This window comes from Culex pipiens, chromosome 2 (assembly GCF_016801865.2).
Source record: "Culex pipiens pallens isolate TS chromosome 2, TS_CPP_V2, whole genome shotgun sequence".
NCBI classification, from domain to species: domain Eukaryota; kingdom Metazoa; phylum Arthropoda; class Insecta; order Diptera; family Culicidae; genus Culex; species Culex pipiens.
In genome coordinates, this window is record NC_068938.1 from 20,900,576 (window position 1) to 20,970,266 (window position 69,691).

The 69,691-nt window shown below is 32.8% G+C and overlaps 6 protein-coding genes and 1 pseudogene across 12 annotated transcripts; 2 read left to right on the top strand and 5 right to left on the bottom strand.

Moving 5' to 3' along the window:
• Positions 1-4,760: 4,760 nt before the first annotated feature.
• On the top strand, positions 4,761-7,018 carry LOC120427863 (cytochrome P450 CYP12A2-like). Of its 4 annotated transcripts, none has more exons than XM_039592787.2 (6): positions 4,761-5,115; positions 5,368-5,731; positions 5,789-5,945; positions 5,999-6,271; positions 6,323-6,571; positions 6,627-7,018. In XM_039592787.2, exons 1-6 carry the CDS (start codon positions 4,911-4,913, stop codon positions 6,954-6,956), a joined length of 1,578 nt encoding a protein of 525 aa, XP_039448721.1. In that variant the 5' UTR covers positions 4,761-4,910; the 3' UTR covers positions 6,957-7,018. The 4 variants fall into 4 exon arrangements, with proteins under 4 accessions (XP_039448721.1, XP_039448724.1, XP_039448722.1 ...); XM_039592790.2 differs by having other exon boundaries at positions 5,101-5,115; positions 5,358-5,731; XM_039592788.1 differs by lacking the exon at positions 4,761-5,115 and adding an exon at positions 5,191-5,253 and having other exon boundaries at positions 5,358-5,731.
• An 814-nt stretch (positions 7,019-7,832) lies between these two features.
• Positions 7,833-8,548, bottom strand: LOC128093171 (probable cytochrome P450 12a5, mitochondrial). The gene has a single exon (XM_052709081.1). The coding sequence runs from the start codon at positions 8,508-8,510 to the stop codon at positions 8,244-8,246; it is 267 nt and encodes an 88-aa protein (XP_052565041.1). The 5' UTR covers positions 8,511-8,548; the 3' UTR covers positions 7,833-8,243.
• A 5,755-nt stretch (positions 8,549-14,303) lies between these two features.
• On the top strand, positions 14,304-16,561 carry LOC120427866 (probable cytochrome P450 12a4, mitochondrial). 3 transcript variants are annotated; one of them, XM_039592793.2, is made up of 6 exons: positions 14,304-14,658; positions 14,911-15,274; positions 15,332-15,488; positions 15,542-15,814; positions 15,866-16,114; positions 16,170-16,561. In XM_039592793.2, exons 1-6 carry the CDS (start codon positions 14,454-14,456, stop codon positions 16,497-16,499), a joined length of 1,578 nt encoding a protein of 525 aa, XP_039448727.1. In that variant the 5' UTR covers positions 14,304-14,453; the 3' UTR covers positions 16,500-16,561. The 3 variants fall into 3 exon arrangements, with proteins under 3 accessions (XP_039448727.1, XP_039448728.1, XP_039448729.1); XM_039592794.1 differs by lacking the exon at positions 14,304-14,658 and adding an exon at positions 14,734-14,796 and having other exon boundaries at positions 14,901-15,274; XM_039592795.2 differs by lacking the exon at positions 14,304-14,658 and adding an exon at positions 14,742-14,796.
• An 814-nt stretch (positions 16,562-17,375) lies between these two features.
• On the bottom strand, positions 17,376-20,680 carry LOC128093170 (probable cytochrome P450 12a5, mitochondrial). Of its 2 annotated transcripts, XR_008212299.1 has the most exons (5): positions 18,964-20,680; positions 18,750-18,906; positions 18,174-18,695; positions 17,724-18,116; positions 17,376-17,665 (listed from the first exon to the last, which is right to left on the bottom strand). XR_008212299.1 is itself a non-coding variant. In XM_052709080.1 (4 exons), the coding sequence occupies exons 1-4, from the start codon at positions 19,509-19,511 to the stop codon at positions 17,787-17,789; spliced, it is 1,557 nt and encodes a 518-aa protein (XP_052565040.1). In that variant the 5' UTR covers positions 19,512-20,680; the 3' UTR covers positions 17,376-17,786. The 2 variants fall into 2 exon arrangements, 1 of the variants encoding a protein (XP_052565040.1); XM_052709080.1 differs by having other exon boundaries at positions 17,376-18,116.
• A 145-nt stretch (positions 20,681-20,825) lies between these two features.
• On the bottom strand, positions 20,826-22,666 carry LOC120427861 (probable cytochrome P450 12a4, mitochondrial). Its single transcript, XM_039592779.2, has 4 exons — positions 22,383-22,666; positions 21,961-22,324; positions 21,229-21,907; positions 20,826-21,175 (listed from the first exon to the last, which is right to left on the bottom strand). Exons 1-4 carry the CDS (start codon positions 22,573-22,575, stop codon positions 20,843-20,845), a joined length of 1,569 nt encoding a protein of 522 aa, XP_039448713.2. The 5' UTR covers positions 22,576-22,666; the 3' UTR covers positions 20,826-20,842.
• A 131-nt stretch (positions 22,667-22,797) lies between these two features.
• LOC128093172 (probable cytochrome P450 12a5, mitochondrial) lies at positions 22,798-24,767 on the bottom strand (annotated as a pseudogene).
• Positions 24,768-24,773: 6 nt separating this feature from the next.
• On the bottom strand, positions 24,774-26,871 carry LOC120427865 (probable cytochrome P450 12a5, mitochondrial). Its single transcript, XM_039592791.2, has 5 exons — positions 26,543-26,871; positions 25,976-26,339; positions 25,651-25,923; positions 25,192-25,597; positions 24,774-25,132 (listed from the first exon to the last, which is right to left on the bottom strand). Exons 1-5 carry the CDS (start codon positions 26,730-26,732, stop codon positions 24,803-24,805), a joined length of 1,563 nt encoding a protein of 520 aa, XP_039448725.2. The 5' UTR covers positions 26,733-26,871; the 3' UTR covers positions 24,774-24,802.
• Positions 26,872-69,691: the final 42,820 nt, after the last annotated feature.

The following is a 69,691-nucleotide window of genomic DNA, read 5'->3' on the forward strand; positions in this document are numbered from 1 at the left end:
CCATGATGAAAAATAAGAGAGCACATCCATGATGCGTTCGAAAATGTCAGTTAGTACAAATGGTTGCAGGGCGATATCTTCGCGTAGGAAACGAATTTTTCAGATCTCTTAGAAGCGTTTTGTAGGGAATTTAATTAGCTAAAAGATGGCATCATTAACTCATTTTGGCCCAAAAGTCAGTTAGTACATCAGAGCACAGAGGCATCGATATCTTTATCTTTCCCCGATATGATTGAAGCTGCCAACAACTTTTTTTCTGGAAACGACTTTCCTCTCACATTTCACCGAAAACCTCGGACTTGAATCCGATCTTCTTTGCATGTCCTCTCTACTCTCCAATCAGAGCCGGAGGTTGATTTGCAACTCCCAACTCCTCTTTGAGATTCTGCCGATCGCCAGCGCTGGCACGTAACTTGTAATTAAGTTATTGCGATTTTCTCTCTCTCTCTACCTTAGTTGCTAACCCCTTTCATCTGGAGTTGCTTCTCTACCCCAAATAAAGAAGTGATTGAAGCGGAAACCCTGCTCTTCTGTAAGGGAGGATTCTCCTCCTCCGTAGTTCGATGATTACAAGCTTCGCTCCTTTTTCGCAAAAATCTTGGTATGCCAAAGTCGTGTTCCCGTCGTGCCCACGGCGCTTTTTTTCGCAACGTCCATGCGGCGTCGGCTCATAGCCGTAGGCGCAAGAATAGGTCTTGGCGAAAGAGACTGGACTTTGGAGGTGGAAGGTAAGCGAAGAAAGACACACACTTGGGTGGGAGAGAGACAGCGGTTGAAACTTGATCTAACAACTTTATTTTTCATTTCTGTAATGTCTAAATAATTTAGCGAATCGTTGCGTTGGATCTTTCTTCGGGAAATACTGAGGAGAAGTTTTGCCAACGGGATAAGAATTGGGCAGAAACTGAACCCAGATAGATAGAATAGATGCAATACACTCAACCCCCGATGGTTGGTCACTTTTCCATTTGACACTTTTTTAGTTTGTACCCCGTTGGTTGGTCAAAGTCAAACTAAAAAGTGACAAACTGTCACTTTTTGCACGGCGCTCACGCACACTATCAAAATAACCGTATAATAGTGTGTGTGTCAAACTAAAAAGTGACCCCGTTCTTTTGACAACAGTTGGTTTCAAACCATCGGGGTTTGAGTGTAGTGATGAAGGAGGAAACGTTACAATCTGAAGTCATCGCAACATCGAGCAGTACCTAACTAGTATGATCATTTTGAAATATCAATATGGATGAAATACAGTTCAGACACTGTCAGAGGAAGTTGGCGCCAAAATTTCATTTCTGATTACCAAATTTTGGGTCGTCGAGCTCAAATATAACAAAAATTGTACCAATTCGAACTGATTATGTGTATTCCATTATGGCCAAATTGTTATTGATAAATTGGCTATTATGTTCTGACTGCTGTTTCGAGAAATACACGATTTTGCGTTTTGGTTTATATTTACTTCAAATTCACTTAAATTTAAGAAGTAAACTCGTAACACATTTCGTGTCGTTTCAGCCAATAACAAAGATTGGTTAAGACTCTTTCCTTTCATATAAATATAACAATTGAAATAAACGGTAAGAACGGTTTTTGACGTTAAATTAGAATTTCTAAAATGCAATTTCAAAAAAACAATGGCAAGATAAATCACAAAACAAGGACAAACATTTTTTCAAAAAACATAAAAATTATAAAAATAGATTGCAATTAGTTGCTTAGTCCATAGACTTTTGTTTAGAACTTGAAAATTAAAGCGATGATCTATGGAGTGACTTACATCAGATGATGTATTTTCTTTGCATGAAACTGTATGAAATAGATAATTTCCGTGGCAAAACTGTGCAGTTCGCTTAGAAAATACTCAGTGAAATATTTTTTTTAATGAAAAAAAAACAATTGGAAAAAAAAACAATCAAAATTATTGATAAATGTATAGGAGTGCCAGATATTTTAAGTAGAAATGGTAGTGTTAGTCCATAAGAAACACTTTGAATAAAATGCAAACCTTGTTCAACCGTCTATAATAGGTTCCGTTTTCCTGCTCGCAAAATACCAACTTATGTAGACTCAAAAAAAGATTTTAAGATTTTGTTTAACGATTAGACATCTTTTTCAAACCTTTTGAAAAAAAACTTAACTTCTTAAATACAATGATAAATTAAAATAAGTTAGAAAATTTGTAACTCTTTCACTATAATTGTTTTGAAAAGGGTCATCGAATGTATTCCGCTTTATTCTTTTACTGTTAACTGTAATGAAATCAAGTATTAAAATTCTGAAAATGTTGTTTTTTTTTTGAGAATGTTTTATCAATTTTCGTAAAACTTTTGAAGCAGTGGCTGTGTACAATAAAAATTTCCACATCGCATAAAATAGCTAACGTAAACATTGTAAATATTTTTCGAAGTTTACTTCGCAATTTTTTGTATCTTAAACTTTGTAGTGGCCATCTCTATGACCAAAAAAACCATTTTGTGTCATTGGTTCACCATCGGTTGAGTTGATCCACTTAGACCAATTAATTTATTTTTTTCATTACATTCCATTTTTTTTTTTTGACAGTTGATGAATTAAGTTTTTTGTATTTCGGCCGTTGCAAATATTTCCCCCACCTTCAAAATCAGGGGGCAAACATAATATTGTTTACGAAAAACTTCAAAATTCTTCTGAAAATAGAAGTCTACTCGAATGAAAACAATTTGAAATGCAGTTTTCTGCAATTAAAATTACATAAAGCATGTTTGGGATCGATTAAAACTATTTAGCTTTTATTATATATTTAGATGTGAAGTATCGTAAAAAGTTTTTTCTCTGACAAAAAAAAATTAAAATAGGGGGCATGGGGTGAATAAATTAAATCAGGAAAAAAGGAAAGAAGACCCATGGGGTAAAACGGGTTATTGCAAATGATCCTATACTAGCATTATTTGATTCTTGTTCCGATTTTGCATGCATAGTAGAAATAAGTTTACGAAATTCCAACAATAAATGCTATTAAAAGGAGTAAAATTAGCTAAAATCGTAAAAATGGCCCGTAGGGCGAAATGGGTCACTCCAAACGATTCCAAAATATCGCCATTGCTAATTTTACTTTAAAATAAGTTTAAAGATATCCTTTAAATGTTAATATGATTAACTTGTAGAGTGAAAATCCAGAAAATTCTAATTATTGGGACAAATGGGGCAAAACAGGCCCTTTCCCGTCATTTCCGGTGAGTTTTTTATGCGCCAATCGATTCCTGAGATTTTTTTGCATAAGAAAAACTATTTTTCAGAAGAAAAAAACAGGGCACCAATGCATTGGTTCATCCAAACATCTATACAAATTTGACAGCTGTCCATACAAAACCTGTACCTAAATATTCAGAAGTCTGTATCTTAAGAACGGAATTTTCAGCAAAGGCTAACAGAATTTAGCAGTACTCACAATTTAAAAAAAAAAACATTTTTTGGGAAACGTTGAAAAAAAAATCGAAAACAAAATTTTAGATTATTATTAGATGCAAAATTTTAAATTTTCTAAAGTTAGTCTTCAATTTAAAATTGAGACTATATTTTTATCAAAAAGATCAGAACACTTCACAAATATTTAATTTTTTACATTCAAAATTGGATCAAAAGTTGCTAAAATATCGGCATTGAATGCAAAAAAAATGTTGAGTACATTTAGAGTGATAACAAAAAAACTCATATTTCCTATTTATTTTTCGTTTTGTGGCCTTTTTTTCTTTTTTAACTTATTAAGCAAATTTATAAGAAATTTTCCGAATTTTCCGAAAAAAAATATTTTCAGGCTTGCGTTACCATGGTTACTATTGAAAAAAAGAAAAGAGCACCATTTTTACAAAAATCAAACTCAACGAAGTATATCTTGAAATTAATATCAAAATTTCTGTAAAGTACTTTTTCATTTCAAATCTGATTTTGGATCTAAAAATGTTTTTATTAAATCGTTGTTTTTCGAAGATCCTCAATTTTGTTTTGTCTTTTTTTTTTCAAAAAATTGGCAACACTACCAAATTGTTTTTGCCCTTGTTGGGTCAAGTTGTATTGTTATTTCTCTAAAAAATATTTCAAAATGGTCATAAATAAGGCTTGTCTGCAATTACATTTTTGTGCTGTAAATGAATATTGTTCTATTTTTTTAAATTGTCCTTACTTGTTCAAATTGATCTGAAATTCCCTTCTCAAGATATAGATTTTATAAAGATTAGATACCATTTTTGTGTGGACTGCTTTTCAATTTATATGGAAATTTTTATAGGGGAGAGTTTGACGATTGTTCATGCTCCGTACAAAAAGGGTTTTTTTTTTGTAAGCACCAGAAACTAATTTTCTTTAAAATTTACAATTCAACTCATAAACACTTTCAACCAGCACTGTGAAACGGCTGAATCACTCTCAAAGCTCTGATAGCCAAATATAGAAAACACCTGATAAACTCAACCAATACCTAAGCAAAACATTTCATTCAATAAACCTTCAACGCACGCCACAACTACCATCTTCAAAATACATCCGTCAAAAAATCTTCATAAATACACCAATATTAAACAGCAACAAACAAATCTAGCATGATATCTAACAAACACGTACGCATGCACGCATGAATACCCCCAAAAACCAACAGCCAAAAATATTGAAAATCATCTAAACACCTCCCGCGATCACAACCACCAAACCGCGAACTCACGCGTCGCGGCGCACCCACCAAAACATCTCAAAACTACGCGCTAACTTCATTCAGCAGTGGTCGTGAGGTGCGCGCGAGCTATTTCCAAATAAGTCCAAATAGATACACAATCCAGCGTGATAACAGCCCTGGTGTGATAACAGGTCACCTTTTTTCGATTAGAGAAGAAATTTTGTCAAATTGAGTTTAGAGTTGAAGCTGAACACAACCAGAAATGCTCCAAAGTGTCGTCAAGTTGCAGGCATGTCGTTCAACGGCAGCTACGAGCCAGGTGTTGGCTCGTTTTCGGTCCGTTCAGGCTCAACCGGTGTCGTCGACCTCGGAAGGTCACGGTGAAGTCGAGTACACGAATGCCCTACCGTACAGCAAGATTCCACGACCGAGCTTCCTGCAGATGATGGTCGGTTTCGCACCTGGAGGTAAGTGGGGCATGTTGTACAAGTGAGGATGGTGGAACTAATAGTCAAGCGCTACGCGTGACCTTGAACAGAATTGACTAAATTGATTTGATGCGTGAGCTGCGCAGTTCACTACGAAGAAAACAAAGCAGATGTTTGGTTAGTATATCTGGTGAAGATCATAAAGATAGTCGTCTGGTTGATTTTAGTCTACCTGACTTTAAGGTGACCGACAAAACCATAAATTACAAGTTCTAATCAAGCCACCAACAGGTCGTTACAACAACCTCACCTTCCCGGATCTGCATCGCAGCTTTCGACGGGATTACGGTGACATCATGGTCATGCCGGGACAGTTTGGCCGTAAGGATATGGTGATGACATTCCAGCCGGACGACTTCAAGAAGCTGTTCCGCACCGAGGGACAGTGGCCCAACCGGATCGCGCTGGACACCTTCGTGCACTACCGGAAGAACGTGCGACCGGAGGTGTTCAAGGGAATGGGAGGGCTGGTGAACGAGCAAGGGGAGAACTGGCAAAGCTTTCGAACGATCGTTAATCCGGTAATGATGCAGCCAAAGACGATTCAGCTGTACGTTGATAAGCTGGACGAGATCGCGAGAGAGTTCATGGGAATGTATGAAGGTATAGTTTAGATCTTTGAGCTAACTTGTTAACACCAGGTTTTCAACAGAATTGGAGAAATACGCGATGAGAAGAATGAGACGCCAGCTGACTTCAGTCAGTGGTTGAATCGATGGGCTTTGGAGACGGTTGGAGTCTTAGCTTTGGACACCCGGTTGGGAGTGCTAGGAAAGGATATTTCTGCGGATACCAAGAGCATCATGACGGTATCGGGTTTACATGAATTGCTAGGATTTCTTGCTAAAATCACAAATTTCAGAATATCCGAGAGTTCTTCGAGCTGTCCTACCACTTGGACATCTTACCATCGATCTGGCGATACTACAAGACACCAACGTTCAAACGCCTCATGACTGTATTGGATGAACTCACGAGAATAATTATGGCCAAGGTAGACGAAGCTGTGATCCGGCTGGACAAGAATCCGAGCCAAGACAGTGACAGCCAAAGTGTGCTGGAGAAACTGCTAAAGGTCAATCGCGATGTAGCGGTTGTGATGGCGTTCGATATGCTGCTGGCTGGAGTTGATACGGTGGGATCGTTCAATATCTACAGAGTTCATACTAAATACATCTTCTTTCAGACCTCCTCCGCAACATCCGGTATTCTGTACTGCTTAGCAAAGAACCCGGAGAAGCAGGCAAAGTTGCGGGAAGAACTACGAGCGATCCTCCCGAATAAGGACTCCCCGTTGACGCCGGAAAACATGAAGAACCTACCGTATCTTCGAGCGTGCATCAAGGAAGGTCTTCGGATGTACCCTCCGGTAGCTGGAAATGTGCGCCAAGCTGGGAAGGACATCGTCCTACAGGGTTACCAAATTCCCAAGGGGGTAAGCAGTTCAAGTACGATCAAGATCTTCAAGTAACTCAATGCAACCTTAACAGACGGACGTTGCCATGGCTTCGATGATCCTGCACAGCGGAGAAGAGTACTTCGAGCGGGGTAACGAGTTCCTGCCGGAACGATGGCTCAAGGAAACTTCAGGATGTCCCAGCGGTAAGGACGTACATCCGTTCCTGTTCCTGCCGTTCGGGTTTGGTCCGCGGACTTGCGTGGGTCGTCGAATGGCCATGCTGGAGATGGAGATGCTGGTAGCACGAATTACGCGGCAATTTGAGTACCGGTGGAACTATGACGAGCTGAGGATTCTGAGCTCGCTGGTGCTGATTCCGGAGAACGAGATGAAGTTTGAGATGGTGGAAGTGGATAGTTAAGAAATTGTCTTTTGAATTCCAAAATTTATGTTATAAATAAAACAAAATCTTTAAAACTATTAGTTTTTACACAGTTTTAGCTTCAGTCCAGTATTTGATGTTTGTTACGTTTTATTTTCGATCCAACAGTAATTTTTCGTTATCTAATCTAATCTAATCTAATCGAACACAAGCGCAGCCAGTCCGAAGAAAGCATCCTGGAAGAACTTGGGGTTAGATTACGCCCCAAGTTCTTTCTTGTCAATATTAATTATTGCAGTACACTTGAGTAACCCCGAAGATGTATTGCATAAATTAAAGCGGCCAAGCCTACTGCGTTGCATTAACCGCAGAGACAGATTCTGTGAACGGAGCACATTTCACAGAATCTACAGGGGAGGAAGGATGCGTGGCCATACCGTACCAAACGCTCCTGTTTACAGTTTCATATGTGTTTTGTATAATGTGTTAAGTGTAAAATATAGTGTGGTTATATAATCAACTAAATATAATAATGCAATATAATGATCATTTAATAAAATCCCTTCACCTATATATAATAACCACGCACCCAAGCACACAAACAGCGACACAAAAGAAATGAAAATGAGCATGCTAAAACAAGACAGCGCGTCCCCGTGGTCAGCGCACTAATCACAGCGACACAAAAGAGACGGAAAATAACACGTTAAAGCAGGACTGCGCGTCCCCACAGGCACCGCACTACTCGATCCAACAGTAATTTTTCGTTATGTTTAAATTCTTGACCTGGAGCACAGTTTATACTAACAGGCTATCGTAACCAATATAACAAAAAAAAATAACAATTACAAAAATAACAATTCGATCAAATAACTTCTAATTTATCACCTTTTTAACAGAGGAGTGCTACTGGTGGACCTTTTATCACCTTTTTATTTTCAAAAATAAGACGACAAACCTTAGGTAGAGAATTTCTCAGCGTAATTTAATTAAATAAATTGTTATGCTAGTCAGCGCGCAACGTGTTTATTGCAGAAACCGGAGATCCCTCACGCCTGATAGAGATCCTCCCAGCAGTGAGCAACTCCCCGTAGGGCACGACGACCACGATGGCAAAGATAATTACACGGCCTCCGGTAGCTCCCTGCTGAACAGAGAGTGCTGCAGTTGCAGTACTCTTCACGTGCTGCTCGACGTTGCTTTGGCTGTAATTAAATAATTATGGAACTTAAATGCACCTCATTATTAGCTACATTTTATAACATCATTTGCGCTGGGGTGCGCCACCTCAGGTCTTATGAGGTGATAAACAGCTGTTGGTCGTGTCTAACTATCAACTTCGGTCATCTGGAAGCGCAGCTCGTTCTTCGGAATGTTGACCAACGCGCTCAAGATGTGCAGCTCGCCATAGTTCCAGCGGTACTCAAATTGGCGCGTAACTCTCGCCACAATCATCTCCATCTCCATCATGGCCATCCGGCGTCCGATGCACATCCGAGGTCCAAATCCAAATGGGAGGAAGAGGAACGGATTCGCAGTTTTGCCGCTGGGACAACCTTCGGTGTCCTTGAGCCACCGCTCAAGGTGTAACATTCGTTACACCGCAACCTTTGATACACCGTAACATTCGTTACACCGTAACATTCGTTACACCGTAACATTCGTTACACCGTAACATTCGTTACACCGTAGTATGATTACACTGCATCATTCGTTACATCGTAACATTCGTTACACCGTAGTATAATTACACCGCATCATTCGTTACACCGTAACATTCGTTACTCCGTAACATTCGTTACACCGTAACATTCGTTACACCGTAACATTCGTTACACCGCAGTATGGTTACACCGTAAAATTGTTATACCGCAACATTCGTTGCATCGTAGCATTCTTTACAGCGTGACATTCGTTACACCGTAATACACCGCAATTAAAACATTTTTCAAGTCTTTGTGCACACTTAGCAAAACTGCAGGGGTCGTCCAATAAAAAAACGTAACAACATCATCCATTCACCAATAACACACTTAGCCTAACTCAAATATCCAATTCAAAAACCCCCCAAGTAGTTGTGCACACTTAGCACAACTGCAAGGGTCATCCATTAAAGAAAACTACGTAACAATAACATCCACTAATTAATCTCACACTTAGCCTAACCCAAATATCCAATTTAAAACATTTTAAGCCGTTGTGCACACTTAGAACAACTGCAGGGGTCGTCAAATCCAAAAAACTACGTAACAACAACATCCACTCACCAATATCACACTTAGCCTAACTCAAATATCCAATTCAAAAACCCCGCAAATAGTTGTGCACACTTAGCACAACTGCAGGGGTCGTCCATTAAAAAAAACTACGTAACAATAACATCTACCTACCAATGTTACACTTAGGGGTCATCCAATTAAAAAAAACTCTGCCACTAAATAATTATTTGACACACTTCGTCTAACTTACAACTTCTTCACGTATCCAAATGTGCACACTTGTGCTAATTGCCTTCCAAAATAGTGCTCCATAATATTGCTCGAACTAGTAAGGACACCTGGCAATTTACCATAATATTATAGTGTAATCGTATTTTTATGGATTTGCGTATTTTCAAAAGGTCAAGCCATGATGAAAAATAAGAGAGCACATCCATGATGCGTTCGAAAATGTCAGTTAGTACAAATGGTTGCAGGGCGATATCTTCGCGTAGGAAACGAATTTTTCAGATCTCTTAGAAGCGTTTTGTAGGGAATTTAATTAGCTAAAAGATGGCATCATTAACTCATTTTGGCCCAAAAGTCAGTTAGTACATCAGAGCACAGAGGCATCGATATCTTTATCTTTCCCCGATATGATTGAAGCTGCCAACAACTTTTTTTCTGGAAACGACTTTCCTCTCACATTTCACCGAAAACCTCGGACTTGAATCCGATCTTCTTTGCATGTCCTCTCTACTCTCCAATCAGAGCCGGAGGTTGATTTGCAACTCCCAACTCCTCTTTGAGATTCTGCCGATCGCCAGCGCTGGCACGTAACTTGTAATTAAGTTATTGCGATTTTCTCTCTCTCTCTACCTTAGTTGCTAACCCCTTTCATCTGGAGTTGCTTCTCTACCCCAAATAAAGAAGTGATTGAAGCGGAAACCCTGCTCTTCTGTAAGGGAGGATTCTCCTCCTCCGTAGTTCGATGATTACAAGCTTCGCTCCTTTTTCGCAAAAATCTTGGTATGCCAAAGTCGTGTTCCCGTCGTGCCCACGGCGCTTTTTTTCGCAACGTCCATGCGGCGTCGGCTCATAGCCGTAGGCGCAAGAATAGGTCTTGGCGAAAGAGACTGGACTTTGGAGGTGGAAGGTAAGCGAAGAAAGACACACACTTGGGTGGGAGAGAGACAGCGGTTGAAACTTGATCTAACAACTTTATTTTTCATTTCTGTAATGTCTAAATAATTTAGCGAATCGTTGCGTTGGATCTTTCTTCGGGAAATACTGAGGAGAAGTTTTGCCAACGGGATAAGAATTGGGCAGAAACTGAACCCAGATAGATAGAATAGATGCAATACACTCAACCCCCGATGGTTGGTCACTTTTCCATTTGACACTTTTTTAGTTTGTACCCCGTTGGTTGGTCAAAGTCAAACTAAAAAGTGACAAACTGTCACTTTTTGCACGGCGCTCACGCACACTATCAAAATAACCGTATAATAGTGTGTGTGTCAAACTAAAAAGTGACCCCGTTCTTTTGACAACAGTTGGTTTCAAACCATCGGGGTTTGAGTGTAGTGATGAAGGAGGAAACGTTACAATCTGAAGTCATCGCAACATCGAGCAGTACCTAACTAGTATGATCATTTTGAAATATCAATATGGATGAAATACAGTTCAGACACTGTCAGAGGAAGTTGGCGCCAAAATTTCATTTCTGATTACCAAATTTTGGGTCGTCGAGCTCAAATATAACAAAAATTGTACCAATTCGAACTGATTATGTGTATTCCATTATGGCCAAATTGTTATTGATAAATTGGCTATTATGTTCTGACTGCTGTTTCGAGAAATACACGATTTTGCGTTTTGGTTTATATTTACTTCAAATTCACTTAAATTTAAGAAGTAAACTCGTAACACATTTCGTGTCGTTTCAGCCAATAACAAAGATTGGTTAAGACTCTTTCCTTTCATATAAATATAACAATTGAAATAAACGGTAAGAACGGTTTTTGACGTTAAATTAGAATTTCTAAAATGCAATTTCAAAAAAACAATGGCAAGATAAATCACAAAACAAGGACAAACATTTTTTCAAAAAACATAAAAATTATAAAAATAGATTGCAATTAGTTGCTTAGTCCATAGACTTTTGTTTAGAACTTGAAAATTAAAGCGATGATCTATGGAGTGACTTACATCAGATGATGTATTTTCTTTGCATGAAACTGTATGAAATAGATAATTTCCGTGGCAAAACTGTGCAGTTCGCTTAGAAAATACTCAGTGAAATATTTTTTTTAATGAAAAAAAAACAATTGGAAAAAAAAACAATCAAAATTATTGATAAATGTATAGGAGTGCCAGATATTTTAAGTAGAAATGGTAGTGTTAGTCCATAAGAAACACTTTGAATAAAATGCAAACCTTGTTCAACCGTCTATAATAGGTTCCGTTTTCCTGCTCGCAAAATACCAACTTATGTAGACTCAAAAAAAGATTTTAAGATTTTGTTTAACGATTAGACATCTTTTTCAAACCTTTTGAAAAAAAACTTAACTTCTTAAATACAATGATAAATTAAAATAAGTTAGAAAATTTGTAACTCTTTCACTATAATTGTTTTGAAAAGGGTCATCGAATGTATTCCGCTTTATTCTTTTACTGTTAACTGTAATGAAATCAAGTATTAAAATTCTGAAAATGTTGTTTTTTTTTTGAGAATGTTTTATCAATTTTCGTAAAACTTTTGAAGCAGTGGCTGTGTACAATAAAAATTTCCACATCGCATAAAATAGCTAACGTAAACATTGTAAATATTTTTCGAAGTTTACTTCGCAATTTTTTGTATCTTAAACTTTGTAGTGGCCATCTCTATGACCAAAAAAACCATTTTGTGTCATTGGTTCACCATCGGTTGAGTTGATCCACTTAGACCAATTAATTTATTTTTTTCATTACATTCCATTTTTTTTTTTTGACAGTTGATGAATTAAGTTTTTTGTATTTCGGCCGTTGCAAATATTTCCCCCACCTTCAAAATCAGGGGGCAAACATAATATTGTTTACGAAAAACTTCAAAATTCTTCTGAAAATAGAAGTCTACTCGAATGAAAACAATTTGAAATGCAGTTTTCTGCAATTAAAATTACATAAAGCATGTTTGGGATCGATTAAAACTATTTAGCTTTTATTATATATTTAGATGTGAAGTATCGTAAAAAGTTTTTTCTCTGACAAAAAAAAATTAAAATAGGGGGCATGGGGTGAATAAATTAAATCAGGAAAAAAGGAAAGAAGACCCATGGGGTAAAACGGGTTATTGCAAATGATCCTATACTAGCATTATTTGATTCTTGTTCCGATTTTGCATGCATAGTAGAAATAAGTTTACGAAATTCCAACAATAAATGCTATTAAAAGGAGTAAAATTAGCTAAAATCGTAAAAATGGCCCGTAGGGCGAAATGGGTCACTCCAAACGATTCCAAAATATCGCCATTGCTAATTTTACTTTAAAATAAGTTTAAAGATATCCTTTAAATGTTAATATGATTAACTTGTAGAGTGAAAATCCAGAAAATTCTAATTATTGGGACAAATGGGGCAAAACAGGCCCTTTCCCGTCATTTCCGGTGAGTTTTTTATGCGCCAATCGATTCCTGAGATTTTTTTGCATAAGAAAAACTATTTTTCAGAAGAAAAAAACAGGGCACCAATGCATTGGTTCATCCAAACATCTATACAAATTTGACAGCTGTCCATACAAAACCTGTACCTAAATATTCAGAAGTCTGTATCTTAAGAACGGAATTTTCAGCAAAGGCTAACAGAATTTAGCAGTACTCACAATTTAAAAAAAAAAACATTTTTTGGGAAACGTTGAAAAAAAAATCGAAAACAAAATTTTAGATTATTATTAGATGCAAAATTTTAAATTTTCTAAAGTTAGTCTTCAATTTAAAATTGAGACTATATTTTTATCAAAAAGATCAGAACACTTCACAAATATTTAATTTTTTACATTCAAAATTGGATCAAAAGTTGCTAAAATATCGGCATTGAATGCAAAAAAAATGTTGAGTACATTTAGAGTGATAACAAAAAAACTCATATTTCCTATTTATTTTTCGTTTTGTGGCCTTTTTTTCTTTTTTAACTTATTAAGCAAATTTATAAGAAATTTTCCGAATTTTCCGAAAAAAAATATTTTCAGGCTTGCGTTACCATGGTTACTATTGAAAAAAAGAAAAGAGCACCATTTTTACAAAAATCAAACTCAACGAAGTATATCTTGAAATTAATATCAAAATTTCTGTAAAGTACTTTTTCATTTCAAATCTGATTTTGGATCTAAAAATGTTTTTATTAAATCGTTGTTTTTCGAAGATCCTCAATTTTGTTTTGTCTTTTTTTTTTCAAAAAATTGGCAACACTACCAAATTGTTTTTGCCCTTGTTGGGTCAAGTTGTATTGTTATTTCTCTAAAAAATATTTCAAAATGGTCATAAATAAGGCTTGTCTGCAATTACATTTTTGTGCTGTAAATGAATATTGTTCTATTTTTTTAAATTGTCCTTACTTGTTCAAATTGATCTGAAATTCCCTTCTCAAGATATAGATTTTATAAAGATTAGATACCATTTTTGTGTGGACTGCTTTTCAATTTATATGGAAATTTTTATAGGGGAGAGTTTGACGATTGTTCATGCTCCGTACAAAAAGGGTTTTTTTTTTGTAAGCACCAGAAACTAATTTTCTTTAAAATTTACAATTCAACTCATAAACACTTTCAACCAGCACTGTGAAACGGCTGAATCACTCTCAAAGCTCTGATAGCCAAATATAGAAAACACCTGATAAACTCAACCAATACCTAAGCAAAACATTTCATTCAATAAACCTTCAACGCACGCCACAACTACCATCTTCAAAATACATCCGTCAAAAAATCTTCATAAATACACCAATATTAAACAGCAACAAACAAATCTAGCATGATATCTAACAAACACGTACGCATGCACGCATGAATACCCCCAAAAACCAACAGCCAAAAATATTGAAAATCATCTAAACACCTCCCGCGATCACAACCACCAAACCGCGAACTCACGCGTCGCGGCGCACCCACCAAAACATCTCAAAACTACGCGCTAACTTCATTCAGCAGTGGTCGTGAGGTGCGCGCGAGCTATTTCCAAATAAGTCCAAATAGATACACAATCCAGCGTGATAACAGCCCTGGTGTGATAACAGGTCACCTTTTTTCGATTAGAGAAGAAATTTTGTCAAATTGAGTTTAGAGTTGAAGCTGAACACAACCAGAAATGCTCCAAAGTGTCGTCAAGTTGCAGGCATGTCGTTCAACGGCAGCTACGAGCCAGGTGTTGGCTCGTTTTCGGTCCGTTCAGGCTCAACCGGTGTCGTCGACCTCGGAAGGTCACGGTGAAGTCGAGTACACGAATGCCCTACCGTACAGCAAGATTCCACGACCGAGCTTCCTGCAGATGATGGTCGGTTTCGCACCTGGAGGTAAGTGGGGCATGTTGTACAAGTGAGGATGGTGGAACTAATAGTCAAGCGCTACGCGTGACCTTGAACAGAATTGACTAAATTGATTTGATGCGTGAGCTGCGCAGTTCACTACGAAGAAAACAAAGCAGATGTTTGGTTAGTATATCTGGTGAAGATCATAAAGATAGTCGTCTGGTTGATTTTAGTCTACCTGACTTTAAGGTGACCGACAAAACCATAAATTACAAGTTCTAATCAAGCCACCAACAGGTCGTTACAACAACCTCACCTTCCCGGATCTGCATCGCAGCTTTCGACGGGATTACGGTGACATCATGGTCATGCCGGGACAGTTTGGCCGTAAGGATATGGTGATGACATTCCAGCCGGACGACTTCAAGAAGCTGTTCCGCACCGAGGGACAGTGGCCCAACCGGATCGCGCTGGACACCTTCGTGCACTACCGGAAGAACGTGCGACCGGAGGTGTTCAAGGGAATGGGAGGGCTGGTGAACGAGCAAGGGGAGAACTGGCAAAGCTTTCGAACGATCGTTAATCCGGTAATGATGCAGCCAAAGACGATTCAGCTGTACGTTGATAAGCTGGACGAGATCGCGAGAGAGTTCATGGGAATGTATGAAGGTATAGTTTAGATCTTTGAGCTAACTTGTTAACACCAGGTTTTCAACAGAATTGGAGAAATACGCGATGAGAAGAATGAGACGCCAGCTGACTTCAGTCAGTGGTTGAATCGATGGGCTTTGGAGACGGTTGGAGTCTTAGCTTTGGACACCCGGTTGGGAGTGCTAGGAAAGGATATTTCTGCGGATACCAAGAGCATCATGACGGTATCGGGTTTACATGAATTGCTAGGATTTCTTGCTAAAATCACAAATTTCAGAATATCCGAGAGTTCTTCGAGCTGTCCTACCACTTGGACATCTTACCATCGATCTGGCGATACTACAAGACACCAACGTTCAAACGCCTCATGACTGTATTGGATGAACTCACGAGAATAATTATGGCCAAGGTAGACGAAGCTGTGATCCGGCTGGACAAGAATCCGAGCCAAGACAGTGACAGCCAAAGTGTGCTGGAGAAACTGCTAAAGGTCAATCGCGATGTAGCGGTTGTGATGGCGTTCGATATGCTGCTGGCTGGAGTTGATACGGTGGGATCGTTCAATATCTACAGAGTTCATACTAAATACATCTTCTTTCAGACCTCCTCCGCAACATCCGGTATTCTGTACTGCTTAGCAAAGAACCCGGAGAAGCAGGCAAAGTTGCGGGAAGAACTACGAGCGATCCTCCCGAATAAGGACTCCCCGTTGACGCCGGAAAACATGAAGAACCTACCGTATCTTCGAGCGTGCATCAAGGAAGGTCTTCGGATGTACCCTCCGGTAGCTGGAAATGTGCGCCAAGCTGGGAAGGACATCGTCCTACAGGGTTACCAAATTCCCAAGGGGGTAAGCAGTTCAAGTACGATCAAGATCTTCAAGTAACTCAATGCAACCTTAACAGACGGACGTTGCCATGGCTTCGATGATCCTGCACAGCGGAGAAGAGTACTTCGAGCGGGGTAACGAGTTCCTGCCGGAACGATGGCTCAAGGAAACTTCAGGATGTCCCAGCGGTAAGGACGTACATCCGTTCCTGTTCCTGCCGTTCGGGTTTGGTCCGCGGACTTGCGTGGGTCGTCGAATGGCCATGCTGGAGATGGAGATGCTGGTAGCACGAATTACGCGGCAATTTGAGTACCGGTGGAACTATGACGAGCTGAGGATTCTGAGCTCGCTGGTGCTGATTCCGGAGAACGAGATGAAGTTTGAGATGGTGGAAGTGGATAGTTAAGAAATTGTCTTTTGAATTCCAAAATTTATGTTATAAATAAAACAAAATCTTTAAAACTATTAGTTTTTACACAGTTTTAGCTTCAGTCCAGTATTTGATGTTTGTTACGTTTTATTTTCGATCCAACAGTAATTTTTCGTTATCTAATCTAATCTAATCTAATCGAACACAAGCGCAGCCAGTCCGAAGAAAGCATCCTGGAAGAACTTGGGGTTAGATTACGCCCCAAGTTCTTTCTTGTCAATATTAATTATTGCAGTACACTTGAGTAACCCCGAAGATGTATTGCATAAATTAAAGCGGCCAAGCCTACTGCGTTGCATTAACCGCAGAGACAGATTCTGTGAACGGAGCACATTTCACAGAATCTACAGGGGAGGAAGGATGCGTGGCCATACCGTACCAAACGCTCCTGTTTACAGTTTCATATGTGTTTTGTATAATGTGTTAAGTGTAAAATATAGTGTGGTTATATAATCAACTAAATATAATAATGCAATATAATGATCATTTAATAAAATCCCTTCACCTATATATAATAACCACGCACCCAAGCACACAAACAGCGACACAAAAGAAATGAAAATGAGCATGCTAAAACAAGACAGCGCGTCCCCGTGGTCAGCGCACTAATCACAGCGACACAAAAGAGACGGAAAATAACACGTTAAAGCAGGACTGCGCGTCCCCACAGGCACCGCACTACTCGATCCAACAGTAATTTTTCGTTATGTTTAAATTCTTGACCTGGAGCACAGTTTATACTAACAGGCTATCGTAACCAATATAACAAAAAAAAATAACAATTACAAAAATAACAATTCGATCAAATAACTTCTAATTTATCACCTTTTTAACAGAGGAGTGCTACTGGTGGACCTTTTATCACCTTTTTATTTTCAAAAATAAGACGACAAACCTTAGGTAGAGAATTTCTCAGCGTAATTTAATTAAATAAATTGTTATGCTAGTCAGCGCGCAACGTGTTTATTGCAGAAACCGGAGATCCCTCACGCCTGATAGAGATCCTCCCAGCAGTGAGCAACTCCCCGTAGGGCACGACGACCACGATGGCAAAGATAATTACACGGCCTCCGGTAGCTCCCTGCTGAACAGAGAGTGCTGCAGTTGCAGTACTCTTCACGTGCTGCTCGACGTTGCTTTGGCTGTAATTAAATAATTATGGAACTTAAATGCACCTCATTATTAGCTACATTTTATAACATCATTTGCGCTGGGGTGCGCCACCTCAGGTCTTATGAGGTGATAAACAGCTGTTGGTCGTGTCTAACTATCAACTTCGGTCATCTGGAAGCGCAGCTCGTTCTTCGGAATGTTGACCAACGCGCTCAAGATGTGCAGCTCGCCATAGTTCCAGCGGTACTCAAATTGGCGCGTAACTCTCGCCACAATCATCTCCATCTCCATCATGGCCATCCGGCGTCCGATGCACATCCGAGGTCCAAATCCAAATGGGAGGAAGAGGAACGGATTCGCAGTTTTGCCGCTGGGACAACCTTCGGTGTCCTTGAGCCACCGCTCCGGGAGGAACTCCTTGCCGCGGGCAAAGTGCTGATCTTCTTGGTAGAGGACTACCGATGCCATACCGACGTCGGTCTGGAAAAGTAAACTTCTTAGTATAGATTTTAAGGAAGATATAAGTCGTGAACGCACCCCCTTAGGAACCCGATAACCCTGAAGAACGAGATCTTTCCCAGCTGCCCGCAGATTACCAACAGCCGGAGGATACAGCCGAAGACCTTCCTTGATGCAAGCTTTCAAATACGGTAGATTCTTCATGTTATCCGGCGTCAAAGGGGAGTCTTTCTTCGGAAGAATGGACCTCAGCTCTTCTCGCAACCTTGCTTGTTTCTCTGGGTTTTTCGCCAAGCAGTACAAAACGCCAGTTGATCCTGAGGAGGTTGTATCGACGCCAGCCAGCAACATATCGAATACCATTACGAGTGCGACGTTACGATCAACTTTCAGCAGTTTCTCGAGGACGCTTTGCTGATCACTAGACAGAGTTGGATTCTTCTCCAGTCGGACTACAGCCGCGTCAACGTGGGACATGATGATCCTGGTCAGTTCGTCGAAGATTGTCATCAGACGCTTAAACGCTGGTGTTTTGTAGTACTTCCAGATTGAAGGTAGAATGTCCAGTTGGTAGGTCAGTTCGAACATCTCCCGGATGTACTGTTATCATAGAGTAATTAGCTAATGTTCTCACATGTCGACCATTATACCTACCGTCACCATGCTGCTTGTATCAGCTGAGAGATCCTTCTGCAATGCTCCCAGTCTCGTATCCAAAGCCAGCACTCCAATCGATTCCAGTGCCCATCGGTTCAACCACTGATTGAAGTCACCTGGAAGTTCATTCTTCTCATCGCGCAGTTCACCAATTCTGCAAGAGGTACCATTACAAGCACTATACAAAACAACATAAATCTACCCCTCGTACACTCCCATGAACTCCCTTGCGATCTCATCCAGCTTGTCCACGTACAGCCGAATCGTCTTGGGCTGCATCATCACCGGATTAACAATCGTACGGAACTGCTGCCAGTTCTCGCCCTGCTCCGAGAGCAACCCTCCCCAACCCCTGAACACTTCCGGCCGCACATTCTTTCGATAATAGTCAAACGTATCAATCCCCCTCCGATGCGGCCACGGTCCCTCATTCCTGAACAGCTTCACAAAATCATCCGTGTTGTACGTTAGCACGAAATCGTTCCGTCCAAACACCCCCGGCATCACCAACAGATCGCCGTAGTCTTCGCGCATACGCCGATGAATGTCCAGCAGCGTGACGTCATGGTAGCGACCTCCAGGCGCAAAGCCCCGCAGCATTTTCAGCACACTTGGGCGCGGGATCCGCTCATACGGCAGCGCATTGGCCCATTCCGGATCTGCGCTAGGTTCCGCAGCCGCTGTCTGAACTCTTCGAAGCCTTACCGTTAGTGGGCTTGAGTACACTTTTAAGCAACTAAATTCAAGTTTTCGCAACATTTCGGAAGTAAATCTCACAGCACGTCTTCTTTACCCAGTGAAGAATGAAACTGAAGTCGTTCAACGCGAATGAACAGTTCAACGCGCAACTGACCAGCTCAATGCGACTGTGTGCGCATGTGTAAGATAAAGATTTCGACAGTCGTTGCTGGTGTTGCCTCAGACTTTGTATACGCGATCCGACGAAATGAACGATAAGCCGTTAGAAGACCTTGGCAGTCATTTCGGAGTTTGTCAGTGGTGAGGCAAGTTTGATTGATGAATTAATCGTTTAAGCCATTGGTTTAAAGTAGTAATTTACTATAAAATTGTTACAAACGGGTCCGAAGGTGGACCCACTAAACCTTTACCAAACAAGCAATATCTGGTGAATATTTTTTCTGGAGATCTATAAACCACGTGGCCACTTTCTTGGAAATCTAAACCCCCATTCGTGGACTATTTTGTGTGGAGCGTGGACAATCGCCAGTGTAAATGATTTTTTATTCTTTTGTCCTCATCATAATTTACAAATTTTCTAATGAATTTCAGAATCATCATTCAGAATGATCAATCTACAGGCCATAAAATAATGTGCTGGTTGATCCAAATTTTTCAAATAAGTATTCTCAATAATTGTGTCTCCTAGGAATAAGATTCATTAAATCAATTTTTAAAATTAGTTGAAATACTAAATTAATCAACATTTATGATTATGATTATCTTTGTAGTAACTTCAAGAACTTGATGAAATCAAGTCGAACAAATAGATCTAGTTCACTAATTCAACAACCAATTGTGATATTTAAATCAATCCATCCTTTCGTTTGCCATAAATCAAATTAGAGCAGTCGGAATGAGGGGTAAACCCATAAAACTTCAACCCAAACGAGCAGCCGCTGGTGACCGAAAAAATCGCGTGTTAGACCCATTGCGATTTAACGACCCTTCCGAGCGCGGCAGAGTCAAAGCCATCCCCCGAACAAAAAATAACCCAACCTTTTAAAAAATCAATCAAACCGTTTTGCTCAACGGTTTTGTTTGGTAGCCCGCCGCGATTACCATTAAAATGTGTGCCGTGATGTAATTTAATAAATTGACTGTAGTCTTCTATCATTCACCAAAGCCATAAATCTGGTCCGGTTGTAAATCATCCGAAAAGGTTTGTTTTCGGGTGGACTGAGTCAATCATTCCCCCACAATCATGCAAATGTTGTGTTTGCTCCAAATTTGGCCAGGCAATCGCGTGCCGAACCGTCGTTAGCGATTTCCCCCCGCGATGGTAATCTTATCAGGGATGGTATCACACGACTTTGATAAGATAATGAGGTGGCGTTTGAACAAATGTTTTACTAGTGGTCCACTTCGACCATCTGGTAGCGAAGTTCGTTCGCCGGAGCGTTGATCAGGTTGCTGACCAAACGGAAATCGTCGTAGTTCCAGCGAACCTCGTATTGACGGACGACCCGCGCCACGATCATCTCCAGCTCCAGGTTGGCCATCCGAAGTCCGATGCAGGCCCGCGGGCCAAATCCGAACGGCAGAAACAGGAAACGATGGGTGTCCTTGCCGCTGGGACAACCCGAAGAGCGTTCCTTGAGCCACCGTTCCGGGAGGAACTCCTTGCCACGTGGGAAGTACTGGTCGTCTTGGTACAGGATGATCGAGGTCATGGCGACGTCCGTCTGGAAGAAATCTTGTGAATTCTAAAAGATTTTCAGTATTAACGTGCACTCACCCCCTTGGGAATCCGATAACCTTGCAGTACGATGTCCTTGCCAGCTGCTCGGATATTCCCGGCCGTTGGAGTGTACAGCCGTAGACCTTCCTTTATGCAAGCTCGAAGATACGGAAGATTGCGCATGTTTTCCGGCGTCAGCGGTGAGTTCTTATGCGGAAGAATAGTCCTCAGCTCTTCCCGCAACCTCGCCTGCTTCTCTGGATTTTTGGCCAAGCAGTACAGAATGCCGCTGGATCCGGCAGAGGTCGTATCGACTCCAGCTAGCAGCATGTCCAGCGCCATTACGATCGCCACGTTGCGATCGATCTTCAGAAGCTTCTCCAGAACGCTCTGGTTGTCGTTGTTTGTGGTCGGATTTTTCTCCAGCCGGACGACGGCTTCGTTCACCTTGGCCATTACAATTCGCGTAACTTCATCTAACAGGGTCATGAGCCGCTTGAATGATTTTGTTTTGTAAAACTTCCAAATCGACGGTAGAATGTCCAGCTGATACATTAGCTCCAGAACTTCTCGGTTGTACTTCACGATGTTACTGATTTCCGTTGACATCTCCTTATCAAGCACTCCAAGTCTGGTGTCCAGAGCCAACACTCCCATCGTTTCAAGTGCCCATCGGTTCAACCACTGATTAAAATCAGCCGGCAGTTCATTCTTCTCATCACGAATGTCTCGAATTCTAAAATGAATTATCGCTCATTACGATTAATCATACCACTTACAAATCCTTACACTCCCATGAACTCCCGCGCAACCTCATCCAACTTGTCCACGTACAGACGAATCGTCTTCGGCTGCAGCATCACCGGATTCACGATCGTCCGAAACTGTTGCCAGCTTTCCCCCTGTTCGTTCACCAACCCTCCAAGTCCCTTGAACACATCCGGCCGAACATGCTTTCGGTAGTGCACGAAGGTATCTAGTCCCCTTCGATTCGGCCAATGTCCCTCGGTACGGAACAGCTTCTCGTAGTCATCCGGACTGTAGCTAACCACCGTATCTTTCCGACCCAAAATACCCGGAATCACCAACAGATCACCAAAGTCCTCCCGGAAGCGCCGATGCGCGTCCAGAATGGGCAGGTTGTGATATCGACCTGTAACCAGCAATCCCGTCAGCGCAGTCTTCTTCTCGAAACGCTCAAGGTCATTTACCTCCGGGAGCGAATCCTCTGAGCATAGTTAGCCAACCCAGCCGAGGAATCTTCTCGTACGGCAGCGCGTAGGGCCATTCGGGATCAACGCCATCGGAGGCCACTTGCTGAGGTCGCGCCTGGACACTTTGAAAGCGAATCTTTGCCGCAAAAAATGATGAAGACTTTGGTTTAAAAATAATACTGCGTAGCATTTTCAGCAACTAACAAGTGCAACCACTTTATACAACGTCTAATCACACCTCAAATACTAGCGACCTACTAAAGTATACTAGCAGCTAGAAAGTGAGACCAGATGTGAGAGTTGCGATGCTCAAACAGTGCAGTGAATGAGATAATGATCCCCGCTCTGCGTTAGTAGTTGTAGTTTCCCGCGAATGAATGTGGGATGTTCTCAACTAAGAATAGTGGTTCACTCTCACAGTGTAATATTTAGTAAGAGTTCATCAGAATTTATTCATACACCTCGACCATTTCAAATCTCAACTAATTCTCCAGAATATTAACCAGCGAGCTGACCAGCTTCAACTCTTCGTAGTTCCACCGGTACTTAAACCGTCGCGTAATCCTCGCCACCAGCAGCTCCATCTCCAGGTTGGCCATCCGAAGACCGATGCAGGCCCGCGGGCCAAACCCGAAAGGTAGAAACAGAAACGGATGCGTTTGATTCGCGCTGGGACAGCCCGTCGATTCCGGCTCGTCTTTGAGCCAGCGTTCCGGCAGGAACTCGCCCCCGCGTGGAAAGTGCTTGTCCTCGTGGTACATGATGATCGACGCTAGGGCGACGGCGGTCTATTTTGAAAAAAGATCTTGAAGGTATAACCTATAGTCTAGACGGACTCAAACTTTCACCCTTGGGCACTTGGTAGCCCTGAAGAACAAGATCCTTTCCAGCGGCACGGATATTACCAGCGATTGGAGAGTACATTCGAAGTCCCTCTTTTATGCAAGCTCGAAGGTACGGTAGATTACGCATGTTCTGCGGAGTCAACGGAGAGTCCCGCTTCGGCAGGATGTTTCGAAGCTCGTCACGAAGCTTGGCCTGTTTGTCCGGATTCTTTGCCAAGCAGTACAGAATGCTGGTGGTGGCGGAAGTGGTCTGTAATTTTAACTGTCAAATATGAGGTTCAACGTACTCCAGATCACAAGTACCGTATCAACCCCAGCCATGAGCATGTCGAAAGCCATCACAACCGCTACGTGACGATCAACCTTCAACAGCTTCTCGAGTACGCTCTGACTGTCACTTGACTGCGTGGGATTGTTCTCCATTCGAATGATCGCTTCATCTACCTTGGACATAACGATTCTGAGAGATTAGAGTAGGGTTAGGTTCATGATAGGTATTGATGAACGCTCGACTGACCTCGTCAGTTCATCAAGTAAAGCCATTAACTTATTGAATGTTGACGTTTTGTAGAACTTCCATATTGAAGGTAGAACATCCAGCTTCCAGGTTAGCTGGAATACTTCCCGAATATACTGCAAAAATAATCAGTTTCAAAAGGGAAATTTCAAGTAATGTCTTTCAGACCTTGATGATATCACGAGAATCGTTTGAACTCTTTCTCAAGACACCCGAACCGGGTATCCAATGCCAACACTCCAATCGTCTCCAGTGCCCAACGGTTCAACCAGTGATGAAAGTCACCCGGCATCTCGTTCTTCTCGTCGCGAAGGTTATGGATAACTTCCATAAACTCCCGCGCAACTTCGTCCAGCTTGTCCACGTACAGCCGGATCGTCTTCGGCTGCATCATTACCGGATTCACGATCGTCCGGAAGCGTTGCCAGCTTTCCCCCTGCTCGTTTACCAGCCCTCCCATTCCCTTGAACACATCCGGCCGAACCTTGTTCCGATAGTACACAAAAGTGTCCATCCCCCTCCGATTCGGCCACTGTCCCTCGGTCCGGAACAGCTTCTCGTAATCATCCGGACTGAAGCTCATCAGCGTGTCCTTGCGTCCGAGCACTCCCGGAACACGTACCAAATCACCGTAGCTATCCCGCATGATCCGATGCATGTCCATGATTGAGAGATCCTTGGTTTGACCTTGGAACAGAATCCCGCTCAGCATCATCGTGACACTTGGCCCCGGGATCTTGTTGTACGGCATAGCCGAAGCCCAAGCTGGATCCACTGCATCGCCCGGAGTCAGCTTCGTTGAAAGATTTCGAAGCGCTACAGAGTAGCTTGATGTTCGACCTCTAATTATACGTAGCATTGCTTCCAGTTCTCGACAATCACTGAGTGCATCTGCTCTGAGACGATTGAAAATTGCAGTAATTCAACACGTTACTACGTTGTAGTTGTTCATGAATCAGAAGGTTCATTTCTGAGAGCATGAGTGTGAGTATAGGGAAATCTTCAACAACTCGATTAGGCGATGACTTGCAACAAGATAACGTTTATTTCCAACCCTAACTATCGACCTCCACCATCTCGAACCGCAGCTCGTTCGACGGAATGTTCACCAGTGCCGTCAGAATCTTCAGCTCGTCATAGTTCCAGCGGTACTCGAATTGGCGTGTAACCCGCGCCACGACCATCTCCATCTCCATCATGGCCAGCCGCCGCCCGATGCAGGTCCGTGGCCCGAAACCGAACGGCAGGAACAGAAACGGATGCGCGTCCTTTCCGCTGGGACAACCGGAAGTTTCCTTGAGCCAGCGCTCTGGCAGGAATTCCGACCCGCGGGCGAAGTGCTGATCTTCGGTGTACATGATGACGGAGGCCATGGCTACGTCAGTCTGTGTGTTAAAGCATTCCTTGATATCTTGAACTAGTTTGGAGGACAAACTTGGCTTACCCCCTTGGGAATCTGATATCCCTGAAGAACCAGATCCTTTCCAGCTGCACGGATGTTCCCGGCCGTTGGCGGATACATTCGCAGAGATTCCTTGATGCAAGCTCGAAGATACGGAAGGTTCCGCATGTTATCCGGCGTCAACGGGGAGTCTTTGTTCGGCAAGACTGTGCGAAGTTCTTCCCGAAGTTTGGCCTGCTTGTCCGGATTTTTGGCCAAGCAGTACAGGATTCCGATGGTTCCGGAAGCGGTGGTATCCACTCCGGCTAGCAGCATATCCAGTGCCATTACGACCGCAACGTGGCGATCAACTTTGAGGAGTTTCTCCAAAACACTCTGGTTGTCGCTGGACGCTGAGGGATTCTTCTCCATCCGGACTATGGCTTCGTCCACCTTGGACATGATGATTCTGTGAAAAGTGGAGATGATCGTGTTGTTTTATAGCTGCATCTTTACTCCTACCTGGTTAGTTCATCCAGAACGTTCATCAGTCGCTTAAACGCTGGAGTCTTGTAGTACTTCCAGACTGATGGCAACACGTCCAGCTGATAGGTCAGCTCGAACACCTCTCGTACGTACTTGATCATATCGCTGGAATCTTGGGATATATCCTTCTCCAAAACCCCAAACCTCGTGTCCAAAGCCAGCACTCCGATCATCTCAAGAGCCCAACGGTTCAACCACTGGTTGAAATCACCTGGCAGTTCGTTCTTGTCATCACGCAAGTTACGAATTCTAAAAGACATTTCATGAGATATGCTGTACTATCACCAACCAACCTTCTTACATTCCCATGAAATCCCTGGAAACCTCATCCAGCTTGTCCACGTACAGCCGAACCGTCTTCGGCTGCAACATCACCGGGTTCACGATCGTCCGGAAGTGATGCCAGTTTTCCCCCTGCTCGTTCACCAGCCCTCCCATCCCCTTGAACACATCCGGCCGAACCTCGTTCCTGTAGTGCATAAAGGTGTCCAGCCCCCTTCGATTCGGCCACGGCCCCTCGCTCCGGAACAGCTTCTGGTAGTCATCCGGACTGTAACTTACCACCGTATCCTTCCGTCCGAAAGCCCCCGGAAAGATCACCAAGTTTCCGTAGTCCGCGCGAAAACGCCGATGAAGCTCCATAATGTTGACATCGTAGTAGCGACCTGCAAGATCATCAATCAACGATGAACTTTCGTACGTTTACTTCATTCATTCATTCCTCATCCACACAGCTGATCTTCACCGGCACGTCGTATACGATCAAGGTCACACGCAGTCGCACAGCGGCTCAAGCTACTTCGGTAGTAGTGGTGAGATTTTGCCCCAAGACCTGTTTATTACCCCGAAAAAATGAACACCATCTCACCTCCGGGTGCGAATCCCCTGAGCATCTTCAGCACTCCAGGCTGTGGGATCTTCTCGTACGGCAGGGCGTTGGCCCACTCCGGATCGACATCGGATGCCGGCTGCGCCTGGACGCTACGCCAACGAACGGCAGCCGGTCCAGCGAACGCCACAGAACAACCGGGCTTGTACGCAACTAAACTTCGCAACATTTCGGACAAATGTAGGTCAACAACCGCAGATATCACACCTCACTCAACTGAAAACGATGAGAGAACTGGAACTGAACGACTGCGCAAAATAAGCTTCCAGAGTGGTGAAGACGTCGCGACGCCAACGCAGACTGACCGACGCGATAATTATACATGTTCAAGAGTGTCTTCGGTACCCGGAGTCATGGTTGCGAACATGTGTTGGATAATTGCTTCATTCATCCGCGGGCGCGAGCGCGCGATAGAGCGAAGTTTGTGTGTATGTGTGCATGAAAGTGAACTTGGCGCCGCGATCAACGTTTGGATGTGGTTTGACCTTGGAATCAGCTGAAATTGTGGGATTGAAGTGATGTTTGTGTCGCGCGGGTTTCGTTTCACAAGTGTTCACCAACATAGCGTCAGCGTTATGAATGAGTCACGGGTGGTATTTGATATGGATGAATAACTCAGTGAAATTGTATACTTTATGTTTCTTTTGAAATGTTGGATTGAGTTTAAAGCACAAAACCAAATGTTGGAGCTTTCATTATGTTGAATTGTTTTAAATTCGTTTCAATTCTTTTTAATTATTTTAAATTCTTTAAAATTCTTTTGAATTCTTTTAAATTCTTTTAAATTCTTCTAAATTCTATTTTTTTTAATTCTTTTAAATTCTTTTAAATTCTTTTAAATTCTTTAAAATTCATTTAAATTCATTTTAATTCTTTTAAATTCTTTTAAATTCATTTAAATTCTTTTAAATTCTTTTAAATTCTTTTAAATTCTTTTAAATTCTTTTAAATTCTTTTAAATTCTTTTAAATTCTTTTAAATTCTTTTAAATTCTTTTAAATTCTTTTAAATTCTTTAAAATTCTTTTAAATTCTTTTAAATTCTTTTAAATTCTTTTAAATTCTTTTAAATTCTTTTAAATTCTTTTAAATTCTTTTAAATTCTTTTAAATTCTTTTAAATTCTTTTAAATTCTTTTAAATTCTTTTAAATTCTTTTAAATTCTTTTAAATTCTTTCAAATTCTTTTAAATTCTTTTAAATTCTTTAAAATTCTTTTAAATTCTTTTAAATTCTTTTAAATTCTTTTAAATTCTTTTAAATTCTTTTAAATTCTTTTAAATTCTTTTAAATTCTTTTAAATTCTTTTAAATTCTTTTTAATTCTTTTAAATTCTTTTAAATTCTTTTAAATTCTTTTAAATTCTTTCAAATTCTTTTAAATTCTTTTAAATTCTTTAAAATTCTTTTAAATTCTTTTAAATTCTTTTAAATTCTTTTAAATTCTTTTAAATTCTTTTAAATTCTTTTAAATTCTTTTAAATTCTTTTAAATTCTTTTAAATTCTTTTAAATTCTTTTAAATTCTTTTAAATTCTTTTAAATTCTTTTAAATTCTTTTAAATTCTTTTAAATTCTTTTAAATTCTTTTAAATTCTTTTAAATTCTTTTAAATTCTTTTAAATTCTTTTAAATTCTTTTAAATTCTTTTAAATTCTTTTAAATTCTTTTAAATTCTTTTAAATTCTTTAAAATTCTTTTAAATTCTTTTAAATTCTTTTAAATTCTTTTAAATTCTTTTAAATTCTTTTAAATTCTTTTAAATTCTTTTAAATTCTTTTAAATTCTTTGAAATTCTTTCAAATTCTTTTAAATTCTTTTAAATTCTTTTAAATTCTTTTAAATTCTTTTAAATTCTTTTAAATTCTTTTAAATTCTTTTAAATTCTTTTAAATTCTTTTAAATTCTTTTAAATTCTTTTAAATTCTTTTAAATTCTTTTAAATTCTTTTAAATTCTTTTAAATTCTTTTAAATTCTTTTAAATTCTTTTAAATTCTTTTAAATTCTTTCAAATTCTTTTAAATTCTTTTAAATTCTTTAAAATTCTTTTAAATTCTTTTAAATTCTTTTAAATTCTTTTAAATTCTTTTAAATTCTTTTAAATTCTTTTAAATTCTTTTAAATTCTTTTAAATTCTTTTAAATTCTTTTAAATTCTTTTAAATTCTTTTTAATTCTTTTAAATTCTTTTAAATTCTTTTAAATTCTTTTAAATTCTTTCAAATTCTTTTAAATTCTTTTAAATTCTTTAAAATTCTTTTAAATTCTTTTAAATTCTTTTAAATTCTTTTAAATTCTTTTAAATTCTTTTAAATTCTTTTAAATTCTTTTAAATTCTTTTAAATTCTTTTAAATTCTTTTAAATTCTTTTAAATTCTTTTAAATTCTTTTAAATTCTTTTAAATTCTTTTAAAATCTTTTAAAATCTTTTAAATTCTTTTAAATTCTTTTAAATTCTTTTAAATTCTTTTAAATTCTTTTAAATTCTTTTAAATTCTTGTAAATTCTTGTAAATTCTTTTAAATTCTTTTAAATTCTTTTAAATTCTTTTAAATTCTTTTAAATTCTTTTAAATTCTTTTAAATTCTTTTAAATTCTTTTAAATTCTTTTAAATTCTTTTAAATTCTTTTAAATTCTTTTCAATTCTTTTAAATTCTTTGAAATTCTTTTAAATTCTTTCAAATTCTTTTAAATTCTTTTAAATTCTTTTAAATTCTTTTAAATTCTTTTAAATTCTTTTAAATTCTTTTAAATTCTTTTAAATTCTTTTAAATTCTTTTAAATTCTTTTAAATTCTTTTAAATTCTTTTAAATTCTTTTAAATTCTTTTAAATTCTTTTAAATTCTTTTAAATTCTTTTAAATTCTTTAAAATTCTTTTAAATTCTTTTAAATTCTTTTAAATTCTTTTAAATTCTTTTAAATTCTTTTAAATTCTTTTAAATTCTTTTAAATTCTTTTAAATTCTTTTAAATTCTTTTAAATTCTTTTAAATTCTTTTAAATTCTTTTAAATTCTTTTAAATTCTTTTAAATTCTTTTAAATTCTTTTAAATTCTTTTAAATTCTTTTAAATTCTTTGAAATTCTTTTAAATTCTTTCAGATTCTTTTAAATTCTTTTAAATTCTTTTAAATTCTTTTAAATTCTTTTAAATTCTTTTAAATTCTTTTAAATTCTTTTAAATTCTTTTAAATTCTTTTAAATTCTTTTAAATTCTTTTAAATTCTTTTAAATTCTTTTAAATTCTTTTAAATTCTTTTAAATTCTTTTAAATTCTTTTAAATTCTTTTAAATTCTTTTAAATTCTTTTAAATTCTTTAAAATTCTTTTAAATTCTTTTAAATTCTTTTAAATTCTTTTAAATTCTTTTAAATTCTTTTAAATTCTTTTAAATTCTTTTAAATTCTTTTAAATTCTTTGAAATTCTTTCAAATTCTTTTAAATTCTTTTAAATTCTTTTAAATTCTTTTAAATTCTTCTAAATTCTATTTTTTTTTTAATTCTTTTAAATTCTTTTAAATTCTTTTAAATTCTTTAAAATTCATTTAAATTCATTTTAATTCTTTTAAATTCTTTTAAATTCTTTTAAATTCTTTTAAATTCTTTTAAATTCTTTTAAACTTTTTTAAATTCTTTAATAAAATTTTAAATTCTTTAAAATTCTTTTAAATTCTTTTAAATTCTTTAAAATTCTTTAAAATTCTTTAAAATTTTTTAAATCCTTTTAATTTTTTTTTAATTCTTTTAAATTCTTTTCAATTCTTCTAAATTCTTTTGAATTCTTTTAAATTCTTTTAAATTCTTTTAAATTCTTTCAAAATTCTTTTAAATTCTTTTAAATTCTTTTAAATTCTTTTAAATTCTTTTAATTTTTTTTAAATTCTTTTAAATTCTTTTAAATTCTTTTAAATTCTTTTAAATTCTTTTAAATTATTTTAAATTCTTTTGAATTCTTTTAAATCCTTTTAAATTCTTTTAAATTCTAAAAAATTCTTTTGAATTCTTTTAATTTTTTTTAATTCCTTAACAATCATAAATTTTTTTTTAGTTTTTTTTATTCTTCAGATTTTTCAAATAGTTTTCAATTATTTTAAATTATTTTTTTCCAAAAAGCTTAAAAATTTATTTAATTTTTTTTAAATATTTTTTTATTCTTTTAAATTCTTATGAATTCTTTTAAACTAATTCAAATTCTTTTAAAAAAAATCTTTAAAATTCATTTTAAAAATTATTGTCATTAAATTATTTTGTTTATTGTTTTTTTTTGTACAGTAAGTATAGACAAACAATCGCTGAAAGTTTAAAATCGGAGGTGTACGTGGACGTGGGCCGGAGCACTTCGATACGATCTTTTGAACAAACCGAGCAAAATCACCAAAAACTACCTCTTGAATTTAGTTTAAATTTGTTAAAAATTGTATAAAATTATTTAAAATTGTTTAAAATTGTTCAAGGCTTTTTCTTAATTTAAAAAAATAAAATTGTTTGAACATGTTTAAAATTGTTTAATTTTTTTTATTAAAAAAAATGAAATTTGTTTAGAAATGTTTAAAGTTACTAAAATTTTTTAATTTTTTGTAAAATTGTTTAAAATTATTTAAAATTGTTTAAAATTACTAAAACTGATTAAAATTGTTCAAAATTGTTTAGAATTGTTTAAAATTGTTTAAAATTGTTTAAAATTGTTTAAAATTGTTTAAAATTGTTTAAAATTGTTTAAAATTGTTTAAAATTGTTTAAAATTGTTTAAAATTGTTTAAAATTGTTTAAAATTGTTTAAAATTGTTTAAAATTGTTTAAAATTGTTTAAAATTGTTTAAAATTGTTTAAAATTGTTTAAAATTGTTTAAAATTGTTTAAAATTGTTTAAATTGTTTAAAATTGTTTAAAATTGTTTAAAATTGTTTAAAATTGTTTAAAATTGTTTAAAATTGTTTAAAATTGTTTAAAATTGTTTAAAATTGTTTAAAATTGTTTAAAATTGTTTAAAATTGTTTAAAATTGTTTAAAATTGTTTAAAATTGTTTAAAATTGTTTAAAATTGTTTAAAATTGTTTAAAATTGTTTAAAATTGTTAAAATTGTTTAAAATTGTTTAAAATTGTTTAAAATTGTTTAAAATTGTTTAAAATTGTTTAAAATTGTTTAAAATTGTTTAAAATTGTTTAAAATTGTTTAAAATTGTTTAAAATTGTTTAAAATTGTTTAAAATTGTTTAAAATTGTTTAAAATTGTTTAAAATTGTTTAAAATTGTTTAAAATTGTTTAAAATTGTTTAAAATTGTTTAAAATTGTTTAAAATTGTTTAAAATTGTTTAAAATTGTTTAAAATTGTTTAAAATTGTTTAAAATTGTTTAAAATTGTTTAAAATTGTTTAAAATTGTTTAAAATTGTTTAAAATTGTTTAAAATTGTTTAAAATTGTTTAAAATTGTTTAAAATTGTTTAAAATTGTTTAAAATTGTTTAAAATTGTTTAAAATTGTTTAAAATTGTTTAAAATTGTTTAAAATTGTTTAAAATTGTTTAAAATTGTTTAAAATTGTTTAAAATTGTTTAAAATTGTTTAAAATTGTTTAAAATTGTTTAAAATTGTTTAAAATTGTTTAAAATTGTTTAAAATTGTTTAAAATTGTTTAAAATTGTTTAAAATTGTTTAAAATTGTTTAAAATTGTTTAAAATTGTTTAAAATTGTTTAAAATTGTTTAAAATTGTTTTAAAATTGTTTAAAATTGTTTAAAATTGTTTAAAATTGTTTAAAATTGTTTAAAATTGTTTAAAATTGTTTAAAATTGTTTAAAATTGTTTAAAATTGTTTAAAATTGTTTAAAATTGTTTAAAATTGTTTAAAATTGTTTAAAATTGTTTAAAATTGTTTAAAATTGTTTAAAATTGTTTAAAATTGTTTAAAATTGTTTAAAATTGTTTAAAATTGTTTAAAATTGTTTAAAATTGTTTAAAATTGTTTTAAAATTGTTTAAAATTGTTTAAAATTGTTTAAAATTGTTTAAAATTGTTTAAAATTGTTTAAAATTGTTTAAAATTGTTTAAAATTGTTTAAAATTGTTTAAAATTGTTTAAAATTGTTTAAAATTGTTTAAAATTGTTTAAAATTGTTTAAAATTGTTTAAAATTGTTTAAAATTGTTTAAAATTGTTTAAAATTGTTTAAAATTGTTTAAAATTGTTTAAAATTGTTTAAAATTGTTTAAAATTGTTTAAAATTGTTTAAAATTGTTTAAAATTGTTTAAAATTGTTTAAAATTGTTTAAAATTGTTTAAAATTGTTTAAAATTGTTTAAAATTGTTTAAAATTGTTTAAAATTGTTTAAAATTGTTTAAAATTGTTTAAAATTGTTTAAAATTGTTTAAAATTGTTTAAAATTGTTTAATTTTTTGTAATTGTTAAATTGTTTAAAATTGTTTAAAATTGTTTAATTTTTTGAAATTATTTAAAATTGTTTAAAATTGTTTAAAATTGTTTAAAATTGTTTAAAATTGTTTAAAATTGTTTAAAATTGTTTAAAATTGTTTAAAATTGTTTAAAATTGTTTAAAATTGTTTAAAATTGTTTAAAATTGTTTAAAATTGTTTAAAATTGTTTAAAATGTTTAAAATTGTTTAAAATTGTTTAAAATTGTTTAAAATTGTTTAAAATTGTTTAAAATTGTTTAAAATTGTTTAAAATTGTTTAAAATTGTTTAAAATTGTTTAAAATTGTTTAAAATTGTTTAAAATTGTTTAAAATTGTTTAAAATTGTTTAAAATTGTTTAAAATTGTTTAAAATTGTTTAAAATTGTTTAAAATTGTTTAAAATTGTTTAAAATTGTTTAAATTGTTTAAAATTGTTTAAAATTGTTTAAAATTGTTTAAAATTGTTTAAAATTGTTTAAAATTGTTTAAAATTGTTTAAAATTGTTTAAAATTGTTTAAAATTGTTTAAAATTGTTTAAAATTGTTTAAAATTGTTTAAAATTGTTTAAAATTGTTTAAAATTGTTTAAAATTGTTTAAAATTGTTTAAAATTGTTTAAAATTGTTTAAAATTGTTTAAAATTGTTTAAAATTGTTTAAAATTGTTTAAAATTGTTTAAAATTGTTTAAAATTGTTTTAAAATTGTTTAAAATTGTTTAAAATTGTTTAAAATTGTTTAAAATTGTTTAAAATTGTTTAAAATTGTTTAAAATTGTTTAAAATTGTTTAAAATTGTTTAAAATTGTTTAAAATTGTTTAAAATTGTTTAAAATTGTTTAAAATTGTTTAAAATTGTTTAAAATTGTTTAAAATTGTTTAAAATTGTTTAAAATTGTTTAAAATTGTTTAAAATTGTTTAAAATTGTTTAAAATTGTTTAAAATTGTTTAAAATTGTTTAAAATTGTTTAAAATTGTTTAAAATTGTTTAAAATTGTTTAAAATTGTTTAAAATTGTTTAAAATTGTTTAAAATTGTTTAAAATTGTTTAAAATTGTTTAAAATTGTTTAAAATTGTTTAAAATTGTTTAAAATTGTTTAAAATTGTTTAAAATTGTTTAAAATTGTTTAAAATTGTTTAAAATTGTTTAAAATTGTTTAAAATTGTTTAAAATTGTTTAAAATTGTTTAAAATTGTTTAAAATTGTTTAAAATTGTTTAAAATTGTTTAAAATTGTTTAAAATTGTTTAAAATTGTTTAAAATTGTTTAAAATTGTTTAAAATTGTTTAAAATTGTTTAAAATTGTTTAAAATTGTTTAAAATTGTTTAAAATTGTTTAAAATTGTTTAAAATTGTTTAAAATTGTTTAAAATTGTTTAAAATTGTTTAAAATTGTTTAAAATTGTTTAAAATTGTTTAAAATTGTTTAAAATTGTTTAAAATTGTTTAAAATTGTTTAAAATTGTTTAAAATTGTTTAAAATTGTTTAAAATTGTTTAAAATTGTTTAAAATTGTTTAAAATTGTTTAAAATTGTTTAAAATTGTTTAAAATTGTTTAAAATTGTTTAAAATTGTTTAAAATTGTTTAAAATTGTTTAAAATTGTTTAAAATTGTTTAAAATTGTTTAAAATTGTTTAAAATTGTTTAAAATTGTTTAAAATTGTTTAAAAATTGTTTAAAATTGTTTAAAATTGTTTAAAATTGTTTAAAATTGTTTAAAATTGTTTAAAATTGTTTAAAATTGTTTAAAATTGTTTAAAATTGTTTAAAATTGTTTAAAATTGTTTAAAATTGTTTAAAATTGTTTAAAATTGTTTAAAATTGTTTAAAATTGTTTAAAATTGTTTAAAATTGTTTAAAATTGTTTAAAATTGTTTAAAATTGTTTAAAATTGTTTAAAATTGTTTAAAATTGTTTAAAATTGTTTAAAATTGTTTAAAATTGTTTAAAATTGTTTAAAATTGTTTAAAATTGTTTAAAATTGTTTAAAATTGTTTAAAATTGTTTAAAATTGTTTAAAATTGTTTAAAATTGTTTAAAATTGTTTAAAATTGTTTAAAATTGTTTAAAAAATGTTGAAAAATGTTTAAAATTGATTAAAATTGTTTAAAATTGTTTAAAATTGTTTAAAATTGTTTAAAATTGTTTAAAATTGTTTAAAATTGTTTAAAATTGTTTAAAATTGTTTAAAATTGTTTAAAATTGTTTAAAATTGTTTAAAATTGTTTAAAATTGTTTAAAATTGTTTAAAATTGTTTAAAATTGTTTAAAATTGTTTAAAATTGTTTAAAATTGTTTAAAATTGTTTAAAATTGTTTAAAATTGTTTAAAATTGTTTAAAATTGTTTAAAATTGTTTAAAATTGTTTAAAATTGTTTAAAATTGTTTAAAATTGTTTAAAATTGTTTAAAATTGTTTAAAATTGTTTAAAATTGTTTAAAATTGTTTAAAATTGTTTAAAATTGTTTAAAATTGTTTAAAATTGTTTTAAATTGTTTAAAATTGTTTAAAATTGTTTAAAATTGTTTAAAATTGTTTAAAATTGTTTAAAATTGTTTAAAATTGTTTAAAATTGTTTAAAATTGTTTAAAATTGTTTAAAATTGTTTAAAATTGTTTAAAATTGTTTAAAATTGTTTAAAATTGTTTAAAATTGTTTAAAATTGTTTAAAATTGTTTAAAATTGTTTAAAATTGTTTAAAATTGTTTAAAATTGTTTAAAATTGTTTAAAATTGTTTAAAATTGTTTAAAATTGTTTAAAATTGTTTAAAATTGTTAAAATTGTTTAAAATTGTTTAAAATTGTTTAAAATTGTTTAAAATTGTTTAAAATTGTTTAAAATTTTTTAAAATTGTTTAAAATTGTTTAAAATTGTTTAAAATTGTTTAAAATTGTTTAAAATTGTTTAAAATTGTTTAAAATTGTTTAAAATTGTTTAAAATTGTTTAAAATTGTTTAAAATTGTTTAAAATTGTTTAAAATTGTTTAAAATTGTTTAAAATTTTTTAAAATTGTTTAAAATTGTTTAAAATTGTTTAAAATTGTTTAAAATTGTTTAAAATTGTTTTAAAATTGTTTAAAATTGTTTAAAATTGTTTAAAATTGTTTAAAATTGTTTAAAATTGTTTAAAATTGTTTAAAATTGTTTAAAATTGTTTAAAATTGTTTAAAATTGTTTAAAATTGTTTAAAATTGTTTAAAATTGTTTAAAATTGTTTAAAATTGTTTAAAATTGTTTAAAATTGTTTAAAATTGTTTAAAATTGTTTAAAATTGTTTAAAATTGTTTAAAATTGTTTAAAATTGTTTAAAATTGTTTAAAATTGTTTAAAATTGTTTAAAATTGTTTAAAATTGTTTAAAATTGTTTAAAATTGTTTAAAATTTTTTAAAATTGTTTAAAATTGTTTAAAATTGTTTAAAATTGTTTAAAATTGTTTAAAATTGTTTAAAATTGTTTAAAATTGTTTAAAATTGTTTAAAATTGTTTTAAAATTGTTTAAAATTGTTTAAAATTGTTTAAAATTGTTTAAAATTGTTTAAAATTGTTTAAAATTGTTTAAAATTGTTTAAAATTGTTTAAAATTGTTTAAAATTGTTTAAAATTGTTTAAAATTGTTTAAAATTGTTTAAAATTGTTTTAAAATTGTTTAAAATTGTTTAAAATTGTTTAAAATTGTTTAAAATTGTTTAAAATTGTTTAAAATTGTTTAAAATTGTTTAAAATTGTTTAAAATTGTTTAAAATTGTTTAAAATTGTTTAAAATTGTTTAAAATTGTTTAAAATTGTTTAAAATTGTTTAAAATTGTTTAAAATTGTTTAAAATTGTTTAAAATTGTTTAAAATTGTTTAAAATTGTTTAAAATTGTTTAAAATTGTTTAAAATTGTTTAAAATTGTTTAAAATTGTTTAAAATTGTTTAAAATTGTTTAAAATTGTTTAAAATTGTTTAAAATTGTTTAAAATTGTTTAAAATTGTTTAAAATTGTTTAAAATTGTTTAAAATTGTTTAAAATTGTTTAAAATTGTTTAAAATTGTTTAAAATTGTTTAAAATTGTTTAAAATTGTTTAAAATTGTTTAAAATTGTTTAAAATTGTTTAAAATTGTTTAAAATTGTTTAAAATTGTTTAAAATTGTTTAAAATTGTTTAAAATTGTTTAAAATTGTTTAAAATTGTTTAAAATTGTTTAAAATTGTTTAAAATTGTTTAAAATTGTTTAAAATTGTTTAAAATTGTTTAAAATTGTTTAAAATTGTTTAAAATTGTTTAAAATTGTTTAAAATTGTTTAAAATTGTTTAAAATTGTTTAAAATTGTTTAAAATTGTTTAAAATTGTTTAAAATTGTTTAAAATTGTTTAAAATTGTTTAAAATTGTTTAAAATTGTTTAAAATTGTTTAAAATTGTTTAAAATTGTTTAAAATTGTTTAAAATTGTTTAAAATTGTTTAAAATTGTTTAAAATTGTTTAAAATTGTTTAAAATTGTTTAAAATTGTTTAAAATTGTTTAAAATTGTTTCAAAATTGTTTAAAATTGTTTAAAATTGTTTAAAATTGTTTAAAATTGTTTAAAATTGTTTAAAATTGTTTAAAATTGTTTTAAAATTGTTTAAAATTGTTTAAAATTGTTTAAAATTGTTTAAAATTGTTTAAAATTGTTTAAAATTGTTTAAAATTGTTTAAAATTGTTTAAAATTGTTTAAAATTGTTTAAAATTGTTTAAAATTGTTTAAAATTGTTTAAAATTGTTTAAAATTGTTTAAAATTGTTTAAAATTGTTTAAAATTGTTTAAAATTGTTTAAAATTGTTTAAAATTGTTTAAAATTGTTTAAAATTGTTTAAAATTGTTTAAAATTGTTTAAAATTGTTTAAAATTGTTTAAATTGTTTAAAATTGTTTAAAATTGTTTAAAATTGTTTAAAATTGTTTAAAATTGTTTAAAATTGTTTAAAATTGTTTAAAATTGTTTAAAATTGTTTAAAATTGTTTAAAATTGTTTAAAATTGTTTAAAATTGTTTAAAATTGTTTAAAATTGTTTAAAATTGTTTAAAATTGTTTAAAATTGTTTAAAATTGTTTAAAATTGTTTAAAATTGTTTAAAATTGTTTAAAATTGTTTAAAATTGTTTAAAATTGTTTAAAATTGTTTAAAATTGTTTAAAATTGTTTAAAATTGTTTAAAATTGTTTAAAATTGTTTAAAATTGTTTAAAATTGTTTAAAATTGTTTAAAATTGTTTAAAATTGTTTAAAATTGTTTAAAATTGTTTAAAATTGTTTAAAATTGTTTAAAATTGTTTAAAATTGTTTAAAATTGTTTAAAATTGTTTAAAATTGTTTAAAATTGTTTAAAATTGTTTAAAATTGTTTTAAAATTGTTTAAAATTGTTTAAAATTGTTTAAAATTGTTTAAAATTGTTTAAAATTGTTTAAAATTGTTTAAAATTGTTTAAAATTGTTTAAAATTGTTTAAAATTGTTTAAAATTGTTTAAAATTGTTTAAAATTGTTTAAAATTGTTTAAAATTTTTTAAAATTGTTTAAAATTGTTTAAAATTGTTTAAAATTGTTTAAAATTGTTTAAAATTGTTTAAAATTGTTTAAAATTGTTTAAAATTGTTTAAATTGTTTAAAATTGTTTAAAATTGTTTAAAATTGTTTAAAATTGTTTAAAATTGTTTAAAATTGTTTAAAATTGTTTAAAATTGTTTAAAATTGTTTAAAATTGTTTAAAATTGTTTAAAATTGTTTAAAATTGTTTAAAATTGTTTAAAATTGTTTAAAATTGTTTAAAATTGTTTAAAATTGTTTAAAATTGTTTAAAATTGTTTAAAATTGTTTAAAATTGTTTAAAATTGTTTAAAATTGTTTAAAATTGTTTAAAATTGTTTAAAATTGTTTAAATTGTTTAAAATTGTTTAAAATTGTTTAAAATTGTTTAAAATTGTTTAAAATTGTTTAAAATTGTTTAAAATTGTTTAAAATTGTTTAAAATTGTTTAAAATTGTTTAAAATTGTTTAAAATTGTTTAAAATTGTTTAAATTGTTTAAAATTGTTTAAAATTGTTTAAAATTGTTTAAAATTGTTTAAAATTGTTTAAAATTGTTTAAAATTGTTTAAAATTGTTTAAAATTGTTTAAAATTGTTTAAAATTGTTTAAAATTGTTTAAAATTGTTTAAAATTGTTTAAAATTGTTTAAAATTGTTTAAAATTGTTTAAAATTGTTTAAAATTGTTTAAAATTGTTTAAAATTGTTTAAAATTGTTTAAAATTGTTTAAAATTGTTTAAAATTGTTTAAAATTGTTTAAAATTGTTTAAAATTGTTTAAAATTGTTTAAAATTGTTTAAAATTGTTTAAAATTGTTTAAAATTGTTTAAAATTGTTTAAAATTGTTTTAAATTGTTTCAAATTGTTTAAAATTGTTCAAAATTGCTTAAAATTGTTTAAAATTGTTTAAAATTGTTCAAAATTGTTTAAAATTGTTTAAATTTGTATAAAAAAGTTTAAAATTGTTTAAAATTGTTTAAAATTGTTTAAAATTGTTTAAAATTGTTTAAAATTGTTTAAAATTGTTTAAAATTGTTTAAAATTGTTTAAAATTGTTTAAAATTGTTTAAAATTATTTAAAATTGTTAAAAATTGTTTAAAATTGTTTAAAATTGTTTAAAATTGATTGAAATTGTTAATAATTGCTTAAAATTGTTTAAAATTGTTTAAAATTGTTCAAAATTGTTTAAAATTGTATAAATTTGTATAAAAAATTGTTTAAAATTGTTTAAAATTGTTTAAAATTGTTTAAAATTGTTTAAAATTGTTTAAAATTGTTTAAAATTGTTTAATATTGTTTAAAATTGTTTAAAATTGTTTAAAATTGTTTAAAATTGTTTAAAATTGTTTAAAATTGTTTAAGATTGTTTAAAATTGTTTAAAATTGTTTAAAATTGTTTAAAATTGTTTAAAATTGTTTAAAATTGTTTAAAATTGTTTAAAATTGTTTAAAATTGTTTAAAATTGTTTAAAATTGTTTAAAATTGTTCAAAATTGTTTAAAATTGTTTGAAATTGTTTAAAATTGTTTGAAATTGTTTAAAATTGTTTAAAATTGGTTAAAATTGTTTAAAATTGTTTGAAATTGTTTAAAATTGTTTAAAATTGTTTAAAATTGTTTAAAATTGTTTAAAATTGTTTAAAATTGTTTAAAATTGTTTAAAATTGTTCAAAATTGTTTAAAATTGTTTAAAATTGTTTAAAATTTTTTTAAATTGTTTAAAATTGTTTAAAATTGTTTCAAATTGTTTAAAATTGTTTAAAATTGTTTAAAATTTTTTGAAACTGTTTAAAATTGTTTAAAATTGTTTAAAATTGTTTAAAATTGTTTAAAATTGTTTAAAATTGTTTAAAATTGTTTAAAATTGTTTAAAATTGTTTAAAATTGTTTAAAATTGTTTAAAATTGTTTAAAATTGTTTAAAATTGTTTAAAATTGTTTAAAATTGTTTAAAATTGTTTAAAATTGTTTAAAATTGTTTAAAATTGTTTAAAATTGTTTAAAATTGTTTAAAATTGTTTAAAATTGTTTAAAATTGTTTAAAATTGTTTAAAATTGTTTAAAAATTGTTTAAAATTGTTTAAAATTGTTTAAAATTGTTTAAAATTGTTTAAAATTGTTTAAAATTGTTTAAAATTGTTTAAAATTGTTTAAAATTGTTTAAAATTGTTTAAAATTGTTTAAAATTGTTTAAAATTGTTTAAAATTGTTTAAAATTGTTTAAAATTGTTTAAAATTGTTTAAAATTGTTTAAAATTGTTTAAAATTGTTTAAAATTGTTTAAAATTGTTTAAAATTGTTTAAAATTGTTTAAAATTGTTTAAAATTTTTTAAAATTGTTTAAAATTGTTTAAAATTGTTTAAAATTGTTTAAAATTGTTTAAAATTGTTTAAAATTGTTTAAAATTGTTTAAAATTGTTTAAAATTGTTTAAAATTGTTTAAAATTGTTTAAAATTGTTTAAAATTGTTTAAAATTGTTTAAAATTGTTTAAAATTATTTAAAATTGTTTAAAATTGTTTAAAATTGCTTAAAATTGTTTAAAATTGTTTTAAATTGTTTCAAATTGTTTAAAATTGTTCAAAATTGCTTAAAATTGTTTAAAATTGTTTAAAATTGTTCAAAATTGTTTAAAATTGTTTAAATTTGTATAAAAAAGTTTAAAATTGTTTAAAATTGTTTAAAATTGTTTAAAATTGTTTAAAATTGTTTAAAATTGTTTAAAATTGTTTAAAATTGTTTAAAATTGTTTAAAATTGTTTAAAATTGTTTAAAATTATTTAAAATTGTTTAAAATTGTTTAAAATTGTTTAAAATTGTTTAAAATTGATTGAAATTGTTAATAATTGCTTAAAATTGTTTAAAATTGTTTAAAATTGTTCAAAATTGTTTAAAATTGTATAAATTTGTATAAAAAATTGTTTAAAATTGTTTAAAATTGTTTAAAATTGTTTAAAATTGTTTAAAATTGTTTAAAATTGTTTAAAATTGTTTAAAATTGTTTAAAATTGTTTAAAATTGTTTAAAATTGTTTAAAATTGTTTAAAATTGTTTAAAATTGTTTAAAATTGTTTAAAATTGTTTAAGATTGTTTAAAATTGTTTAAAATTGTTTAAAATTGTTTAAAATTGTTTAAAATTGTTTAAAATTGTTTAAAATTGTTTAAAATTGTTTAAAATTGTTTAAAATTGTTTAAAATTGTTCAAAATTGTTTAAAATTGTTTGAAATTGTTTAAAATTGTTTGAAATTGTTTAAAATTGTTTAAAATTGGTTAAAATTGTTTAAAATTGTTTGAAATTGTTTAAAATTGTTTAAAATTGGTTAAAATTGTTTAAAATTGTTTAAAATTGTTTAAAATTGTTTAAAATTGTTTCAAAATTGTTCAAAATTGTTTAAAATTGTTTAAAATTGTTTAAAATTGTTTAAAATTGTTTAAATTGTTCAAAATTGTTTAAAATTGTTCAACATTGTTCGAGAGCCTGAGTAGCAGCTGATGTTTTATCAAATCTGCGTTACAGTCAAAAAAATAGTGGACTCCACAGATCTGCTCCAAACAGTGAATTCTCAATGTCCATTTATGGTAGACTCCCTAGAGCAAACTGCCATATCCCAAAGGTCCAGACAACCTATCTGCATGATGCTTCTTTATTACTGCCCCGTCCAGAACCACACACTTTGCTTTATATTAAAATATTATGTGCAACATGCCGGATAATGTTGTTATTATTGGCCATTTTTCCTCCGCAGCCCAGAGCCACGCCAACCAACCCACAGGGGAGATATCAATATCTTTCCCCTTTCCGAAGCTCTGGTCAACATGAAAACAAACGCAAATTGAAGATAATGACGCTACTTAATGCGAATGCGGGCACGAAATTCGGACAGATTGTGGCCTTTGACAGCCGGCTGCTGCTGCTGCTGCTGCTCAGGATGCACTTTTTGTTCCCCTGCTTCGAACTGAAAACCTCAGACAAATATTTACGTAACTTTTGAACAAACGAACAATACCCAGCTCGATTAGTTCATAAAACTGGGCAAAAAGTTAATCCTCGGGGGCTCTTCCACGAAGGATCGACTTGGCTCGCAAGATTCGGTGGCACGACAGGACACGTGTTCAACGGTGGACATGAAGGGTCTCTCTCTCGTGTCAACGATTTGTTGTGTTTGCCTCCGGATTCGAACCCAGACTCTCCAAGGGGCCAGCTTGTGGTTACCGAAGAAGCTGTTTGTTTCTGTTCTGTTGTTGCTGCTACATCCTTTGATAAACGGTTCGGAGAGCTTAGCCATCAACACGGAAAGGTGTTTTGCGTCGTCTTTTGAAAAAGTTTAGAAAGGAAAAGTCGTGTCGTCCTTCATTACATCAGCCGGAGATGCTCTCCATTGTTGTTCGTGGCCAGAACGGGCAGATGTTTTGGACCAGTTTAGACGGTAATTTAGATGGAAATTGACTTTAGCGCGTCAGGGGATGTTTACAAACATTTTCGACCGTCACAAATTTCGATACAATACGAGGCGGACAGCTGCTGAAGGCAGACCACACAGAAAAGGAACGTTTTTACTGTCAATTTTGATCAACTAATTTGAATTCAAACCAGAAAACATTATAGGAAGAGCCATTTTTTATTGTACCGTAATCTGGGGTGAATCGGAACTACAGTCTGAATAGGGACAGAGTTATTAGAGCACTTAAAGCTTTTTAAATTTGAAAACGGATGTACACATTTTGTTGGCCTGAGTCTGTTCTAACCGAAACCAACTAGAAAAATCAAAATATTGTGCTCCAACATCGTTAAAACTGCTGTCCCAATTCGCCCAATGTGTCCCAATTGGCCCCAGTTTACGGTATTGTTAGTTTTTCCTTGTTCCAGAGGTCATTTTTGACCACTTTCAATGAACTTTAATTCTTTGAATTATGTTTTTTTTTCAAGTTTAAAAATAAGAGAAACCAATCTAGAAGTGGGTAAATACGGACAGTCCATACAATATCAATTTAAATAAACCTTTACTTCAGACAGAAACAACCGAAAGAGATCGTTCTTATTACATTTAATATGTTGTTCTCCCTTCCGGGCACTCTGCCATGTTCACTCAATAAATTACAAATCTTCCCACTTATTACAACACCAAAGTGACAAAAAAGCAATCTTCAACACATGTTTTCACACAACCGCCAAGACAATGCTCTACCGCCTAGATCTTCTCCGGAGTTCATATAGTTGCCCAAGATTGCCATTTTTGCCAGCCAGTTAGTCCAAGCTGTTGAAACAATAAACCTACCATCATTGCAGTGGCCACACCCGCCTCGAGCCTTGCAGAAAAAAAGGGCGGGAAAATTCCGCATGTCCGTCCGGGGCACATGTCCCTGGCGCTGGCAAGAACTTACTTTATTGGTTCCAGTTCCAGCGCAAAATTGGACCCTTTGCAGCCAGTTTTATGCTTTGCATCGACGTTATTTATGAATTTTGGCCTCGGGGGAAGTTCTTGGCTTGAACCGGGGGAAGACCACTTTGTTGTGGTTTTAGTTCAGCATGCACTTTTTTTTTGCTCGTTACAAAATTAGTAGTTTCCTTGGAGGATAGATATTTCACACACATGGCGTCGATAGCCGGAGGGTTGCGTTCGTTTCAGAAGTGATGGTAGACTTTTAGCACGTAAATGTGCAAATATTCGTGGAACTTCAAAAAAATGTTTTTATTTTTATTTAAAACCCCTGTTTCACATAAGTTCCTAGCAAACCGTGAATTGACCCATTTTACTCGAGTTCCTTGGAACAAGTTCCAGTTCAAAAAAATCTACACCTGTCAAACTGCCACCGAATCTAACGAAACTAGTTTTCCGAAATTGAATCACGACTTGGGCACAAGCCTTTCGAAAATAGAATAAAAACAGCAAAATACCGAAACCCGTTTGACTTTGGCGTGGCGCTCCTCTGCCCTGTGGGATAAAATTTTCCGCGAAACATTTCAATTCCTGGAGGTGTGAATTGTAGACACAACTTTGCAGTGGGAATTGAATCACGACCGAGGGTAACAACCTGCAGACAGGTGCAGGCCCTCACTCGGCACCTCATGGGTTGTTCCGAAGATGTTTCAATCGATAAAATGTATTTTATAATAGTTTGGAAAAGTGAGCTGTTTAGTTTTAAAATATGTTCGTGATTGGGCTTTCACGCTCACACTTTTGTGATGGCAGCTCAGCCATGTTTGCCACGAATCGGATGAAGGAAATTTCCTGACGGCGCACACGAAAATGCCAAACAAAGCTGAGGAAAAAGTGAAATGTAATTATATTTAGTTTTTAACCTGACTGGCAGGCTTTGCGGAAAATAGAGAAATAAACCAATTTGTGTACACAGTCGGGAACGTTGCAGTGGGGTTGGGTCCTGAACAAGCAGGCCGGGTCACTTTATTATTAGATCCATAATTTAATTTCATGTTTCACTTTCAAAACACGGACAGCCAATCATTTATCATAGAAACTTAATTTCAAGCAGACCTTCGCCGCGGCGTGGCTAGACAGGCTGTTATTAGTAAAGTCTAGGAATGGAGCAAAACAAAAAAAGGTACAAATCTATATGGAACCTTTTTTGTTTTGTAAAGGGCACACCTTTTTGAAGGTTGATATACGTGTTTTGACGGGAAGGGTCCATATTATTTTGACTGCCAGCGGACGCCATGATGGTGCAAATGGTGATTATTGAATAACTTTGAAGAAACACTCTGCCAAAAATAAACATTTTTTTATTTGGCTGAATTTACAAAATAAGAATTAAAAAATAGAATTCGTCCGATCATACAAATCCTAATTAAATTTTGGCAGGTGTCCAGCCAAAATGAAAATTTTTAAATTTCTTAATTATTGTTATTAGAAAGAGCACAAAATTACACAATGGTTTCAATACCTGACATTAGAAATCGAACCAATATTTTCCGAGATATTGGGAATATAAAAATAATGGCTCATTATTGCGCAATTCCCACTAACTTGGACTTCGCACTAAATTATTGCGCAATTTCCACTAACTTGGACTTCGCACTAAATTATTGCTATTGATCGCACTATTGCGACTTGTCAAACTGGCCTGGAAAATTTAAAATTTCCTCAAAAATGATCAAAGAGAGCCGAGGTTTATCGCTTGTTTTTCAGCTGTCACTCGCAATTTTGAAGTGCGAAAGTTCAGTTTCGTGGAAACTGCGACAGGAAATATAAATAAACAACGAGTGGTTGCTTAGATTTTTTGATTTTTGCTATCAAAAGTGCGAGAGAAAAGTGCGGGCAAAATCCAAGTTACAGTGCAAGGATCAATATTGCTATCGATCACACTATTGCGTTTTGCCAAACTGCCTTGAGAAAATCTAAATTTTCTAAAAAATGATCAAAGTGCTCGCTTGTTTTTCAGCTATCAATCGCACTTTTAAAGTGCGAATGTCCAGTTTGGTGGAAACTGCGACTGGCAGTGTAAACAAAAAACAACTGGTTGTCTAGTTTTTCGAATTCTTGTTGTCAAAAGTGCGAGAGAAAATTGCGGGCAAAATCCAAGTTACATTGCAAGGATCAAAAGTGAAACTAAGAAAAAGTCCTTTTTCACAGAATTCAAACTTTAGGGAACTCAGTAAAAAATGAAGATTTTGTTCAGCCATGTTTTTTTTATCAGAATGCATTTATGATCAATGATATTTTGTTAGGGAGCGTTCTTTTATTACGTAACGCAGTAGGGGGGGAGGGGGTCGGAGGCCGTGTTACGATCCATATATTTTTTTTTTAATTTGTATGGAAATTTTGTTAGGGGGGAGGGGTTGCGTTACGTAATAAAAGAACGCTCCCGTAGACATCATTTGAGATTTTATTCCAGAAATCAGTTTTTTTTTTTTCAAATATCGTTTGTTCAGTACCAAATTGTGCACCAACTTAAGCGCAAAATATATAACAATTTTCCCAAAAAAAATGCTAGGTGATCGATAAAAAAAGTATTATTTTTTTTGTGTAGAACCTACTTTTTTAAAATGCTCTAATCAAAACCTACAACCATTTTGTTTGGCCAAATACCAAATTTTATCAAGTTGATCAGACAGAAAAAGCAAAATTTTGAATGGGTTTATGTTTTGTGTAGTTTTTATTAATATTTTTTCAAATCAAAGCATATTTCAAATCAAGCTAAACAATGTAAATGGTTCAATGTAGAAGTGTAAACAACGAGTCTGTCCTACTTGTTCCTAATGTAAACATCAACTGACGTGAGCAGGACAGACTCTATAGGCTAAAGGACTCAAAACCTAAAATGTTAAGAGGGTGTCTTCCTATATCGCACAAAATCAGAAGAAATCAAAATTCACTTACGTATTGAATTTGGAGAATGTTCAGATAGTCAAAACTAACTTTTTGCAAAATTAAGATTTGATTTTAAAAACTAACCTCTATTTGCAGAATAATTTGGCTTTGCTCATGGGAAATGGAACTGCAGATCTTGGAAAAATCATGTTCATCATATTTTTTTTAAATACCGACTCTTGTCATAAATTTATTTCTAAACTCAGCAGATTACTTGCTATCGTTCTATTTATCGTCTGCAAAACGAATTGATTTTGCTTTTTATGTTATTTTTTTAATGATCTTAAAAAGTATTTAAGTATAATTTCTTGCAACTTTAATCTCCGGTTGTAAATATTTAACCAGATCAAAATATAACAAATTTTCATTTTTTGACATTGAAAATCGGACCAACAGTTTCCGTTATAACGTTAGCTGATAATAACAAGCTTGTTTGCATCGATTTTAATTCTTTGTGAAGCTGAATCTCAGAAACTCACTGTCCGTTTTGTTTTTTGCTTTTTTTTTCGAGAATTGTTCAAAAAAGATTTTTCATTTTTTTTTTTTTTGTCCAAAAATTCATATTTCCTGAATCATATATTGCACCTACACGCTCTAGGGCTCAGAATATCCAGTTTTAGTCCTCTGAAACATATCAATTTTTTTCTTAAACAAAAAAAATACATATTTCGGGATTAAATATTTCAGAATTTTTTTTTTTTTAAATCGTATTTGTCCGAAAAGTCCTAATCATAACTTACAACTTTGTCAAAGACACCAAATCGATCAGAAATCAAGATACAGAATTTCATACATTTACTAGCCAATTTTGTATAACCAGCCCGCAATGTTGCATGGAGACTTGTACGGAAAAACTAATGATGCACATTCTATTGCCATTCACAGAAATAGTCAATTCTTGAAGTGTACAAAGAATTTGAGCAACACGAAGTAATATATATATTAGGGTGTTTCATCGAAACAAAAAAGTGCTCAGAATCAGGCAAACCGAGGTTCCCCTTGTAGAGGATACCCATAGGGACTCTCATGCCAAATATCAGCCCATTTGGTTGAGAATTGGCCTGTCCCCAGCGGTTCAAAGTTTACATGTAAATTACTATGGGATTTTTATGCTTTTCGTTCAATCGTTCCTACAGGTCTGGGGACAACCTGGATTCACTCGGAATAAAGACAGGTGTGTAGGGGATGGTCCAAGAAACAAATTCCAGAAGGAATTAGGGTTGTCCATTCTGTCCCCAAGGTGCGCATTGGATCGACGTCCGGTGTCTCCAGAATCAACGATTCACCCTTCAAATGTACGCATTGTCCTTAGTATGCTATGACGGCTAGCTGAAAATTAAGACGCCCCATGTCAGACGGTGAACACGTGGAGAAGCATCGATTGCATTATTATTACAAAATCATCATGTTCCGTTATTTGGAATAGTTCAAATTGTTACAGGAACATCAAAAAATATAATTTTATTACTTTAAAGTATGTTTCTGAGCCAAAACTTGAGTGAATGCTCTGCCACGTGTTCACCGTCTGACATGGGGCGTCTTAATTTTCAGCTAGCCGTCATAGCATACTAAGGACAATGCGTACATTTGAAGGGTGAATCGTTGATTCTGGAGACACCGGACGTCGATCCAATGCGCACCTTGGGGACAGAATGGACAACTCTAATTCCTTCTGAAATTTGTTCCTTGGACCATCCCCTACACACCTGTCTTTATTCCGAGTGAATCCAGGTTGTCCCCAGACCTGTAGGAACGATTGAACGAAAAGCATAAAAATCCCATAGTAATTTACATGTAAACTTTGAACCGCTGGGGACAGGCCAATTCTCAACCAAATGGGCTGATATTTGGCATGAGAGTCCCTATGGGTATCCTCTACAAGGGGAACCTCGGTTTGCCTGATTCTGAGCACTTTTTTGTTTCGATGAAACACCCTAATATATATACAAGTTTATTGTGCAAATGCACCATACTCATGAATAAATTTCTTCATGGTCCTTAAATTCATGAACACAATTCACGATTTCGGGAATTGACTTTTTCTTTGTGGGGAATGCATGGACATAAAAAAAACTAAGAATAGACAATTTGCGAAGTCGTAGAAAACCACTCTTGTATTTATTTGACCATATCAATAGATTTTGAGGTTAAATTTGGCTTCCGGTTTGTTTGGGGTACTGAAAACACTTATGTGTTTTCTTCATCCGACGTTTCAATATTTGAAAAGACAAAAAACGGGTCGAAACGTCGGAGACGAAAACAAACAAGGGCTTCGAAACCCCCAAACAAACCGAAGCTAAAACTTTACTCCGAAATCCGTGGTAATAGTCAGAAACACTTTATGAAAGCTGTAATTGGTGGTCAAAGTTCTTATAGGCCGATAATAGAAATAGGTCGAGAATGGGAATATTTCCCCTAGTTAATAAGTGAAACAAAGTGTAAAATGCTTAGTACAAGAAATTTACATGAATTTAATTGAATTATACAATCTAAGCATCAGAGACGTGGCAGAGCCACGTAGCCTAGTGGAAACGCTTTCGCCACGTAAGCGGTAGTTCGGGGTTCAAATACCGTCTCGGACCCACACAACTGGTGATCTTTTCCCTGCTGGATTCGATTGCTTAGTAAAGGGACCCAGCTTAGGCAAGGTGACCTATGGAATGTTAACATTAACCTTCACATATTAACATTAAGTTAAAAAATAAGTTGCCGAATTGTAAATGTGGTCCAATTTTACTAGTATCAGAGTAACGACATTAATTAATTCAAGAGATCATAAAAAAAATTGTTTGAAAAACATCTATTTCGAAATGTTCAGTAAAGCTGCTATCAGACAAACAATTATTTCAAAACAAAAGTTAAAAAGCGAAATTTACATTCATTTCAGCGACCAAGAACACATTCACCACCCAGCGAAAAACAAAAAAATACACGTTAATCGCGTCCATTGTATTTCCCTCAAAACCCGTCGTCATCGCGACAGAACAATGAGAAGGTGTCCCTTTTGCGGGTCACCAAACCAACCAAAGAAATTAAAATGTCCCCGTTTTTCGCGTCACGTTGTCTTACCGGCCAGCAAACCCGTTCTGCTGGAGGAGACATTTATTTGTTCGAATTTATGTTTCACAATTGTAAAGCATGATGCGCTTTTCAAGCACGAGCAGGGGAATTGTTTCCTCAACTTTTCCATTCTTTCCCGGCTCACGCGAAACATGGCGATTCGTTAAATTGTTCGAATTCTGTGTAGTTTTTTTTTCTGTTCCCTTCTGCTGTTCATGTTCCTTTGTTTCGAGGTCCTTCCCCGCGTGTTTTCTCTCCAGGAGTCTGGACAAAATCAGCATTTTAAAGTAGGGAGAGGAAAACTCTCCAAAGCATCGAGATAGTCAGATCGAGCTGTTATAATAATAACATAATAAAGTCTAAAGTTGGTGAGCATTTTGCACCCTTTTGAACGAGGGTAGAGTAGTCGATTGTGAACTTGTTGGATCATTTCATGAAGCATGAAGAGTTCTTTACCTTAGCCTTTTTTTTTAATTCAGGCAGAGATTTCCAGCGCATTATTGCGCAAAAGGGCACGATGATCATCACACCCGGAGTTGAAAAAATACATTTGTGTTTTTTCGGTTCGGTTGGAGATTGGTGTGATTTAGGAGTCCCACAAATAAAGTCGATTTAAGCCGAGTTTAGGAAGGGCTGGCAAAGGGATGCTGATTCTGGTCGTCATGCGAGAAAATGAATAAACATGTTGCGCGCCGCTGGAAAACGTGAGAGATCATATCATTAGCAGGGCCAAGTGAGCATTATTTAGCTGCAATGCTGGATTTGGGGTTTTCAAGAGGTGTGCTAACTAACGGCTGCGTGTTTTGTACGAGTAAGAAAAATAATTTAAAGGGAAATTATTGAAAATCGATAAATATTCACCAAATTTTCACATTTTAATGTTTTGAAATATGTGAAAATTATCTTATCTCTTTTTATTATGATCTTATTATTCGTGAAAAACATCAAAAAATCAAACCATCCACATTAACGACCCCCGGGTCTTTTGTGGTCTCTATTGCAAGTTTCTGCTCGAACCTAGGAGTCCGAAGGCTTGAATGGGGAGAGCACCCAAACTCTTTCTACTCCAAGGAACCTTCCATCCCAGTGTTTGAACTGACGACCTTCGGATTGCGAGTCCAACCGCCGCCAGCGATTCCACCGGAGTAGGCTTGGTTTGGTGTGTTGTTTGTACTTATGGCATGGAGACAACTCCTACACATGGAATGACTTAACGGCCTAACAACCAAGGCCGGGACCAACATTTTACTTCCTCATCCGATGGAAGGTTGCAGCAGATGGGAATCGAACCCAGAATCATCCGCTTACAAAGTGGACAGCGTAACCATTCGGCCACGCACTGCTGAAAAACATGCTGGAGCAAAATTCAAAAATAAATCTTATCTTTATTTCAAGTATAAAAAGCATTTTTTCCCATGACCAATGAAGAGTATCGGGGCCTCATTTACAAAGCGGATTCAGTGGCATACAGTTCTTCATAAAAGGTTGGCAGCTGAAAAAAGTATTTAAAGATTCAAAGTATTTAAATATTGGAGTTTTGAAAATGACAAAGTTGAAAAATTCAAGAAAAATAAATATCTGAAAAAATAAGAGTGGAGAGATTTGGAAACTTAATTTGCTGGAAAGCAGTATTCAGAACAAAAGGGTCAGCATTTTTTTTTTCCTAAATTTTCAGAATGTAGAAATGGTTAAGATTGAAACACGACAACCGGCAATTTCGTATGAAATATGTTCTCGTAACAGTAATTCAACAACCATTATGATCCCGTAATCACCGCTCCATGAGCAACATAAAAATTGAACATCCAATATAATCCAGTCTACTTATTGAATTCCGAAAACCACACACACCATTTGGTCATGATGGCGGTTCTTCCCAGTCCCGGGGACAAGATAAATCATTCCTCCCCCGGGAACAACCGACGGAATCGTCCACAATATCCGCAACCTCATTATCGACAGCGGTGACGAAACCGAGAGTACAAGAAACTCGTCTAACCTCAAAAACTCGATGATGATGCTCTGCTGCTGTTCGCAATCAATTACAGATCAAATATTGATATATCGTTTGTTCGCAACCATCACTTTGTTCAACAACCCAAAGATATACGCCAGCATGAAAACTAATCCAGCGCAAACACGCAAACCCAAAAAAAGAGCATGTTACCACCCCTCGTCGAGAAGAAAACGAAAAAAAATGGTTCATAACTCCTCCTCGGGTGTGCTTGTACCAGGGGTCCCTCCCTGGCACGTATGACGGCGCGATGACGGGCCAAAGAATCTGCGTTTAGATAACCGGAGAAGACCCGGCAGCATCAGCAGATCTTCCAAACCAAAAAATAAGAGGGTTTCCAGCAGCGGCATCCGACAGCCATAATTCAATCTAATCCAATAATATTATTACATTATTAGAAAAATCTGTGTGAGAACGGCGACAGATGGCGGGAAGTGCTTCTTTTTTCCGTGTCTGACGGTGTTCCGGAGATTCTGCTGAGTTTGGGGTTGGGACGAGATCTTTGTATGGTTGTTTTTTTTTGTTACAAATGGCAAAACTAATCTGCTGATATCAAATTTGTAGCTTAATACATATTCCAGGCTAAAATGAAACTTATTGCGATATTGTAGATTGCTAATTCAATAGTTAAAAAATGTAGAATCAAACACAAGGATGAGTTCACCAATAACTATTGAATTAACAATCTACAATATCGCAATAAGTTCATTTTAGCCACGAATATGTATTAAGCTACAAATTTGATATCAGCAGATTAGTTTTGCCATTTGTAACATAAAAATCAAGTTCTGGATCTACCAAAATGTCCTAAAAAACAAATTTTGAGTTTAGAACAATCTTTTGGATATTCTAGCTCACCAAAAATGTGCTGAAATACAGATTTAACCACCGCAACAACATGATTTTATTGAGTGCACGAGTATGATTCATAATAGGTGATGTATTTTGTTTGGTCTCTTCGTTTATTCTAATAAATAGTGCATTTAATTTAATTTTAGGTTTTAGACAAATTACCACTCCATCACACGCTACAAATCGCTTTAATAATAAGCATCATTCACGAAACATCGTGCATTTTTTTTCTATGGAAGTCTGCGAACCGCCAGAGGAATTACATAAACGATTTACACGAGTCTTGATTAGCGCATAGAAACTACACTCCCATGTTAATTTGAATGCGTGCAAAATTCTTTTTTTCCTCTAACTAACGAGACAGCCACTTTTTCCCTAGTTTGTACCACTTACCATCATCAAATGGCAAAAGTACAAAGAGATAACGATTGCAAATTAATTTCATCGCCACAAGTGTGAATTACAAACCCTTTCATCATTCAATTATTTCTGCAAACAAAATTGCCCTTCGGCTTCGTACGTGCAGGGAACCATGTTTCCCCCCTCCCCCTATGCTGCTGCTACTCAACATAATCCACGAGGGCATGCAAACATGCGCTCACTGTTGGGGCTTACTCTTTTTTTCCCCCCACTTCTAATTAACACAATCACAGTAGCGTTACTAATCGCTTTCATCCGTTTGCCGACGCGAGCGCGTCCAACGTGCGAAAAGCTCGGGAAAAGCCTCCACCCCTCCCTGAACGTCGGTCATTGAAATCAGACGGAGCTGCTCATTTGTTGGCTTAAAATAAAAATCGTGTAAAATTAACCAAGAAACGAGCTTCGGAACCCGGCCCGACACGGTCCCGGTGGCAATCACGTGGTCATGTTGGAGGTTACCCTTCCCCGACCTCCTCCAGGTTGTTCCAGGTGAACAAAGGGTGGGGGAGGTCCATTGTGATCCAAGAAACGAGTGTTGAAGGGAATAATAAAAGAAAACAGCGAGAAAAATAGTACAACAAAATCTTCAATACTTTGTAATTGGCGAATTTAAAGAAAATACCAAAATACAAGAATTTTTTCTGCCAGAACGATAAAAAAGTGAGAAACAGATAAAAAAAACGTTAACAAGACTGCTTGAACAGCGTTGTGACCTTTCGATGTAAAATTAAAATAAAAGCTGAAGTTTTCTTTGTCTGTTTGAGATTATTGAAACATTAATAATTTATTCGGCATAATTCTAAAAAAATACTAATTCTTTACAAGATCTATGCCATATTATTATATTCATTTCTAATAAGTGCACTCTACGATTGTTTGAAGCCTGTTACATTCAAAAAAAGATTTTATAAATAAATTCTGCAGCAACATTTTAAAAGAGCGCATAAACATTTGTCAACTACAACAATTTTGCAATTTTTGAGGCAATAGGCAACTATGAAGGGCCTCGTGGCGCAGTGGTTAGCAGCTTCGGCTGCCGATCCCTAAGTTGCTATGGGGCGCGGGTTCGATTCCCGCCTTATCCTCCTGGCCTTCTATCGGATGGGGAAGTAAAACGTCGGTCCATTTGCGTAAAAGAGGTTTTGGGTGACTCACCACACATAACCTTCGGATGCCTAGAAATGAGCAGAAACTTGCAACAGCCCAAGTAACATTTTCAAACCAACTAGCCACCACCAAGTTTTATTGAGGTTTTATTGTAGCATCTTGATTGCTTAATAGTTTTATTTGGGCATTCACCGCAACCAACAAGCAAGATCTAATTAATAGGTTCTAACAGGGTTTTATGCCTTGGACATAAAACCGGGTGGAAATAAAAGCCGACTGGCTTTCAATAAGGTTTTATGAAAGTTTTAATAGAGGCTTGAAAACCAGATGGCAATGCCATGCCAAACGGTTTTATCGCATGCTTTGTTAAAACCTAGGGTGTTGTAGCTGTCAAGTGTCATTAGGCATGTAAAAAGCTCAGTTAAAACCATAAGCTCCTAAAACAGCATTTATCGCGGCCAAATAGCAGTGCATAAATATGGCGCTAAACGTGTGCTCTGATTGAATATGTTTGACCGCCATCTTTATTGAAAAAATTGAAAACTGAAAAATTTGATTTAAATTTGATGAAATCACACATTTATGCTGAATTTCTGGTATTATTAGTATAGCGATAGATGTTTAAAAATATTTTAAACTTTTTTTTCAAAAAATTGCAATAAAATATTTTTTAACATTTAACACTATGATTACAAAATATTGATTTTTATGAAGCGAGTTGAATTTTTTTGGCTCTATCTTCCCTACATTTATCAATAAAATTTCAACCGCAGCTGAATTTGAGCCATCAATTGCGAGAAATAAGCTTTCAAATTATTTGGATTACCTCTAATATCTATTATTTATCATCGCCATTTTTGACAACCATCTCCATAATTTCATTTGGCAAGACGAAGACTTATTTTTGCCAAAATAAAACCTATTTGGCATAAGACGTTTGAAGACGTATGAAATGTTATTTTCAATAACTCCTGACTAGGTTTTAACAAAGGTTTTATCAAGGCTTTGAACTCCTATGTAGGTTTTATAAATAGGCCGTAACAACCTTTTGCGGAGGTCCTTTTGGGGTTTATTAAGGTTCTGGGGAGTTTGTTACGGCTAAGGGGTTTTAATTTTGGTTTTGGCTGATAGGTTTTATAGCGGTTGTGACAGTTTGATAAAGCCTAAAATGTTACTTGGGAGAGCCCACATAAGACCCGGGGGTCGTTAAAGTGGATTGCTTTGCTTTGCAACTATGTTAAACGGTTTCTGGAGAGACCAGCTATTGTTTTCCACTTTGAATTTTGAGAAAAAGTTACCTGAAGCATGAGAATAAGCAAAATAGTTCAAACTGTAAAGAATTGTTTATAGTAATTAAAAGATATTGTCTGAATATTTCATTTATTTATTAATTGCTTGATTATTTATTACAAAAGGATTGATATCCTTAAAAAAATACTTTTTCTAAAATATTTCAAGCAAATTTTTTGTCATGCATTAGCCTAAGCTTGGTGGCGATTAAATCATTTAATAAGTCTACAACGATACGATATTGGATCTTTATTAAACAGAAACCGTGAGAAACCTTGGCATAAAATATAAAAATGAAATTACAGGCCATACTTTCAAAATTTGAATAAAAAAAATAAAGGCGCTTTATACCAAACCAATTGATTTGCAATCATTCACTTTAAAAAAAATGAAAACCCGCAAAAAAACATTCCGAAACAGAAAATTTCCGGTGCTGCATCGAATTTTCTCAAAAATTAAAAATAGGTATAAACCAGCCGAAACATTCCGAATAAACTTAACAATGCTGTAAAATGCATTTCAAATCATTTTCAGCTGATTTTGTATCTTTTTGCCTTCCTCACTGAGGTAAGGCTATAATCCTGCTCTAAAAATGAACTTTTTATTAAAAGCTCGAAGACCCACCTTCATGTATACATATCGACTCAGAATCGAAAACTGAATAAATGTCTGTGTGTGTATGTGTGTGTGTATGTATGTATGAATAATTCGTCAAATACTGTCTCGCTCAAACAATAGCGCTACGGAAGACGATCGTTCGGCAGGCTGTGTATAGCAGCAAAACAGAAAACCTGAGAACAGATCATACTACAATAGATACGCAAGTGTCGCAGTGGTCCGTGTCTGTTCACAGTAAAAAAAAAAAATGTATGTGACCAAGATTCTCACTGAGTTTTCTCAGCACTGGCTTAACCGATTTTGATCAAACCAGTTGCGTCCCATACATCGCTATTGAATTGTTTGTAGTTTCGATAACTAGTTCAAAAGTTATGTATAAAAATGTGTTTCACATATATCCGGATCTCAATTAAATGTATGCAAAAGATGTTCGGATCCATCACCCGACCCATCGTTGGTTAGGTAATCGAGAGACCTTTCCAACGAGTTCACAATATTGATGATCTGGCAACCCTGTCTCGAGTTATGACCACTTAAGTGATATTTATTTACTTTTTTGAAGCCGGATCTCAATTAAATGTATGCAAACGATGGCCGGATCCATCATCCAACCCATCGCTGGTTAGGTAATCGAGAGACCTTTTCAACGAACTCACAACATTGAAGATCTGGCAACCCTGCCTCGAGTTATGACCACTTAAGTGATATTTATGTACTTTTTTGAAGTCGGATCTCAAATAAATGTATGCAAACGATGGCCGGATCCATCATCCAACCCATCGTCGGTTAGGTCATCAAAAATCCTTTCCAACGAGTCCACAACATTGATAATCTGGCAACCCTGTCTCGAGTTATGACCACTTAAGTTACATCTGTTTACTTATTTTTCTGGATCTAAAAAATAGCTGAACTATGTGTCCAAACCACTCATATTACCCATTGTTGGTAAAAAGTGAGGAAGGCATCAACCACATAGGTGGATTAAGTTTTTTTTTTTTTTTCATTAGAATTTTAATGTTTCCTTGTCCTTGATTATTAGGGCCAATTTTTAAAGGGGTTCGCAATGGCTTTATTTGATTTATTTAAAAACTTTTAATAAAGGTTGTAGGAGTCTAATTTAGGTTAATATCTACTTATCGCTTATTTTATTACTTAACATATTTTAAACGGTTTCGATCTTTACATGTTATTATTTTATTAAACAAAAAAAAACAATAATCGGGATTTATGTTTACATATAAAAAAGAAAAGTTTGAAAAAAAAATTCGATGCGATACATTCTTTATTCAGGAAAAAAGCCAAAGAACATGAAAATAGCCTAGTTCAAAAATTCACCATTCAGCCCAATAGATAACCATTTATCACTGGAGTGTAAAATTGCCACCCATGACGAAAATAAAACGATTCGGCCAAGATGCCGAACGGTCCATCCAAAAGGATCGCAACAAGGATCTTCCGTGCCAGGTGACCTTAATTTATTGTTGGTACCTTGAGAGAAATCCTTGCTTTGTACACTGCACTTTCCTTCAAGCTGCCGCCACCATCCTACAACACAACGGATCCTTTTCCGTTTGTGTCTCCTAGGTCCAACAGAACCAAAACAGAAGGAAAAAGAGAGAAGGAAGCCAAGTTTGGGACCACAATATTTTGACTTTTCCAGCCAGGGCTCAATAAACGATCCTTACCGCATAAAGATCAAACATTTGCCATTTATAATACCTTTTTTCTGGTCTGGGCAGAGTCTGTAGCCTTATTGTGGCATGTCCTTTTGGGCGCACGTACCCGAGAACAGGCCGAGCAGAAGGAAGCCCCCGGCATTCTGACAAAAGGACAGGATAACGAAGGAGAACGAACAACAAAATTATTACGTGGCTTGATTTTGTTTTCTATAAAATTTATTGCCTCAAAACGTTAATGCCTTTTTTCTCTCCCTTTTCTTTCGGTGCTGCAAATTCGTCCGTTTGGCAGGACATTTGGGAGTGGGGAAGAAAAGAAGAAGAACTGTCAGGATCAAATAGAAATCGTCTCCTAATTTATGATCACGGGCTAATGATGGGTTGGTTTCGTGACTTGGATGTTTTTCTCGGGTTGTTGTAAACAGTTTCTCATTTTTTTTTTGGCTTTGTTTCCCAAAAGAATGATGATTGGATCGAACAAATTTTGGTTGATACCTTTGGTGACACGCCTTTGAAGCGTTCCGATGCCCGTTGGACGTGGGTGGTCTGAGTCGAATAGGACCGTTGGGAATTATTGTTGCTACAATTTTGAATGATGATTTTTGTTTTTGGTTTCTTTATATATACACACACAGAAAAAATGATGGTTGAATATTACCTCTTTTTTGAGAAATATTTCCTAAAATATGTGTAAAAATGTGAACCTGATGAAAGTTCACCAGAAACTGATAAAAATTAACCATTTTCTGATGTAATCTCACACATTTTTTTGCCACAAAATCAGTCATTATTTTCTGATGAATATTACCATCATTTTTTGTCTGTGCATAGAATAACTAGTCCATTCAATATTTTTTGTAAAATCCACCAATATATTTTTAAGTAAACTTTTATGTTACAGTCCAGATCATGACACAAGTTCATACTTATTCTGATTTGACAGCTGAGAAATTTTCCAAAAAATCGACCGTTTTGTGTAAAACCAAATAGACCATATTGCCCATACAACTCTTCGTACTATTTTGATAGCAATCCATACAAAAATTGTAATTGAAAGTCTGTTTCTTGGGAGCGAACTTTCTGATTGATTTGGTCTTGGGTGAAGTTTTGGGGTATGATGAGAAAAAATTGATCTTGAATTTAGATTAGGAATAATGTAACACACTAATGAAGCTTATTTTTAAGAGCTTAATGCAACTTTGAACAACCACAAGAAATTTTAAATTGATTTGTGGGTCAATTTTGAATTCTTTGGTTTCTTGCTTGATAGCTCGGTCTATGGAGTCCACAGTTGATTCGAATCACAGTTAATATTCTATTTTCGATATTTTTATTAAGATTTAAAAAAGAGATCAGAAATTGTTCTCTGGCGTGCTTTTTATTGATGTATGCTAAGGACCCAATTTTATAACTCATCCTTGAAAAAAACTCTTTTAATTAAATTTATTTAAAAGAATGTTAAAAATCTCATCCTCTTATTTCAGGTATGAATTAGTAAATTTTGACCTTTTAAAATTAATTTCATGTATGCCTAAATCTGTTATTTTTTTCTAAAGTGATGAGAAAGTACACTCCAGTTCTTCTGATTAAAATCCGAATTGAGCAAAATTAGTTTTTCTTAGGTGTAAAAAACTACTTTTTAATAGACAATATCTCAATTTTTCAATAGACAATATCTCGAAAATTCTTGGTAAGAATTCCAATGTTGAAAAAAGTATATCTTTCTGAGATTTTCAAATCTTTCTTGAAACAATATTTTCAAAATCTCAAATCAACACAGTTTGTGAAGGGCATGCATTTTTTTTTTTTTTGATTGTCTAGCCATCAATATTGTAAATGTGAAATTTAGCTCTTTTCATTTATGTTTTATTCTAATTGCAACAAAAAATCAATTTCAGAAAGACAAGATAGAACAAATCTCGTTACAAAAAGTCAAAAGTTTCAAAAGCAAAATCCAGGACTAAGCCCTCCGGTCAACTAAGCCGGTTGTAATTGTTGCTATTTTGTGCTCGAAATATGCTGTAAACGAAGCGTGTTGGCGACATCCGACTTAAAAGTGCTCATCCCTGAGGGCCCAATCCCGGAGGCCAATTTATGCTTTTTTGTTCGGAAAAGTCACCTTAAATTTAATTAGTTTTCCTTATAGCTTGCTAAATTGTGCAAGGCAAAGTCGCTCTCTCGTCTTCAGGCCACATGACAATAGGAGTTGGAACAAGGTCAGACGATAAAAAAGGACACACACCACCCGGGATCGAAGGGATCTTATTAAACTCTTTTATGCATGTTCATGGTTGGCAACAATAATAGAAACAGTGTCCACAGTGCCAGCTGCTGCTACCTACCAAGACGTTCAGAGGATTTAATTTTCCTTTTCTTTTGAGTTGACTTTTTTCTAGGGTGCGGCAGCCTTTATAGTACACCTCACGGGTACCTTGGAAGGCATTAATTTTGTAATTTTAATTTAAAATAGGATGACACCGGGATTGGCACAATGCGACACAATGTTGCAGACCAGGCGAGAAAATTGCAGTTTTTCTGTGCTTATGATTACTAGAGATCTTCTTGTAGAATCCAGGGTTTTTATTGTTGCATATTTATCTTCAACTTTTACTGTTCTTTTTTTACTTTTCAAAATTCTATTTGCAAATGAATAAATTATTAGATATATTTCACATCAATCCCAAAAAAAAGTACAAACACATCATCGTTCCCACCCAACACCCTCCACAATCTGATTTAACGGTTATCAAAAGTTTCAAGTGTGCTGGCACACACACACACTCTTTTTTCCCATCAGATTTATTTAATTGCCCGCTTTTCCGCATCTAATCACAAAATGTTGCTCCCGTTTTTCGGGGGGGAGAAAGCAACCGTACAAAATTATGAACAAAGCAATAAATCCCACGAAAGAGCCAAAACCAAGTGCGTTTTCCTCACGATTTTCGCACACAACTCTAGGGTTTGTGCTGCGGGGGTGGGGGGTGAGGTTGAAACCCCTTTTCTCAGTCAGTTCAAATGCTCACATTAGATCAAGCTGTCATAAAAATGGACAAAATACCAACTTTAAAAATGGCAAAACTTCAAAAAATTCCCAGATTTTAGCAAAATTTTCAACTTTTTGAAAATGATTAAAAATAAAATAAAATCATAATTAAAGACCAACAATATCCCACTGTTCAGCAGGGTGGGCGGCTTGCCGTTGATAATTTTAATGGGCTTTTCATGACAATTTCGCTACTTTTGGGATTTTCAGTTCCCGGTCCCCGAGAGGGCGTGTGAATTATTTGGTCGGGAATTATCTACGCCACTTCAGGCGCTGTCACGAGATAAAGTACTGCCAGCTCTAGTCCGCAAGGGGGTAATAAAGTTGAGAATGATGACGGTGGGAAAACTTGTCGGTTGAGATGGTGGTGGGTGTGAGGAACGGAACTTTTCAGGTTTATGCTAATTAAATTTGAAGTACTGTTTGCGGTTTGAACGGAGTTGGGGTTGGATTTTGAGCCAAATGAGTAGAACTTGCATAGTACTTGTTTAGAATGAGAATTAATTGCCCTTGAGTGTTTAAGGATACAGCAATTGCAATAAGTCAAAACCCGTAAGATTGAGGTTGCTACAGCAATGGCGTTGGAAAATCTAAAAATCTAAAAATCTGAAAATCTAAAAATCTAAAAATCTAAAAATCTAAAAATCTAAAAATCTAAAAATCTAAAAATCTAAAAATCTAAAAATCTAAAAATCTAAAAATCTAAAAATCTAAAAATCTAAAAATCTAAAAATCTAAAAATCTAAAAATCTAAAAATCTAAAAATCTAAAAATCTAAAAATCTAAAAATCTAAAAATCTAAAAATCTAAAAATCTAAAAATCTAAAAATCTGAAAATCTAGAAATCTAAAAATCTAAAATTCTAAAAATCTAAAAATCTAAAAATCTAAAAATCTAAAAATCTAAAAATCTAAAAATCTAAAAATCTAAAAATCTAAAAATCTAAAAATCTAAAAATCTAAAAATCTAAAAATCTAAAAATCTAAAAATCTAAAAATCTAAAAATCTAAAAATCTAAAAATCTAAAAATCTAAAAATCTAAAAATCTAAAAATCTAAAAATCTAAAAATCTAAAAATCTAAAATCTAAAAATCTAAAAATCTAAAAATCTAAAAATCTAAAAATCTAAAATCTAAAAATCTAAAAATCTAAAAATCTAAAAATCTAAAAATCTAAAAATCTAAAAATCTAAAAATCTAAAAATCTAAAAATCTAAAATCTAAAAATCTAAAAATCTAAAAATCTAAAAATCTAAAAATCTAAAAATCTAAAAATCTAAAAATCTAAAAATCTAAAAATCTAAAAATCTAAAAATCTAAAAATCTAAAAATCTAAAAATCTAAAAATCTAAAAATCTAAAAATCTAAAAATCTAAAAATCTAAAAATCTAAAAATCTAAAATTCTAAAAATCTAAAAATCTAAAAATCTAAAAATCTAAAAATCTAAAAATCTAAAAATCTAAAAATCTAAAAATCTAAAAATCTAAAAATCTAAAAATCTAGAAATCTAAAAATCTAAAAATCTAAAAATCTAAAAATATAAAATTCTAAAAATCTAAAAATCTAAAAATCTAAAAATCTAAAAATCTAAAAATCTAAAAATCTAAAAATCTAAAAATCTAAAAATCTAAAAATCTAAAAATCAAAAAATCTAAAAATCTAAAAATCTAAAAATCTAAAAATCTGAAAATCTAAAAATCTAAAAATCTAAAAATCTAAAAATCTAAAAATCTAAAAATCTAAAAATCTAAAAATCTAAAAATCTAAAAATCTAAAAATCTAAAAAACCAAAAATCTAAAAATCTAAAAATCTAAAAATCTAAAAATCTAAAAATCTAAAAATCTAAAAATCTAAAAATCTAAAAATCTAAAAATCTAAAAATCTAAAAATCTAAAAATCTTAAAATCTAAAAATCTAAAAATCTAAAAATCTAAAAATCTAAAAATCTTAAAATCTTAAAATCTAAAAATCTAAAAATCTAAAAATCTAAAAATCTAAAAATCTAAAAATCTAAAAATCTAAAAATCTAAAAATCTAAAAATCTAAAAATCTAAAAATCTAAAAATCTAAAAATCTTAAAATCTTAAAATCTTAAAATCTTAAAATCTTAAAATCTAAAAATCTTAAAATCTTAAAATCTTAAAATCTAAAAATCTAAAAATCTAAAAATCTAAAAATCTAAAAATCTTAAAATCTTAAAATCTTAAAATCTTAAAATCTTAAAATCTAAAAATCTAAAAATCTAAAAATCTAAAAATCTAAAAATCTAAAAATCTAAAAATCAAAAAATCTAAAAATTTAAAATTTCAAAAATTTAAAAATATAAAAATCAAAAAGTCTGAAAATCTATAACTCTAAAAATCTAAAAATCTAAAAATCTAAAAATCCAAAAATCCAAAATTCCAAGAATCTAAAAATTTAAGAATCTCAAAATCTCAAAATCTTAAAATCAAAAATTTAGAAATCTATAAATCCAGAAATCAAGACATCTAGAAATATAGAAATCTATAATTCTAGAAATCTAGAAATCTAGGAATCTCAAAATCTCGAAATCGAAAAATTTAAAGATCTAGAAATATAAAAATCTAGAAATCCAGAAATCTTGATCTATAAAAGTCCAAATACCTAAAATGAATCTCAAACTAATGATTATAAGTTTATATCTTTTTGTTTTTTTATTTAAAAATGTTTGATAGGTGATTTAATTTTTAAGATTGTTTTGAACGTATGTATTTTTTCAGCTTGGAAGTCACTTAAGATCGAAATGACTAACGCTCTGAGACAATCCAAATCCCAAAATCAAAGTTACATTCTACTCCCACGTCAAAATGCACTTTTCAAGTCACTTTTTACCAAAAAAAAACAAACAAGAAAAAAAATCTTGAAATTCGATCACCGAGCCCACGACACGAATCAAACCCTGACCATCATCGTTCTGAGCGCTGCAGCAGAAGCCGCGTCAGTAATGTCCCTGCTTGGAATCCGTGGAAGCCACAGAACGCGTCAACGGTTCCAGATAGGCGATAAATAATGACCATCGTCCTCGGGATGCATCTCGGATCGGACCTCCACTGGCCAGAGCCACTAAAGCTGGTGACAAAAGTGGCTCTTTGTGGCCGTGTGGTCATTAATTTAAGTGGGTGAGATATAAATCGTTTTGTTGTGAGTTTTATTTTTGTTCTTGGACCCCGGGTTCCGGAATCTCTCGCACTCTGAAGAGGACGCCGGGGGGAACCGGTTCTGAAGTGACACCAGGACAAGATACGACACGGACACTGCCTGAAGAAGGAGCTGGGTGTGATACGGCTAATGAGGGTACTCTGGAAATCTTAAAACGATACAGTTTACTTTTAATTTCAATCGATTTCTATTCCAGAAGAAATTTAAAGTATGGTTTCCATTAAGCATGTTCATGTAATTATAACATTAATCAAACCTTAAAAAATCTTTGCAGCCTAATCCTGGGTTCAATTTCACCCTAGACTTCATTCCAAACTAGACAAAATTGTGTATCCTGCCAAAACGTCATCCATCACAACCGTTAGCCCTCCCCTTCTCCGAAAGTACGAATTGCAGCGAACCAATATCTCATTTCCCACAGCGCAGCGGGGCCTGTTACGGCCAAAATTACGTAATAATGAACATGTATTCAATTTGTGACGCCTCACCACGCGGCGGGACGGACTTGGAATCGGGTGTCCCTAGTTGCCGCTTTTCCGCAAAATCAACGGTTTGTTTGTTGTTAGCGCCGAAAACTCGACTCGGGTAGACAACAGGAAGGATGAGTTGATTTGTACTGTGGGGAATTTCGAAATTTATTTTTCATTTCTGGAGGTGCTCAAATTGTTATAACATTTGTCTTTGTCTGTGTTGTCTGTTGTCAAGTTCAGAGTTAGCCTATAGAAATTTGTAAAAATGGAATTTAGATAGTTTTCCTTTAAAAATTATTGATTGTAAATATTTGACATCCCTACAGCGTCTTCACCATAAACCACCACAAAACAACAACGTCTGATCCATTATAGCGTTTGCAGAGTGCAGCCATTTTAATTCAATTCAATTTTCCCTGTCTAGGGCGAAATTTCCCTCCTCCCAAGAGAACGCGGTGTGTTTGTATTAGTACCCATTATTTGTACGCTTCCGACTAATCCAGCATGGGGTGAAAATTCAATCAAAAGTAATTCTCAGCCAACAACAACAACAGAAACAACATCACGAACATTTTGCTCTAAACAAGCAGAGAGAGGGGGTTGTCATGCTGCCTTGCCCTAAGTTTATGAACCAAATCAACCCTCCTCGCAAAGAGTTCTTCCGTAAAGGGATATTGGTTTGTAGTGGTGGTGATGTGCGCAAAGTGGAGGAAAAACTGCCAACGTCATAAACGCGCCATTATATGATGCCATCATCATTTTCACCACCACCACTACCGTGGAATCGGGGTGAAATAATAACACAACACTGTACAATATCACATCAGCAGGATACACGACGAGGGGTGTGTGTTTATTAGCTGCCTCAGGGCGGAAAGCTGTTAACATAGGGGTTGAACAGCAGTGTCAGTTAGAATGATGATATTTTCAAGGGGGAAGAAGCAGCATGAGTTGCAAATTTAATTTTGTTCGTTTGTAATTTGAGCAAAATAAGAACGTTGGAAAATGTTTCTTTTATATAATATGTTAAGTGAAATTCGTTTAATTTTTATAAAACAAATCATATACACAATAAATGAGTTTTAAACAACGCATTGAAATTTCAAAACATTAGATAGATGAATATTTGAAAAAAGAACGTCTTACAGATTAAATAGTAGTGTTATCAAACTTAATCGTATTAGAATTTTAAAAAATTGTTGTTGTTGGGGGGGGGGGGGGGGGGTAACAAAAACATTCAAAAGTATTTGTACAAGCCTTATATCAAATTGTAAAAAGAATCTGTTACTCCTGCGCAGTTCTCTACGGAATCGGTCTTTTTCTTTAATTTTAATTTTTGTATTTTTTAATCCGGCTGAGACTTAGAAAACATCAATTTTCTTATTTTTGAACCTTTGCATGGCAATATCTCAGCAACTAAGGGTCGTATCAACAAAGTCCGAAAAAGCAAAATATAGAGAATTTTCTCAGTTTTCAAAAATATTTTTTTTCAGAAGTGGGCAAATATGGGAACTATTTTTTAAAAATCAATAACTGCGACTATTTTGAAAAAAAGTCACATAAAAAGTATAGCAGTTTGGACCGCGATAGGATAAAATTCTCTTCAAAACTACTTCAGGAGTTTGGAAGAGTACTTGAAGAGAGTTTTATCCTACCGCGGTCCAAACTGCTATGCTGTAGCTATCTTGGAGAGCTCTTGTAGAACTCCTGGAAAAAATGTTACTTGGGTATAACTTGAAAACGGTGCCTTTTATCAAAATTTCACTATAGTACTTTTTGATTGCAAATTCAATTTTACATCAAAAAAATAAATTGAAAAATTTTTGCGACCAATATGTATTATAAAAATGTATTGATTAAAAAAATCATAACTCGGTCAAAGATTTTTTGCCCATTCTGGAAATTTCAGAAAAGTTGGCATTTGATGTCCTTTAAAACAGACCAAAAAATAAAAAAATATTAAAATTGTGTGTTTTGCAAATCAAGTTTTAGTGACAAAAAGTTAAATAAAAAATCACCAAAAAATTTTTTACCGTGTATCATTTTTTTTCAGTGTAGTCCATATCCATACCTACAACTTTGCCGAAGACACCAAATCGATAAAAAAAATTCCTTCAAAAGATACAGATTTTTGAATTTTCACATATCATTTTTGTATGGCCAGATAATGATGCAAATGATGCAAAATGGCTTCTTTGGGCATACCGAAGGTTTGAGGGAAAGAAAACGAATTCAAGGATCTGAAAGGCATCATTCCCGATCGGCCATTTGGCGGTCATGTTTGTGTTTGAAATTATTCAAATCTTGATTCAGAATGTTTCAATCAAAAAATTGTTTTGTTTGTGTTGTTTGTAGAAAAATTACACATTATTTACTATTTATGGACCCCGAATTCAGAACCATCATTGACAGCCAATGTCCCAAAAGTGAAAGACACCTTCTACGATTTTAAAGCACATTACAATTTTTGAATCATCATAAAATTTAAATCATTAATTTCAAAAGTTATATTAAAATTTAAAAAGTGAATCTGTCATAAATAGGATTCTGAGATATGATTTTTTGGAAATATAAACTGGGGTTTTCGGGAAATGGCGAAGACTTGAAAAATGAACTTATTTCACTAAAACTGCGATAACTTTAACATTTAAGCGATGATCAATACTTTTTTTGTACTATTTTTTGTAATTGAAAGACGCAACTTTCGTTTAAGTGAAAAAAGTTGATTTTGCCCGTTTTTATCACTTTCCCGTTTTGCGCGTGGCGCAACGTAAACCCCAGTTTTTATTTTCAAAAAAACCATATCTCGGAATCCTGTTACAATTTCGGTCCTAACCAATTTCCAGTACCGAAAAGGACCTAATAAAAATAATTTTATGAAAAAAAAACCTGTTACCATTTTTAATTATGTTTTGCAAAATTGTCCTAGAAAGCCGATAGAGATATTTTCATACACAATCAAGACTCTATTCGCCGAAGGGAGCGTTCTTTTATTACGTAAGGCAAACAACTGGATTTTTGGACCTCCTTCTCTTCGTAATTAAATGTCCATACAAATTTTGAAAATTTGGTATGGAGCGTAACACGGCCCTCGACGCCTTTTATATTGTAATTTTGCCTCAATTTAGACTTTAAAAAGTGACATTACAACAGAAAAGTGGTAAATTACACATTTTTTAACATAAAAGATGTACCCCTTCCCAGATGTAAAATTACCATGATTTGTATTACTGTGCACTCAAATATAATTAAAATAAGTTTAAATAACTTGAAGTACTCCCACTAACATTTACACAGGATCCTCTGTAATTACTCTTAACTTACACAGAAAAAAATATGTAAATTTACACAGCACGTAATTACTGTTTCTTATGTAAACTCACTCAATGTAATGTTGAAATATGATGTAAAGAGTAAAAAGTCATGGAAATTACTCCAATGTAAATCCAAATCTAATGTAAATCATGAATCTAATGGAAACGTTGAGAATGGAAACTCAAATCTGATGAATTTCTACCCGTGTTCGGCTTCCTGTAAATTCCTATCCAATGTAAATCATATATCGAATGTATTTCTGCCAAACGTTGACTTCAAAACTACCCGAACTAAAAATAGTAATATTTGGTTCTCTTTCTATCGCTTTCATCCGCTGGCCCACTGCCTGAGCCTCGACCTGAACAAGTTGATGCTTTAGCCGCTCGTTTATAAAATGCGAAGATGGCTCAGTCGGCAGCGGGTAGCAGCAGTAACACCGAACATTCTACCTGTCGTCCGTTCGATTCCAGTCCAGCGTTATTCCACTTGGCCGTCGACGAGAAAGCGTCCCCTACCTGTGAAACAACTTTTTAAAATCTTAATTTTCTTTTGCTGCCCTCATTTTAAAATAGAACATAGGCCACACCCTTTTCCTACTGCAATCCAAGTCGAGCTTCTCATTCCCATTTGCCAATCAGAATTAGTTGATTTGAACTAATGTAAATTTCAAAACTAATGTAAATTCCAAAACTAATGTAAATTTTCAAAACTAATGTAAATTTCCAATGAATCTAATGTAAATATCCAATGAACCTAATGTAAATATACATCATTTATCATGATACCTTTTGGTACATGATAAATAATGTAAATTTACAGAAATATTTTTTTCTGTGTAGAGTAAAATGTAATTACAAAAGCTGACTCGGTCCTAACCAGGTCCCAGTACCGAATAGGACATTATAAAAATAAATTTAAAAGAAAAAAACTTGAAGTAAAAAGTAAGAAAAAATAAAGAATTTTTCTTTATGCGTGATCCGATTATTGAAATTTCCATACATACCTACGGATAGTCGAACTTATCTCGTTAACATACGACTTTTTCAAATATAGTTCTTTTTTCGCTTCGCTAGGAGACGGTGATTTTAGCGGATTGCAGACTGGATTTTCGCCATGTGATGTGATGATTGTCTAAGCCCAAGTTGCCTAGGAATCGATAATTGGGAATAGAACCAATTCCACCTGAACCAGATTCTCACCACCATGGCAGCCGTCCATTGCCGGCCGCTCCCATCTCCACCGCGCACCAGGGACAAGGAAAGGGATTTGGAAGTCGGGAATTGTTGATGCTCCACTTTTTTAAGAGTATTAAGGGAAAATCTCCACGGTATCCTCAAGTAAGTTTCGCTTGGAGTTGGACGGTTTTTGGGTAGGTGAATGGTCTGAGGAGCCACCCTAGGCGAGTGGTAACGACCTTTGGCATTGTTGTTCGAATTCTTCGTGTGTTCTCATTTCTAATGGGAATGCTTTCAATTCTTCTCATCTCTTATTGGATGAATTCTATCAGTCGCCCAGGCTATTTTTATAGCGAGGTATTTTTAGATTCAATTTCAACTGCGCTTGCAATCTTGACTTTTTCAAATATAGGGCTTTTGTAACTCCAAACTATTTTTCTCTAAAAGCCCAATCAAACACCTTTCATTTGCGTCCAAAAGGGCTAAATCCAATTTTGGGCCCGATCGGACAACTTTTTTTCAAATCCGAGTTGCTAATAATATTTTTTGTCGACATTGAGGAGAAGAATCGCCAATGTTTTCGGTTGAAAATAGAGAAAACAAATCAGAAGAATAA

Coding starts and splice junctions, on each gene's coding strand:
- LOC128093171 (XM_052709081.1), bottom strand. CDS start 8,510: ATGTTACACCTTGAGCGGTGGCTCAAGGACACCGAAGGTTGTCCCAGC.
- LOC128093170 (XM_052709080.1), bottom strand. CDS start 19,511: ATGTTGCGAAAACTTGAATTTAGTTGCTTAAAAGTGTACTCAAGCCCA. Junction 18,907..18,963: donor GCAAGGGAGTTCATGGGAGT/GTACGAGGGGTA, acceptor TACCTCTTGCAG/AATTGGTGAACTGCGCGATG. Junction 18,117..18,173: donor GTTATCGGGTTCCTAAGGGG/GTGCGTTCACGA, acceptor TTACTTTTCCAG/ACCGACGTCGGTATGGCATC.
- LOC120427861 (XM_039592779.2), bottom strand. CDS start 22,575: ATGCTACGCAGTATTATTTTTAAACCAAAGTCTTCATCATTTTTTGCG. Junction 22,325..22,382: donor CAGAGGATTCGCTCCCGGAG/GTAAATGACCTT, acceptor TGCTGGTTACAG/GTCGATATCACAACCTGCCC. Junction 21,908..21,960: donor GCGCGGGAGTTCATGGGAGT/GTAAGGATTTGT, acceptor AATTCATTTTAG/AATTCGAGACATTCGTGATG.
- LOC120427866 (XM_039592793.2), top strand. CDS start 14,454: ATGCTCCAAAGTGTCGTCAAGTTGCAGGCATGTCGTTCAACGGCAGCT. Junction 15,275..15,331: donor GCGAGAGAGTTCATGGGAAT/GTATGAAGGTAT, acceptor GGTTTTCAACAG/AATTGGAGAAATACGCGATG. Junction 16,115..16,169: donor GTTACCAAATTCCCAAGGGG/GTAAGCAGTTCA, acceptor CAACCTTAACAG/ACGGACGTTGCCATGGCTTC.
- LOC120427865 (XM_039592791.2), bottom strand. CDS start 26,732: ATGTTGCGAAGTTTAGTTGCGTACAAGCCCGGTTGTTCTGTGGCGTTC. Junction 26,340..26,542: donor CAGGGGATTCGCACCCGGAG/GTGAGATGGTGT, acceptor ATGATCTTGCAG/GTCGCTACTACGATGTCAAC. Junction 25,133..25,191: donor GATATCAGATTCCCAAGGGG/GTAAGCCAAGTT, acceptor TTTAACACACAG/ACTGACGTAGCCATGGCCTC.
- LOC120427863 (XM_039592787.2), top strand. CDS start 4,911: ATGCTCCAAAGTGTCGTCAAGTTGCAGGCATGTCGTTCAACGGCAGCT. Junction 5,732..5,788: donor GCGAGAGAGTTCATGGGAAT/GTATGAAGGTAT, acceptor GGTTTTCAACAG/AATTGGAGAAATACGCGATG. Junction 5,946..5,998: donor ATACCAAGAGCATCATGACG/GTATCGGGTTTA, acceptor CACAAATTTCAG/AATATCCGAGAGTTCTTCGA.